The sequence below is a fragment of the Oreochromis aureus genome, linkage group 15 (assembly GCF_013358895.1).
Source record: "Oreochromis aureus strain Israel breed Guangdong linkage group 15, ZZ_aureus, whole genome shotgun sequence".
Classification (NCBI taxonomy): domain Eukaryota; kingdom Metazoa; phylum Chordata; class Actinopteri; order Cichliformes; family Cichlidae; genus Oreochromis; species Oreochromis aureus.
The window spans coordinates 186,731-258,819 of record NC_052956.1 but is presented as its reverse complement, the minus strand read 5'-3'; the positions used below and the strand labels follow the sequence as shown (position 1 = coordinate 258,819).

The window sequence follows — 72,089 nt, the reverse complement described above, 5'->3', positions numbered from 1 at the left end:
GCTCGCCATCTAGTGGTTGGAGTTGACGTCACGCCGCAATGCATTGTGGGAGCGCGGCGCCATCTTGGGCCACGAATCAAAACAAACACACTGTTGGAAGGACGGTTGCTAGAAACATGCTTAAAAGCAGTTTAAAAGAAAAAGGACGGTACAGAGACAGATTGCGTCTGGATGCAAAGAGACGGTACTTGCAGAAAATAGCGTGCATTGGAAATGTGGACCCGTATGAAATACGGCAGTGGAGTAGAAACCCTGAAGACCAACCGCTATTGACGTAGCCTGATATATTTTCGTACCTTGTCTGTGGAGTCAGCGCGTACAAGGTGAACCATTTTCGCAGTTATAAATCTCTGGAGGGACACATCCAATTCACCAAGGATGGGTACAAGATTTGTGATTACGTCGTCATTCAAACAAAGGTAAGTCAGCTTGAGTACTGCGAGTAAAGTGCGTTTGATTTTCCCCAGTAGTGCAAGGATAAATTCATTCATGAGGGGAAATTACAGTGAGAACATGTGGAGGCTGTTTGAGGGATAACATAGTGAGTTCAGTGCATTGATGTGACATTGTCCTGAAGGATTTAGTTATTCTTTATGTTTAAAGAAATTGCAATGATTTATTCATATTTGTTAGAAATAATTCTAATTATACATCTTGCTTCCATATTTGTATCCTGTGTCACTAAAAATATATTTTTATTTTAGTTTTATACATTGATTAATGACCTGCAGAATCTCCTTGTCATATTAGGTGTACATAATTGTCACGTAAAGTCGAACTTTATGCTTTCTCCATCTTGAAAGTGATGACATCCTTGCATTACATCCTTTAGGTTCATTTTCTGCAGGCAGGTTTCTGACAGAGAACAGGCAGATTTAGAATATAACATGCAGCGTTCTATAGATGGATGCATAAAAAAAATGAAAAATTACATGTATGTGCTAACTTTCTAAACACTTTGTTACATTTATGATAAAGTAGATAAAACACATTTGTGTCGGCCTTGGCTCATAGTTCTTGTCTTTAAATTAACTTTGTGTGTGTTTCAGGTGCTGCACTCTCAGAGACTGAATGAACCAGCATTGCAGCCATGGGTCACTGTGAGCATCACAGGGAAGGTTGAAGCCGCCCACTGCACCTGTATGGCCGGAGTCGCAGAGACCTGCACCCATGTCACTGCTCTTCTGTTTAATGTAGAAGCAACTATGCGGATCTGTGGCACAAGGACTGTTACAGATGAACCTGCATACTGGGTTTTGCCTGGTAATATGACCAAGATACAGCCAGAGGTTGGCCATAAGATAGACTTCTCCTCTTCAGCTGCCCCAAAAAAGGCTCTTGATCAAAACATAAACAGACCATCCGTATTGAAAGGTAAAAGGAGCTGTCCTCAAAAAAGAAAAATCCCACCTGCTACTGTGGAGGAGTTGTCACTGCTATTGGATACTTTGCTGGAACACAGTAAAGCTGTGGGTTGTGGGAATGACACATAATGTTTTATCTAGGGGTCTAGATTTATGCCTGAAGTGCACTGTCATGTAAATAATTTGCATTTACTGAATATGTACTGACTGAGTACCACTGTTCAAAAGTTGAATAAAGAAACAAACTAATTTTTGCCTTTTTAAAAAAAATTAAAACCACTTTATAGAACATCACATCAGTTACAATGTAGAATCCATGTCATTTATAGTTTACAAATGACAAAATTTTTACACAAAATCATGACAGTGTTTACATGATATCACCCACTACTAACACTACTTAATTTACTGTATCTTCTGAAAAATTACCCCTATTTAAACAGCACAAGACTTAAGAATATTTAACAGGAGCAAGTTTCATTTTTCCCTGGTTTTACTACCACACTGTTCACCAAACGCAGCAAACCTTCACCATCTTATCCTGAAGGGTCACATCTTCAGCCTCACATGGAAGAAGTAATCTGATTGGCATGGTGGTATGTTTGAAGGAGGTCCCTTGTGTAGCGCTGGAACCCAGTCACGATATGTTTCATCCATTTCATAGGCTGGTTTGCCTGCAATAATGCCAACTCTATAAATAGAAGGTAGTTCTGCAAAATCATCAATTAGGATGTTTGTTCTAATTTGCTATGACCTCAGAGTGCATTGAAAATAAAACTAATAGGCTATAAAGAGTGATATGAACAGATTTAGAACTTACCGGAATGAAAATGTGTGGAGCACCAACAGATATTTGGAGATGGAAGAGAGCTGGATATCAGCTCTTCTCACAGCGGCTATCCAGACTAGATGCCTTCTTTTGGTAAGGTCCGCTACATGAGCTGCCTCATGTTGCTTCCAGGTGGGGAAAGAATAAAAACATAAACTATTTTCAAGCTTATTCCCTTGCCGGTCGTGCGATCAAACATTACAGCCAACCACACAGCAAGTACGAACCATGGCTGATGTGTGTGCTTTCACTCCTCTTTTGCTTGAGCTTTGTTTGGCCCAGGAAGATGGCGCCTCAAACAAAAATCCTGGCCACACCCCCTCTCATGACATCACGCTCCAAAGCCCTATATTAGCCTATTATACATATAACTGTTAAGTGTGTTTACACACGCACACATACACACACACATCGTCCCCAGATCTGCCTCTGATTCATCTGCTCTTCGTTTACTGGCCAAATGTCAGAATGTGAACAGGTTTAAAGCAATGAAGACATCCTGCGCTGCAGTTGAATTTATTTTTTTATTTTTTTTTTTTTTTAATACCTGTCCCGTTTGGTTCTTTTGCCATCAGAATTATTGTCTAAAGGCGAAGAAAGATGCCCAACGGATTTACTTTAACCAAATTGACCATCCCAGCCTTGCCGAATGGTCCATTTGATTTCACGTTTATTGTTTATTTTATTTTCACTTGCTGAATACGGGACAGACTTAACTGGGGGAAAGAAAGGGAGAAAGAAAGAGGAAAGAAAAACAGCGGGGAAGAGGGACGGGAAAAAGGGCAAAAACCAAAACCAACAGAATAAGCAGACAAAAAAATACATATATCCATCATCTGGATCACCTGTTGAGAAAGAAAGAAAGAAAGCAAGAAGAAAAAAGAGGGTAATAAACAACATCACAATGATCTATGGAATATGACAGTAAATACTAAATGTTAGACATTATTGTGCAGCACGTAAGATCGACAGCGCACAGTGTGCTTTGAGGTAGGAGCCAAAAGGGTGTAGTTTGTGTGTGATCACCTGTGTGTACACCTGTGAGCATGGACGCTTGTTTTTTTTTTTTTTTTTTTTTTTTTTTTTTTAAAGGTTCCTTCATGTAATGATCTGCTAGAGGGTGTGGGGGCCACTGCCCGTCCTCCAGGGCATGACGCAGGTATGGAGGAGATCAAAACTCTAGACATCCAGAGGCCCCAGAACACAAGAGACCAAGGAAGACCAACAGAGGGGCAGCCAGCGTCACTATCCCAGAAAGAGCTGAGGAGAGTCCCAGATGAGGGGTCACTCAGCAGCCGCGGAGCAGAAGCCAGGGGGGCTGCAGTGGCGTGCCCGTGAGCTCCGCCCGGCAGCCAGCTGTGCCTGGTGACCGAGCCCCGGGCGAGAGGCCGAGGGCTCCCGCCTCCAGTGGCCCAAGCGAGCCCCAGGCTCCAGGCCCCGATAAGCAGCCGCCAAGGAGTGAGCCGGTGTGTACCTGGGCGCCCACCCCGGACACAGAGAACCACCAACGCACCGATGTCTGAGGCGTCCACCACCGGCAGGGGAAGTGGTGGGGGAGATAGGCCTCAAACCTTGGAGGGCCTGAGATGTCCCCAGAGAGGTGGCGTCTGATACCCAACCTGACATATAGACACAGACATACAGGCACACACAGATACAAACATCCATTCTCACCCTCATGCTCTCATAGGCAATTATTCCACACTCAACCAACGCGGAGACAGACATAAAGAGACGCTGTACACACAATCACTCTCCCCAAGCGTACTCTAAGAACCGGGTCTAGGTACCCTTGCCCTGGAGGGGGAAACTGCACCCAGACCCAGGTGGTGTTACCCTTTTCCCCTGCGGTGGGGAGAAGCAGACCGCCCGACTCCGCAGCAGCAGGGAGGCCCCACATTCCAGACCCCAGTCGGACGGCCAACTCCTCCTCCTAGCCCCCCGCTCCCAGCAGGCCGCAGAGAACGGGGGTGTGTGAAGACTCAAACCTCCCTCCACCCGCTCATATGTAGTGTTGATGCATGTGTGTTCTAAGGTGCATTTAAAACCCAGGAGGGCATGGAGCTACCTGCCAGAGCAGCAGGTAAGCGTATAGCCCCTCCTGCTAGCCCTCAATGTCTACGTGTATTTAAAATTGAGAGGTGGGCAACGGCGCCAGGGGTGAGGTGTACACCCTGATGGTAATTTGGATTCTGTGTGGCGTGCCCACCCCAAGATCCTATATGTATGTGTAATGAGAGTGTGAGTAATGTGAATGTCTAAGTTGTGGGATAAAATTGAGGCAGAGGCAGCCAGAAGGGGACAGAGGGGGGATGCCTCCCCTGCACCCTGGTGACACACCCCTACCCCAAGGCCCTGCATGTGTGGGTGACTGTGGTGGAGCGAGAAGAGAGGCAGGCAGCTGGAGATGGGGAGGGAAGGAAGGAGGGCAGTGACCCCTCCTGGGGCCAGCTCCCCGCTGACCCCAGTAGGTACCCCCATACTCTGCAACCCGCCAGGGAAAGGGGGGCCCAGGCCCATCCGGACCGGGGCCCAGTGCAGCAGCGCCGCCCGGCCCCACAGAGCCCGGGACAGTCCACCCGACCCCACCACAGAGAAAACTACACCCACCCCATCATCCACTCATCTTCCAGACTACACAAGACAATAGACGCCCAGGCTGAGAGCTTCCTCCACCTCTCCTATATCTCCCCCTCTTGCAGAGAGAGTTCCCGAAGAGAGGAAAGCTCCTGCAAGATGTGACAACCTCCCCCACCAGTTGAAGAGCCCCCCAGGTGGCTCGATACACCGGCGGCACCCTGCGCCAGGACCAGGCCCCCATACACCCACCCGCCCACAACCCCGGCAACACACCAACCAGGACCCAGGCCCCTGAGGCCCGGCCAGGGCCCCAGCCCAGAGAGGGAGTGCCCCCAGAACCTCACGCCTGTCCCGGACCCACCCAGGGGCAGCCAGGCTACCAGGTCAGTAACCCACGTCCGTCAGCACAGACCCTCCCCTAGCCCTGCTGCACGCAGCCACGAGGAAACCGTCACCCAAGAGCCAACAGAGCCCTTAATTGGCCATGACCGTTACCCCGGGTTGAGCCCCCCAAGGAAGATGCTCCTGGGGAACCCCCCGATGCCCTAAGCCTGTCCCTACCCCCACACCCATCACAACAGTGAAGGTGGGACCAAACTATGACCCCCCACCCCCACTAGGTGATGGAGCTGATCAAAGGAGCCCAGAGCAATTGATCTGATGTGGTGGCAGAGGCTGTATCAAGACTAATGTAATCTAATAGATAATTTCTATATTGGTTAGAATTAAGATTATTTTTATTTTTCCAGTTCATGAGGACTGTTTTCTTGGCTATGCATAGGGCAGTGAAAACCATATGGGCTATATTCTTTTCTGTAGTGACATTATCTAAGCTGCCCAACAAACACACTAAAGGCGAAGTTGGAATGTTACATTTCAGACACTTGGATAAGTCTTCACATATCTCACGCCAAAACTTCTGAACTGGTGGACAGAACCAAAGAGCGTGGATATAATTGTCCGGTGAGTTGGTTTGGCAGTGTGAGCAGTTGTTGGTAGATGTAAAGCCCATCTTGAACATCTGATGACCTGTATAGTGCACTCTGTGTAGTATTTTGTATTGAATTAATTGAAGACTGGGATTTCTAATTAGATGAAAGGTTTTTGAGCAAATCTGAGACCAGAAGTTTTGGTCTAAGTTAACTGATAAATCCGCTTCCCATTTTGCAATAGGAAGTGATATTGATTCATCTATTTTAGAAAGCATTCTGTATATTTTGGACAGTAATTTGGGGGTTTTAAGAGTAAGAAATTGAACCACACTTGGTGGTGTTTGTAGTTCAACTTGACCCGGTTTAAATCTCTTTTTATTATGGATTTAATTTGCTGATATTCTAAAAATCTTTTCTTGTTGATCCCATATTGTGTAACTAGTCTGTCAAATGAAATAAATTCTGTTCCTTCTAGTATATGTTCTAAATATTTGATTCCTTTACCACTCCAATCTGAAAAGTTTATCATATTATTGTTTTGTAATATGTCAGGGTTGTTCCAGATAGGTGTACGCGTTTGCATGGGATTAATGAAGACTCTGTCAACTTCAGAAACTCCCACCATGCTGTCAGAGAGGAGCTGATGTTGATGCTTTTGAAGCATTCATGTCGTTGGATGTTTGAACTGATAAATGGTAGATTTGAAATCTCTAGATTATTGCAAAGTGCTTGTTCTACATCTAGCCAAGGTTCATCTAAGAGGGTATGTTTTGCCATCCTGAGATAAACTGAAGCCTGTTGGCTAAGAAGTAGTGCTGAAAGTTAGGTAGTTCTAATCCTCCTTTATCCTTGGTCTTTTGTAGTGTTTTTAAGCTTATACGTGCGGGCTTATTTTTCCAAAGGAATTTGGACATATATGAATCTAGAGATCTGAACCAATCTTGCGGCGGTTTAGTTGGGATCATTGAGAATAAATAATTTATTTTTGGTAAGACCATCATTTTTATAGCGGCAACCCTTCCCATGAGTGATATGGGTAGACATTTCCACCTAGCCAGATCACCTTCTACTTTCTTTAAAAGTGGGATATGGTTTAATTTAGTTAGATCTGCAAGCTTGGGAGAAACATTAATACCTAAATATTTTATATTTCCCGATTGCAGTGGTGTAGAAGAGGAATTATGGAAGGAGCAATTAATCGGAAGGACTGTAGATTTTGACCAGTTAATTGAGTAATCTGATATTCTTGCAAAAGAGTTTATCAGTTCAATCACCCCAGAGATATTGGTTTGTGAATTTTGGAGATACAGTAACACATCATCCGCATAAAGGCTGATTTTATGTTCCACGTTCTTGCATTTTATGCCCTTAATTACTGAATTCTGTCTAATTGCTGCTGCTAGTGGTTCGATAAAAATTGCAAACAGTGAAGGGGAGAGTGGGCATCCCTGCCTGGTGCCCCTCAGGAGACAGAAGCTGGAGGATGTCTGGTCATTTGTTCTGACACAAGCTGTTGGGGAATTATATAATATTTTTAACCAGTTGATGAAAGAAGATCCAAAACCAAATTTATGTAAAGTTGTAAATAGAAATTTCCAGTTAACTCTGTCAAACGCTTTTTCTGCATCTAAAGATAATATTGTAGTTTCAAGGTTTTTACTGTATGAGTAGTCTATCAAATTAAGTAATCTACGTGTGTTAGTTGATGAGTGCCTACCTTTTATGAAACCAGTTTGGTCAGGATGAATTAAGAGGGGGGTTATTTTCTCTAGTCTCTTCGAGAGAGCTTTGCAGATTATTTTGAGGTCTACATTTATAAGGGATATTGGACGATAGCTTGAGGGATATACAGGGTCTTTGCCTGGTTTTAGCAGGAGATTAATGTTTGCAGAATTCATATTTGATGGAAGTCTGCCATTTTCTTTGATTTCCAACAACGTTCTGTAAAAAACTGGTGCTGGAATCGTCCAGAATTCTTTGTAGAATTCTGCAGGAAAGCCGTCTGGACCTGGAGCCTTATTATTGGGCACACTTATCAGGGCTTCCTGGAGTTCACCTGATGTCAGTGGCGAATCCAGTGCAATTGCTTGAGAGTCTGATAATTTTGGGAGAGTTATGTTGTCTAAAAACTGATCAATTTCCTTTTTAGATGGGTTTATTTGTGGTGAATACAACGATTTATAGAAATCCCTGAAAATGTTGTTTATTTGTTTTGGTTCATATATTGTGTTCCCAGATGAATCTTGAACAGCACATATAGTTATTTTTTCTTTCTTTATTTTTAGCTGGTTTGCTAGAAATTGACCGGATTTATTACTATGTTCATAATTTTGTAAGCGTAGTCTTTGTACTAAGAATTTGGTTTTTTTATCAATTATCTCATTTAATTCTAGTTTTGTTTTGCGTATTTTGTTCAGTGTTTCCTGATCTTGGTGGGACGCGTAGGCTTCTTCTAGGGATTTGATGGTTTTTTCTAATTCCTGAATATTTTTGTTTTCTTTTTTCTTTTTTATGTGATGAGAAAGAAATTATTTTACCTCTCATCACAGCTTTCCTGCTTCCCATAAAACAGAAGCTGATGTTCCGGGAGTGTCATTAAAGTCTAAATATGAAGTCCACTCTTTTTAAAATATTTAATAAAGTCTTCATCTTTAAGCAGTGATGTATTAAATCTCCAGTTTTTACTTAGTGTGGTATTATTCTTCTGCATTAGTGTTAAAGATACAGGAGCATGATCGCTGACAGCTATAGGGTGAATCTCAGTGTCTGAAATGTCACTCAGCAGTGAGCTGCTGACCAAAAAATAATCCAGGCGAGTAGGAGCGATGAACATGTGAGAAAAAAGTATATTCTTTACTGGTGGGGTGAAGGGAGCGCCATGCATCGCAAAGACCAAAGTCGCTCATATACTGTTTGATTATATTTGTGGACTGCCAGTTACGCTGAGTTCCTGCTGTATTGAGCCTATCCATTTCTTCATTTAGTCCAAGGTTGAGGTCGCCTCCAAGAACAAGTGTGCAATCTAGGTGTTCAGAGAGTGCACTGAAAAAACTGTGAAAGAATGAGGGATCATCAACATTTGGACCATATACACTTACAATACATAGCTTTTTATCAAGTATAGATAGTTTAATGATTAAGAATCTGCCTTCTGGATCTATAACTGTATCGAGTACTGTGAAATTAATTTTTTTATGGATTAAAATCGCTACTCCCCTTTGTCTAGAATTATAACAAGCTGAGAACACGTTAGGAAACTCAGGTGTTTTAAGTTCATTCGAACCTCTAAGAGGTCTGTGGGTCTCTTGTAAAAGGACAACATCTGCCTGTAGTTTTTTGAGTTGGTTAAATATTTTTAACCTCTTTTCTCTGGAGCCAGCTCCATTTACATTCCATGTAACGAATCTTAGTGCACCCATAGATGTCTGTGTATAACTAGGGGTGTATGCTGTGTGTGTTGCTTAGACAGGTGGAGAGAAAACATCACTTGTTCATAAATAAAGAGAGGGAGAGAGAAAAGGAATATGTGGCGAGATGCTCCCTGAGTCTGACTATGTGTTTGCATATTTACTAATATGAGTGCGCTTTGGCTTAAGTGTGTGTATCCTATACGACTGTGTGCGCTGTCTGACTGATGTAAATGTGCTGCCGCTATGCATGATGACTGTGCGTGATCGTGCTGTGCATGTGTCGAAATAAAGGATGTTGTTTGTGGATGAGTGTGGAAGCAGGTGATCAAGCAGTGAAATAAATAAATAAATAAAGAAACCAAGGACAAGGGTGAGCAGCATAAAAACAAGAGGGACAAAGAGAGAGGAAAAAGCGAGAGGGGAAAAAAAAAACAAAAACAGAAACATTCCAATTAAACCACTGACGGAGAGTGACGGTGTTAATTCTGCTATGATATCACACTTAAGATGCGATTTAATACTACTAAGTTAGACAGATGTTAATGCAAATTAGTGTGAGTGGATGGGGAAAGGGTGTAGCGGATTCTTATCTGGTGTGAAGTTAATACAGCCACGGAGTGGTGTCGGGTCATGGTGGAGCTGTCCGTCCACGTACAGCGATGACAGCGCTGGAGCCCTTCTGGATGAAGCCGCGTCGGATTGGGAAGAGGACCCTGCGTCGTTCCAGGATCTCTTTGGGGAACTGATCGTTCACGCTGAAGTCCGTTCCTTTTAATTCCCTGCCGCGACTTTTCACATGTTCCTTTTGTTTGAAGTGGCGGTTTGGCCACGATAGGACGTGGTCTCCGGCCGCAGCCCGAATAGGGCCGAGGCGATGCACCCTATCGAAGACGATGTTCTTCACCGTGTCCTCCGGCAGCTTCAGGTGGGTTTTGATAAAGCTTTTTACCGTGGTCTCCACGTCCTCTCCAGCGGCTTCTGGAATACCAGAAAATACCAGATTATCACGCATGCTACGGGCTTGTAGATCAATAACTGTTTCTTTTATTTTTTTATTTTCTCTATTTAGCTCAGTAACATTTTCTGTGAGACATTTCACCGACTCCCTTAGCGTGGCATTTTCAGCAGCGAGCGTTTCCACCTGCTGCTGGCTGAACTCCAGGGATTCTCGTAAGCATTTAAATTCCCGGTGAAGAAGCTCCACCAAGGACAGCCTTGCGTCGAAAGTGGACAATCGCTTGTCGATTGACTCCAGTATGTCGGCAATATCTTTGCCGGCTGGCGATGTTGTGCCGGGGGAATCTGCCCGGCGAAGTCTTTTCGACGACGGCGTCTCAGATTTAGCCGGGGAAGCTGCACACTGGGCCTTCTTCATCACTAGATCCTGAAAGCACTGATCAATATAATCTTGGAGAGCCTCTAAACTCTCCCGTTGTTCTCAGGGTGTTGGAGATTATTTAGACAAATAACGTTAGTTGTAAGACAATTGATAAATGTATTTGGTAAGATTGAAGCTTAAAGGAATTTGTTCAAATCTAAACTACCATTCGCTTTAATTTTCCGCCAAAATCTCCGGCGTCTGACGTCAGTTACAACATGAGTCCCTTACCTTGTCCGTCACTTCCGTCACTTACCTCTCCCAGCGGTCGACCTCTGGGAGATCTTTGGTCTATGTTGCGATCTGCCCATTCATCAACATTCATTTATGTTGAATTCATTCATTCAACATAAACTATTCTCAAGCTTATTCCCTTGCCGGTCGTGCGATCAAACATTACAGCCAACCACACAGCAAGTACGAACCATGGCTGATGTGTGTGCTTTCACTCCTCTTTTGCTTGAGCTTTGTTTGGCCCAGGAAGATGGCGCCTCAACCAAAAATCCTGGCCACACCCCCTCTCATGACATCACGCTCCAAAGCCCTATATTAGCCTATTATACATATAACTGTTAAGTGTGTTTACACACGCACACATACACACACATCGTCCCCAGATCTGCCTCTGATTCATCTGCTCTTCGTTTACTGGCCAAATGTCAGAATGTGAACAGGTTTAAAGCAATGAAGACATCCTGCGCTGCAGTTGAATTTAATCTCCAAAAGTTGAATCTGTTCATCTGGATGTAGCGTTTTGTGGGAGAAACGTTTCGCCACTCATCCAAGTGACTTCTTCAGTCTCAGCTGACTGCAGGTTTCCCCAAACCTTATAAACAGTACATTTGCATAATGACTGAAACCAGCCCACTGAAGGAACAATGGGCTGTGAGGTCAGTTCCTTCATCATAATTATGCAAATTCCCATGACCATTGATCAACAATCACTGACCAAAACTCACTGATCAAAGAACACTGATCAATGGCCATGAGTACCATTCACAGAGAGTTGGGGAATGGCTGCAATCACAGCATTGTAAGATGGTGACAGATGTACCCTTAGGCCCCCTCCTCAATTCAGAGATGGTCTTTCCCTTTTCACGTAAATGGCCTCCTTGACTCCGCGCTCAAACCAGCGTTCCTCCCTGTCCAGGATGTGTACATCCTCATCGTTGAAAGAGTGTCCACTGGCCTGTAGGTGTAAATAAACCGCAGAGTCCTGGCCTGATGAGGTCGCTCTTCTGTGTCTGTGAAGGTTCTCAGTCATCCAGGTCATCGTAGTCAAAGGAGTTTGCAAAGAAAAGCGTCTGGACTTCTTTGAGTTGCTTGAAGATGTTTCACCTCTCATCCGAGAAGCTTCTTCAGTTCTAAGGTCAAATGGCCGAGAGTCCCAGATTTAAACGACACCAACTGTCTGCCATCTATAATCCAGTTTTGAGATCCTTCCCAGACGCCTTAACGCCCACTCACATCCTGGGCCATCTGACCTCAGGAATTCACATGACAAGGTGGGGCCAGGTTTCACAATGAGCTCACCCGAAACCCTGGCTGATTAGGTCCCACACCCGCTTTCACACCTTGGCGCATGTGATTAGAGGATCACCAGGGGGTCCTTTGTCCCTCCTTGGGGGGATTCTCCCACTGGGTTTAAATCTGGGACTCTCGGCCATTTGACCTTAGAACTGAAGAAGCTTCTCGGATGAGAGGTGAAACGTCTTCAAGCAACTCAAAGAAGTCCAGACGCTTTTCTTTGCAAACTCCTTTGACGTCGCTCTTCTGTGTTTTGCCATCCGCTTCGCTAGAGGTTGTTTGGTTTCCCTGATGTATAAATCCTGGCAATCCTCCTGGCACTTAACAGCGTACACTATGTCACTCTGTTTGTGTCGGGGGACCCGATCCTTGGGGTGGACCAGTTTTTGGCGCAGCGTATTTTGGGGTTTAAAAGCCACAGAGACCCGGTGTTTAGAAAAAATGCGTCTCAACTGTTCCGATACTCCTGACACATATGGGATCACTACAGGTTTTCGCCTGGGCAGCGGTTGTCCTTCTCTCCTGGATCGGCTGGAGCTTTCTTTAGGCGCCTTCCCAGCTTTGACAAAAGTCCAGCTGGGATAACCACATTTACTCAGGGCCTTCTTGATGTGCTGTTCTTCTGCCTCCCCTGGCTGCTGTGTCAGTGGGGATGGTGTTCGCTCTGTGTTGTAGCGTCCTGATGACACCCAGTTTGTGCTCCAGTGGATGATGAGAGTCAAACCTTAGATACTGATCCGTATGTGTAGGTTTACAGTACACGTCAGCTTTTAGATGTCCCCTAGAGCTGGGCGATATAAGATTTTTTCATATCACGATATGCTTTTTTCATTTCAGGCGATAACGATATATATCACGATATAAGCCAAATAACTATATATGTAAGATTTAAATGTGATGTTGCTCACAAATAAAATGTGAAATAATCAGCAGCTTGTTTTGATTTAAATATTCATTTTCCATAATAAGTTCAACAGGGCAGATGTACTTAAAATGAGGCTTCAGTTTTATGGTAAAAATGGTAAATGGCCTGCATTTGTATAGCGCTTTACTCAGTCCCTAAGGACCCCAAAGCGCTTTACACTACATTCAGTCATTCACCCATTCACGCACACATTCACACACTGGCAATGGCAAGCTACGTTGTAGCCACAGCTGCCCTGGGCGCACTGACAGAGGCGAGGCTGCGGACACTGGCGCCACCGGGCCTCTGACCACCACCAGTTTTATGCAAAATAAAGGCAAATATTACAATCTACACAAAAGGCAGCCGCTAAAGCGTTTAAGTTTCAAAATAGAACAAACAAAACAGACCACTAAATTGTCAGTTCCACTTAGAAACAAAATATTAATTCTAAAAATAAACCTTAGTTTATTTTACAGAAAAAGAGACAAAATTGACCAACTTACATAATATTGCTTTGGAAGCGCTGTCTGAGAGAAATGTTTATGTCCAGGGAGTTGGTAACGAGGATCCATTACCTTAATTAGCTGCTTGAATCCTTCATTTTCGACCGTGTTTATTGGTAGCATGTCTTTAGCAAGACAGTAAGCTATGGCATTCGTTATGTTGCTATGGCTCTTACCTTTTTGTCATATGGTAAGACGCTGGCGAAAGCCGACTCAATTGACTGTTGCTGCTTCACAGGGATTCCCTGGTTGTTTTCGATGACGAATTAGCGCTTTCAGTCAGAGATTGAGCGTGCTCCAGTGGGTGGCACTGCTTCAGGTGATAAAAAGGTTTGTTGTATTTCCAGACTTTGTGGGAACATGCTTTCAGCACAATTTACAGTCTTGCGTTACGCTGTTTTTGTCAGACTTCAAATAGCGAAATACCTCCACACTACGGAACTTCTCTGGCCTTTCCTTTCGACAATCTCTCCGACATTGGAACCGTCATCTGTGTTCCTTCGGTATTCTGGTCACCAAAACCCGCACGGCGGCTGGCTGCTTCTCAAACAAATACACACGTGCGCCTTGGCACTTGAGCTGTACGTAACAAGTTACGTGACGTGACGCTGCGGCTGTGATTGGTTCGGCTCTGCGCTACTTAATTTTTATTGGCTATTGGTTTTTTTTATAAGACAGGAAGAGAGAGATGAGGTCTATCGCAATAGTTTCATTTTTCTATCGAGAAAAAGTTATTTCGCAATACATATCGTTATCGTTTTATCGCCCAGCTCTAATGTCCCCCATTACTGATGGAAATCTCACAGTCTAAGAAGGCTAACCTGCCACTTTTCATATCCTCCCTGGTGAATTTGATGTGTTGATCCACCGAGTTAATGTGATCCGTGAAATGTAGTACGTCCTGAGATTTGATTTTCACCCAGGTGTCATCCACATATCTGAACCAATGGCTTGGTGGTGTTCCAGGGTAGGATAGCAAAGCCCTCTTTTCCACTTCTTCCATGTACAAATTGGCCACGATGGGTGAAACTGGGGAGCCCATGGCACACCCATGTTTCTGCCTGTAGAACTGACCCTTGTATGTGAAGTAGGTGGAATGAAGACACAGTTCCAAAAGCAAACACACTGGGTCGATGCTGAGAGTGGTCCTGTTGCTGAGGTTGGTGTCATCCTGTAATCTCTCACGGACTACCTCCAACGCTTCTGTGACTGGGATGCAAGTGAAGAGCGATGTAACGTCGTACGAGACCATGGTTTCATCTGCCTCCATAATGACATCTCTCACCTTCTCAACAAAATCCAGGGTGTTCTGGATGTGGTGTTCAGAGCTGCCCACCAGCGGGTTGAGGATTGAAGCCAGAAACTTGGAGATGTTATAGGTGACCGAGTTGATCATGCAGACAATTGGTCTTAAAGGTGCACCCTGCTTATGTATTTTCGGTAAACCATACAGACTTGGTGTAGACTCCTTGGTGTAGTTGAATTTAATCTTTATTATTTTTACTGCTGTTTAAGCAACACTGATTTATATGCCACAAATCACCACAGTCAGGGTTATTAAAACTCTCAAATGTTCAGCAGGGCTGATTTACACCATTTCTATCTCAAGTACATCAGGGTTATTTATTTATTCCCCTCCCACATTTAACCCCTTAAAAACCAAAACAACAGTACAGCAGGGCGAACACTGGTACGGGCAGACTCATCGGGTTACTGTGGTCAAAGCAAACTGAAAGTCTTTATTTTTTCTTGTACATGTTTGGATTGTTGGTCCTGTTTGAAACCGTACTAAAACAAAAGCTTCTATAGCCACTTGCTGAATAACAATATTCGGCAGTAGAATAGTCGGTAGACTTTGTGGAACAGTTAAATTCACAATGATACTTATTTTCCGGTGTAAATAACTTCTTTGGGGCAGTTGGCGTGATTCCGTATCACGCTTTCTCCTACTGCAAGTTTTCATCAATCTTCCCTGTAAATCTCATTCAGCTCCAAAATGTTTGAGCCATTCTTTGCACGTTTGTTAAGAATTGTTATTCTGCTGAATCAGGTTGAACCAATGAGTTCTCGAAGCAACAAGGGAGACCAAACCAGGACATTTCCACCACCATGCTTCACACCTGGTAGGTTCTTCTTTAACTTGTGTTGTCCTTGGGTCATTTTTGTCCTCTACAGAAATCTTTTGCTATCAAAAATGTGTTTTTTTTATTCATCAAATGGTCTGAAAATAACAGAAGTTATTCATTACTATGCCATGCATGATTGGAATAAGTTTTAAGTAATTTGATTTATTTATGGGGTTTTTATTGGATTTTATAACACCTGTGGTCCTCGTGGACAAAAATGACCCCAAAGTACAAAGTGTTGCAAAAGGCCATATTTTCACACCATACTGCTTTCAAACATCTTTGATCTTGGATCACTGATGTGTGGGGTCAAGCACTGGTCATAACAACCACAACAACAACAACAGGCAGCACAATGAGGAGGCAGGTGCTCTATATTCAATGAAATTTTATTTATACAGCGCCAAATCACAACAACAGTCGCATCAGGGTGCTTCGTATTGTAAGGTAGACCCTACAATAATACATATACAGAAAGTATGCTCACAAGCCTCCATTGCACTAGAGATTTGCATACTTTGATGAGCATAATTTCTTTTACCATGTTGTGCAAAGCAATGACCAGTAGGACAAAGCACATATTGTCCTCTAGTATAATGAGGAGGGCGAATCAATGTTCAGGAAGATCCAGGGTTAGAAGATAAAGAAAATATTGTCAATATTTAGAGCACATGCTACCCTAGCTCTGAAAAAGCACATCACCCACCTGCAGAAGTGGAAGAAAGCTATGAAGTGAAGAAAAATGATGAAGAATCTGAACTATGTTCAAGTAGGTTCTCAAGCATCCAGGACATGGTAGTCTGAGGAGCTTGGAAAGAAAGTGACTGGGCTTCTTGAAGTTTCTTGAATTTTCAGAATGTGAAACTGAAATAGAAGATGTGTCAGAGGACTGCACATCTTCCATTTCAATTATGATGAAGACAAAGAATCAAGCAAAAAAGAGGAGTCAGCTGAGACAGAGGCATATTTGCAGTAATGTGAGGAAACATTGATCTGGTCTTCTATCTTTCCCAATGACAGACGATGCCTGACTCTCTCATGTGCCACAGAGAAAGATAATCTACCACGGTCCAAGCACATATGCCAGGTCCCATACTCCTTCAGTTGCTTTTCTACTCGAGTACTGAAAGCATTATACACAGTGTATTATGCTTGTATTACGCTTTTTAACGTTCACATGCCAATAGATGCATCAGAGACCAAGTTGGGGTTCAGTAACTTGCCCAAGGACACCTTGGTAAGAACTCCAGACTAGAGCACACAGAGATTGAGTTGGCTGTAGAGCAGGTCATCTACTAATTGGATGGTTGTTGGTTCAATGACAAAAAAGGAGGGACAACGAGAGAGGAAGAAAAATGGATTGAATGCAGCTGTAGGCATATGTGGGTATGTTGATTCTTACTGCCGTGCATCCAGTAGAGTCTCTACGGCCAGTTTATGACATCCTGAGTCTGGTAGAGAAGTTTTAAAGGTGACACAAGATTAATCATAGAAGCACAAAAAGGATATAATTTCTTGATAAAGACACAATAGATGATCATCGTTCATGACACAAACGTGCTCCCATTTGAGGTGTATGGAACAAGTGGGTGTTTCTCCTGCTGTTGATGTAAGATCCTGGTACTTATGTGACTGTATGAGCACCTAGTCCCCTTCAGAGGACTCTGTCCATTCCAACAGAACATCCCAAGTAAACTGGGGAACTATGAGATAAAAACATGGGCAGTATGTGATGCCAGGTCCAGCTGTACATGGAACATGCTAGTGTACGATGGCAAATCGTCTGGCCTGCAGTCAGGACACGCGAGTTGCCCCTAACATTGCAGGTTTCCAAAAGAAAACAATCACCTGTAACAACTTGTTTACTGTATATGACCCTTGGCCTGCAACTGCAGAAAAGAAAGCTGTTCATGATGGGACCAGTACAGAGGAATAAACCTGAGCTTTCTCCTGCACTTGTGTCAAATATGGACACGCCTTTGTCCTCATGAAAGTTTGCCTTCACTCAGACCCATGCCCTGGTGTCCTACCATGCCAAAATATAGAAAACTGTCAGGTAATGAGTTGGAATAAAGTTGAATAAAACCTTGAAACACAGAGATGGATGATATTTTATACTTATGGCTTTATAAACAGTCAAAGCAAAAGGGGTCATTTTTGAGCCCAGAGGACAACAGATGTGATTATTTGCTGCCAGTAAAAAACTTGAAGTAGTTTAAAAACAGCTTCCTAAATTAACTTTGACATAAACCCGTCTGTGATCATCTGTTAAAGCAACCGACTCTGGTTGTGAAACGATAATCACAATAACTGATGATTTGATTTATTTTTTACCCGAAAACAAAGAAAAAAGATCATTTTTATGAGGTTTTTATCAGACTTAAATTTGAAATGGAACAAAAAAAATTGTGTCAAAATGTTTGAATTAATTTTTAATTAAAAGTGGGGGAAAAATCCACTTCATATTAATTAAGTATCAATCAAACCAGATGGGGACATTTTTGACCCCTGAGGACCACAGATGTGATTATGTGCTGCCATTTAAAATTTATAAACGCTTCAAAAAAAACTTTCTCACTAAAGTTCAACATACAGCACTCTGTAGTTAGTCAGATAGTCAAAATAATCTGAACATTTAAATATTTTATTTTCTCATTTTGTTTTTGCTCAAAAACAAAGTATACTTTATGTAAACAAGGTCTGGTGGCCCTAAAATGTAAAATGTTGGGTAAATTTTGTGTTAATGTGTTGGTCTTAAGTAAAACTAAGATGTGTCGCTAGCGATCAACTAGCCCATCATTATATCCCAGCTAGTCCAACTTCAGTAACCCGACAAAAGTCACTGCTGTTTAGTTTTAGTTTTCTGTCTTCATTTATGTTGGAATGTAGGTGGAAACCAGCGAGCTAACTTCTAACTCAGCCACACTGATCATTTTATTAAAGATGAAAGAATTTAGACAGTTTGTAACTCTCAGTGATGCCACAGAGTTCCTTTGACTTTGGGATCTGCAGAGTTTGGACCTGGAAACGGCTAATGACATTAGACTTAAAAGCCGGATAGCATTTCTATTGCTTAATACATAATTGTGTTGTGAATATTCATCCTTAATCTGTAAAAAAGCATAAGGTTCAGAAAAATTATAGTAATTACAAAATGGTACATTTCAGGTTAGAACAGCAAAGGGGAACCTGTCAGTAGGGGAACGAAAGAGAAGGAACAGGGAGGATCAAAAAAGGAGAGAAAAATTAACAGCCAGCCTGAGTTGAAGAAAGAGTTTCTCATAAAGGAAAGGGAAATATGGAGAAATAGACTGAAAAAGAGAAAAATAAAGAACATCAGTGATCTGAAAGAAAGAGAAAAAAGGCAGAAGAGAAGGTTTTGGAAGAAAGCACAGAGAGACAAAAGGAGAGAAAGTACAGCAGGATCTAAACACACAACCACAGAGTACTTTAGGAATCAAGGAGGATTAGGCAGCTACTTGCTGGTGAACTATTAAGATGTAGAACTTGACATGTGCAAAAACAGAATTGTTATGAAGTGTCTTGTGATATTACAAAGGTTGTTAAGGTTTAATGGTCATTTTGAAAGAAATAATATCTTGTTTTCTATTAGAGTGTCACCACCGTTAGATTTGTGTCACCACCGTCAGCACCTTGTCAACTCTATAATATGGAGTTTTTGTTTATTTTTCTCTTTTGGAGAACCATATATTTTCTTCCCTCATGATCTTCCAATAAAAATACGTAATTTTCTCAATAAATGTGTAATTTGCATTTTGCTTAATATGATTGTTTCTTATAGAGATTAAATACAAGCTTCTGAAAATATGTATGACTGTAACTCTAATAATAAAAAGCCAAAACAATCTTACTTTTAAACGTGGTATAATTAGTTTGAAAACATATGTGCATAAACAGTAGAACAGATAAGCTGCTAATAGTCAAAATAGCTGAAACAACTTAATTTAAAATATATATTTTTGCATTTCTTTGTGTCTGACAGTGTTGACAAAAACCTTGCACTTCTCCAGCAAAAACATAAATTATTAAAAAATATGTTACATCTGGGAGATTGTACCAAAACATGGTGAGACAGCCAAAACTTTGTGTAACAATTATATGTAAATATGTTTTTGAAAAATCAAAAAATATATTTTAGAAAATTAAAACCTGTTTTGACCCTAATCTCAGGGATCACTGAAATACAAATTTATTTGTACAATCTGTAAAAGTTTTTCCATTACTTCAAGTCTTTTAGGCCTTTTATTAGCAGGAAAAGTTGTAAAACTTAGAGAAAAAGTTAAAGGTCTAAAGTCTATGCCTTCCTTAATATATTGCAAAGCAATCAAGTGGGTCAGCTTGGAGTCATTGCCGGGCTGATTCCAGCCCTGGCCTTTATGTTTGGTACAGATGCTCCTGCTCTAAACCCAAGAACTGTAGCATTGTTTAGGCATTCTTGGACTTCTCTTTGCATCACAGGGTCTGCTGAATCTGTTGCTGTGTTTTACGAAGCCACCAGTTTTCATTTTCACAGGACAGTAGGCTTCTTAAACAGCAGCAGAAACAAAGTTCACATGGAAGTCTCTTTTATGTTCTCGGCATTAATCCCGTCGTGGCTCTCCAGCTGAACTTCAGCACCCCCGGGCTCAGGCTTGTCCTCTTTGAGCTTTTTCACCTTGCTGTCTTTGAGTATATCTGAGATGAGCCGTTCATAAAACCACTCCATATCCTGAGGGTCCTCTGGCCAAGTGAGGTACTCTTTCCTCTGGACAAAAGCTCTGACTGCATTGCACTTCATCAGCTGGTAGTGAGCCACCTTTGGATGCAATGTAGGAGTTTTAAGTCAAAAACTGAAACATGTTTGGGGTGGCTGTAGCTCAGGTGGTAGAGCAGGTCTGCCACCAATCAGAAGGTCGGTGGTTCGATCCCAGGCTGCCTCCTGGCTGCATGCCAAATATCCTTGGGCAAGATACTAACCCCATGTTTGCCTACTGCTGGTGGTCAGAGGGCCCGGTGGCGCCAGTGTCCGGCAGCCTCGCCTCTGTCAGTGCGCCCCAGGGCAGCTGTGGCTACAATGTAGCTTGCCATCACCTGTGCGTGAATGGGTGAATGACTGAATGTAGTGTAAAGCGCTTTGGGGTCCTTAGACTGAGCAAAGCGCTATACAAATGCAGGCCATGTTTGGGATGAATTCAGTAAGAATCAACATCACCAGTTTTCTGCTTTGTGGAAAGCAAAAAAAAAAAAAAAAAAAAAAAAAAAGGTAAATGGCCTGTATTTGTATAGCGCTTTACTTGGTCCCTAAGGACCCCAAAGCGCTTTACACGTTCAGACATTCACACACTGGTGATGGCAAGCTACATTGTAGCCACGGGCGCACTGACAGAGGCGAGGTTAATTGAAATCTGCATGCAGTCCGACACCTACCAGGTTTGTACAGGACTTTTAGTTATCTGCTAACCTGTTGTCACACACAGTTCTCAGACCTAAAGCATGACTTTGGTTACCATTTAAATCTGCTGTAATTTATATTTTTACATTGAAAACTGGTCACATAACTTTTATATGTGAGAGTGGCAGCTCGCACTGATTTACTCATGCACTCAGTGATATCAATCATCATTTAGTTGCAAAAAATATATTGTATTTCACTCAGGAGTTGGAAATTAGAGCTACAGCTTAGTGAACACTGAATAGACTTTACAGGTGACCAAACTAACTCAGCTATTACAATAACGCTTTTTTACACGATAAAAACATACAAACACTTAGTGGATAATATATTATTGCTGCTGTTGTGTTAACAGCTCATACTCACCTTCCCTACCACCAACATAATTAAGACATTCGTCAGCTCCTCCAGCATCCGGCCTTGGGCTAAAGTAAACGCTTCCAAGCACCAGCCATCTGCAAAGAGAAACAACTGTGGTAATTTTGCTCATGTTTAAATGATCTAATGAACTTACCTTTTTTAAAAAATAAGGAAGTATTTAACCCACATGCAGTCATTTTACTGTAATGAAGAAAGTGAAAATAAAAGCCTTATTAGCTCTGGCACTACTTGGCATGCTAGCAGTTTAAATTAAGAAATGCAACATGTCTGTTGTTTTATATACAGGAAGAAGAGCCAGCAGTGCTCCTTCCATTTCTATTTGTTTACAACATGAGTTACAATGACTAGGTGGTTAGCTTGCCATCAGTACAACGTCAGCCATGTATACATTAATTCAATTCAATTCAATTCAATTTTATTTATATAGCGCCAAATCACAACAAAAGTTGCCTCAAGGCGCTTTATATTGCACAGTAGATAGCACAATAATAAATACAGAGAAAAACCCAACAATCATATGACCCCCTATGAGCAAGCACTTTGGCGACAGTGGGAAGGAAAAACTCCCTTTTAACAGGAAGAAACCTCCGGCAGAACCAGGCTCAGGGAGGGGCGGCCATCTGCTGCGACCGGTTGGGGTGAAAGAAGGAAAACAGGATGAAAGACATGCTGTGGAAGAGAGACAGAGATTAATAACAGATATGATTCAATGCAGAGAGGTCTATTAACACATAGTGAGAAAGTTGAAAAGGAAAAACTCAATGCATCATGTCTATTGCAGCATAACTAAGGGAGGATTCAGGGTCACCTGGTCCAGCCCTAACTATATGCTTTAGCAAAAAGGAAAGTTTTAAGCCTAATCTTGAAAGTAGAGATAGTGTCTGTCTCCCGAATCCAAACTGAAAACTGAAGGCTCTCCCTCCCATTCTACTTTTAAATACTCTAGGAACAGCAAGTAGGCCTGCAGAGCGAGAGCGAAGTGCTCTAATAGGGTGATATGGTACTACAAGGTCATTAAGATAAGATGGGGCCTGATTATTTAAGACCTTGTATGTGAGGAGCAGGATTTTGAATTCAATTCTGGATTTAACAGGAAGCCAATGAAGGGAAGCCAAAACAGGAGAAATCTGCTCTCTCTTTCTAGTCCCTGTCAGGACTCTTGCTGCAGCATTTTGGATTAGCTGAAGACTTTTCAGCGAGTTTTTAGGACATCCTGATAATAAAGAATTACAGTAGTCCAGCCTGGAAGTAATAAATGCATGAACTAGTTTTTCAGCATCACTCTGAGACAGGATATTTCTAATTTTAGAGATGTTGCACAAATGGAAGAAAGCAGTCTTACATATTTGTTTAATATGTGCATTGAAGGACATGTCCTGGTCAAAAATGACTCCAAGGTTCCTCACAGCATTACTGGAGGCCAAGGTAATGCCATCCAGAGTAAGAATCTGGTTAGATACCATATTTCTAAGATTTTCAGGGCCAAGTACAATAACCTCAGTTTGATCTGAATTAAGAAGCAGAAAGTTAGCGGCCATCCAGGTCTTTATATCTTTAAGACATTCCTGCAGTTTAACTAATTGGTGTGTGTTACCTGGCTTCATGGATAGATAGAGCTGCGTGTCATCTGCATAGTAGTGAAAATTTATGCTATGTCTTCTAATGATGCTGCCTAGGGGAAGCATGTATAATGTAAACAGAATTGGTCCTTGCACTGAACCCTGTGGAACTCCATAATTGACCTTAGTGTGTGAAGAGGACTCTCCATTTACTTGAACAAATTGGAGTCTATTAGATAGATATGATACAAACCACTGCAGCACAGTACCTGTAATACCTACAGCATGTTCTAATCGCTCTAATAGGATATTATGATCAACAGTATCAAACGCAGCACTATGGTCTAGCAGGACAAGAGCATTACAATAGATGGTTAGCTTAGCATTAATAATCATTCTTTCTGCTGCTCCTTTCAGGGCTCGCTGTAGCAGATTGCCTACCTCCATCTTTCCCGAGCATCCTTCATGTTAAACCAGTATGGCTGGGCATCGTCACTGATTTCTATAACTGATTCGATTCAATCCCAGATTCTGTTTCATTCATTATTTCACTCATTTTTTGACTCAGACAGTCAAAAATACTATAATTATGATCATTTATCAATACACTGGAAGAAAAACGCAAAATAAGAGGGACTTCATGACAATGTTCTTCAAACGTAGCGTAGTTTTGATCTTTTGCTGCTGGATCAGTGAATTTTGGACAGAGAGTGACGAAACCTGCAGCTTCAGAATCTGTGAGATGTGTCCACATATGGGTGGGTGGATGGCGGGTGAACGGGGGGGAATCTGCGCTTTGTGCTTTACACCTTTTCCCGTTTACCTGCTCTTTAATCATCTGCTGTTTTAACTGTTTGGCAGATGCTTAAATTGTTTTGAGAAGCTTTAACTTGAGATTCTGGCGTTTCTGGCAAAATGCATTTATATTTAAAAATTGATTCAGGATTTAATGAATCGATATCGCTTTAGTCAAACTAAATTTGATTTGAATTGGGAAGTCCATTTAATTATTACACTTATGTTTTAGGTGACACATATTTTTATATAAGAGAAAGGTTAACTGAGCAAATACAGAAATGCAGTTTTTAAATAATTTCATTTATTAAAGGTAAAATCTTTTAAAAACCTATCCAAACCTGCCTGGCTCTACGCAGAAAAAGTGTCTGCCCCTAAATCTAATAATTGGTTGTACCACCTTTGGCTGCAGTCAAGCATTTGTGATAATTAGCAATGAGACTTTTTTTTTTTTTTTTTTTTTTTTACGGCTGTGGAGGAATTTTTTTTATAGAACTGTTTTAATTCAGCTACATTGTTGGGGGGTAGGGGTAGAGAACTCCAGGCCTCGAGAGCCGGTCTCCTGCAGGTTTTAGATGTGTCCTTGATCCAACACAGCTGATTTAAATGTTAAACTACCTCCTCAACATGTCTTGAAGTTCTCCAGAGGCCTGGTAATGAACTAATCATTTGATTCAGGTGTGGAGACCCAGGGTGAGATCTAAATCCTGCAGGACACCGGCCCTTGAGGACCAACGTTCCCTACCCCGTTGCAGGGTTTTCCTGCTGTAACGGCCTATTTAAGGGCATAGCAAAGCATCTTAATCAGAGTCCAGTACCTTTAAGGAACTCCTTAGAGACAATGCACAAAGTCTTCCTGCTGCTCCAGATGGCATCTCTGATGTTTGAAAGGTGATCCTCACCTGGCAGGAAGTCTCGGGCCTCGAAACAACAGTGAAAAGGATTCTCTTCTGAAAACTGGTTATCCAGCTTCTTTAGTAAAGCAGCCTCCACCCACCGGTAGTCCCTGTTGCTAAAACAGATAAACGCATCATACCTCATCTCATCCACAAGAGGCATCAGTTTGGGGCCCTTGAGAACCCCGCTGATGATCTTTTTGTAGATGATGAATATTTGTCCTCGGAGACGAGCGTAAATGATTCCAGTAAGAAGGACAGTAATGATGAGTGAGGCAGAGAAAAGGAAGACAGCAAACTTTAGACCTCGGACTGCCTGTTCCGGATCCATCTCACATGGTTCGATGATTGTGGAGTAATTCAGCAGAGGAAGGCCCTGGAAAGCAGCTGGAAACTCGCATCTTAAGTCTTCAATTGGGCTCAAAAACGTGACATTAGTCGTGTTCAGCCACTCCAGGAAGTTCCCCAGATTGCAGTCACAGTGAAAGGGAGTTGCTGACAGACTGAGAATGCTGAGAGACTGAAATGTCATAGGGTCTGGGGAGGCTAGGAAGTTGTTTGAAATATGGAGCCATTTCAGGCTGATGGGAAAAACATCTGGCTGCAAAAAGGTCAAGGCATTGTACGAAAGGTCCATCTCTGTGATTGAGCTGAGACCCCTGAAAATCCCATTTGGGAGGGTCGTGAGTGAATTAAGGCTTATATTTAAACCGATCAGATTTTCAAGATGGTCAAACAAGTCGAGGCACTGCCCCTGTGTCCAAATTATCTGCAGGGAACTATCATGAAGATCTAGCACTTTCAAACCGTTATTAAGAGGTTCAAACACATAGTTTAGTTCGCACCACTTGATGATGTTGTCACCATAGAATAAAACCCGAAGTCTCGGGAAATAAGTTAAAATGAGATATACATCCTCCAGATTTGTTAATCTATTTTCTGAAATATCGACATGGGTACTGTTCATGGTCAAGTCATAAATTCCATTGAGAGATTTCAACTTATTATCTCTCAAAAACAGATATTCTAAATTTGGTAGTGATGTAGGAAAACCCAGTTCTCGCAGTGAGTTTGATGTCAGATCTAAATACTGTAAGTTAGGGAGACCGCTGAATGCTTTGTATCCCAAAACACCAATGTGGTTTTGGGACAAGTCCAATAGCTTAAGTTCTCTCAGATTGGTGAATGTGTGAGAATGTATCTCTCCTAAAAGGTTGGATGACAAGTTGAGTATTAGTAAATGATCCTGAAGACCATCAAAAGCATTTCTGTTAATCTGATTGATTCTGTTTAGGGAAATATCAATCATCTTTGCATCTCTTAGATGACTGAACACGGCACTCTGCAAAGCAAATATGCGGTTGTTAGAGACATCCAAAATTTCCACTGCACTGTTTTTCAGGCCTTCAAATGTGTTTCTATCTGGATCTGGGAGGTTCTCATGTGAAAACCCTTTGCCCAAGATTCCAGAGTATTTAAGATGAGAAATCGGAGTCCCTTCTATTGCTTTGAAAAACTGCCTTGTTTCGTGCACATGTAGTCCACTGGAGGTTAAATCGAGAACATCGAAGGCTAGCTCTTTGAAAGGGTTCCCGCAGTTTCCCCATTCATCATTGTGGTATAACTTGTTGGAGTCCAAGCTCAGGAGCTCAAACCTTTTACCCCTGAAACTTACAAGATCTTCTTCACATATGTTTTCGATCTTATTTAGTTTGAGTTTCAGCTGCGTGAACTTTCTGAATCTTGAAAAGAACAGACCTGGCCGCAGTCTCGTTATGTTGTTGAACGAGAGATCAAGGACTTCCAAGGACAAAAGTGGTTCCAGATAGCTTTCTGATAGTATGGAGTCCGTCAGACTACAATAATACAAAGACAGGTTTTGTAAATTGGACAGTCCTGCAAATGCCCTCGGCTGCAGTTTGAGGCCCAGATTAGAGCCGAGCATCAATTCTGTTAACTTTCTCTGCCCGAGGAAAGCGCTGTTCCATATGACGAGTGTTTGATCCTGACTTTCAAGATTTAATACTTGCAACTCCTTAAAGTCTCTGAGCGAGGTGCTGTTAATCTCAGTGATGTGGTTACTCTGCAGATAGAGGTGAGTGATGTTATGGGGCAGAGAAGGAACCCAGTAGTGGTTCTGAAAGCCACACCAGGCTCTTTGTCCCCTCAAACGGCATGTTTGGTAGGATACTGTTACCTGCAGATGGGAGGGTTACATAACAAAAATCAAGAGATGAAGTTAGCAAAATTACATGTGAAATTATTTAGTAAGAAAAAAAAAATATCAAAGTCAAAGCTTCATTTTCATGATTAGTAGCCCCCCCCCCCCACCCCGAATGTCTTTATGTTTAACTTCCATGTAGGGCTGCCACAAACGATTATTCTGATAGTCGACTAGTCACCGATTATTTTTGCGATTAGTCGACTAATCAGATCATGCATCCACTGGACGTAAAACGTACAGCTTATTGCACCAGCATGCATCTGCTCTTATATAACTATCATTAGCTTACAGCTTTAAGTGTTTAAGGTATGTGCTAACTAAAAATAAAGACAAGATGATAGTTTATTAAATTTTAATGAAATCTGCAGATTGTTTAGGTGAAGTTTAATAAACTCCTTGCTATCTAAAATATAACGGGACACCGGAGTATATTCTTGAGCATCACACACTTCTGATAATCAGTTGTCTGCTTGACGTTTATTCAGCTGTGTAAAAACTATAACTTTAATCTCAGCCAAACCGATTTACTCAGGAACAAATAAAATACTGAAAAAAGCCAAACAATAACATTTTAAGTTATCTAAGTGACTTATATATCATGTTTAACCTGAGTAGCGAAAGTCCGCGGTGATCTGAAAATGATGTGCCAGGAGTTGTGCCGTTCTCGGCGGCTTCAGTGACCCTCGAGCTCTCGGTTAGCTATCAAGCTGGTGGGTAACAGACGTCTCCGAAAACGTCGAAGCACTTTTGCAAATATGCAATACCTTGATAAACCGAGCAGATATTTGAAGTTTACACAGCTACATTCTCGCCTGAAAATATGTTAAAAGTTTATTTTGTGACCCAGACACATTAATAAGAGTAATTTTAAAACTTAGTAGCGGCCGCCATTGTTGGAAACTGGAGTTTGGCTGGGCCGCGCTATGAATTCTGGGATATGGTAGGCCACGAAGGACACACCCGACCCATCCTTCAAATTCGGGAAAAAGGAGGATGCATTTGTCGGCTGCATTCGGAGGAGTCTACGAATTTGGACAGCCTTCGGCGCGTCGCTGTGACGGAATCGGTCTACAAATGCGTCCTCAGGAGGATCCAGCCCATGAATTTGGACACGACCAATGGCTGTGTCCCAATTCAGCGTCTGCACGCTGAAGTGCGCCAAGACCACGCTGCATTACGCACGGTGCGCACTATAAGCACGAAGTGCGTGCGGAAGTGCGAGGCTTGTGAAATGGGACGGTCTAGCCTTCGTCGTGCTGCTCAGGTTGCCTAGCAACCATGATACTAACCGCGAGAAACGTTTCATACAGCATTGTGTGACATAAATGAAGGAGAAAAAAATGTTTTGTTGGTCATTCATTTTTGTCATGACATCACTTTGATTAGTTGAGTATCTGAGGCTGAGACCACAGGACTGTAAAACATGATAGTTGGGCTTCATTTCTGTACTGAACATTTCAAGATTAGTTAGTAAATAACAATTAGCTACTGTTGTTCATGAGACTAAAATCATCTCACTGTGGTAATGTAAATATAATATGGCCAATATTATAGTATTGTCAGATTATTATGATATATATATATATATATGTATACGTATACACACACACGTATATACACACATATATACACACATATATACACACACACACACACACACACACACACACACACACACACACACACACACATATATATATATATACATATATATATATATATATACATATATATATATATATATATATATATATATACACATATATATATATATATATATATATATATATATATATATATATATATATATATATATATATATATATATATATATATATATATATATATATATATATATATATATATATATATATATATATATATATATATATATATATATATATATATATATATATATATATATATATATATATACACACATATATATATATATATATATATACACATATATATATATATATATATATACACATATATATATATATATATATATATATATATATATATATATATATATATATATACACATATATATATATATATATATATATATACACATATATATATATATATATATATATACACATATATATATATATATATATATATATATATATATATATATATATATATATATATATATATATATATATGCCTAGAATTGTACAAGATCAACAGGACCCTAAGAGCCTTCATCAGGAACTCAATGGGGATGTGGCGCACAACACTAGAGGCCAACTCCAAGCCCATAGCACAAGTCACCATCAAGTGCGGGATCTACCAAGGAGATGCTCTGTCCCCACTGCTGTTCTGCATAGGCCTGAACCCCTCAGTGAGATCATTAAGAAGACTGGCTACGGATACCGACTACGAAACGGAGCGGTTGTCAGCCACCTCCTGTACATGGATGACATCAAGCTGTATGCCAAGAGTGAACGAGACATCGATTCACTGATCCACACTACCAGGCTATACAGCAATGACATCGGGATGTCATTCGGGCTGGAGAAGTGTAGTCGGATGGTAACAAAGAGAGGAAAGGTAGTCAGAACTGAGGGGATCGAACTACCAGAAGGCAACATTGCAGACATAGAGGACAGTTACAAGTACCTGGGGATCCCGCGGGCGAATGGGAACCATGAAGAGGCCGCTAGAAAAGCTGCAACCACCAAGTACCTGCAGAGGGTCAGGCAAGTCCTGAGGAGTCAGCTGAACGGTAAGAACAAGATCCGGGCCATCAACACCTCGCCCTGCCCGTGATCAGGTACCCTGCTGGGGTAATAGGCTGGCCAAAGGAGGAGATAGAAGCCACTGACATAAAGACAAGAAAGCTCCTTACCATGCATGGAGGGTTTCACCCCAAGTCCAGCACCCTGAGGCTGTACGCTAAGCGGAAGGAAGGGGGCCGAGGACTGGTGAGTGTCAGCACCACAGTCCAGGATGAGACAACGAACATCCAAGAATACATTGGGAAGATGGCCCCAACTGACCGAGTGCTCAGTGAATACCTCAGGCAGCAGAAACCCAAGAAAGAGGAGGGAGACGAGGAACCATCATGGAAGGACAGGCCCCTGCACGGTATGTACCACCGGCAGATAGGAGGTGGCTGATATCCAGAAATCCTACCAGTGGCTGGACAAAGCTGGACTGAAAGACAGCACAGAGGCACTAATCATGGCAGCACAAGAACAAGCTCTGAGTACAAGATCCATAGAGGCTGGGGTCTATCACACCAGGCAAGACCCCAGGTGCAGGCTGTGTAAAGATGCCCCTGAGACAATCCAGCACATAACAGCAGGGTGCAAGATGCTAGCAGGCAAGGCATACATGGAACGCCATAACCAAGTGGCCGGCATAGTGTACAGGAACATCTGTGCCGAGTATAACCTGGAAGTCCCGAGGTCAAAATGGGAGATGCCCCAAGGGTGATGGAGAATGACCGAGCTAAGATCCTGTGGGACTTCCAGATACAGACGGACAAAATGGTGGTGGCCAACCAACCGGACATAGTGGTGGTAGACAAACAGGAGAAGACGGCCGTAGTGATCGATGTAGCGGTTCCGAATGACAGCAATATCAGGAAGAAGGAACACGAGAAGCTGGAGAAATACCAAGGGCTCAGAGAAGAGCTCGAGAGGATGTGGAGGGTGAAGGTAACGGTGGTCCCGTGGTAATCGGAGCACTAGGTGCGGTGACTCCCAAGCTAGGCGAGTGGCTCCAGCAGATCCCGGGAACAACATCGGAGATCTCTGTCCAGAAGAGCGCAGTCCTGGGAACAGCTGAGATACTGCGCAGGGACCCTCAAGCTCCCAGGCCTCTGGTAGAGGACCCGAGCTTGAAGGATAAACCGCCCGTAGGGGCGTGCTGGGTGTTGTTTATATATATATGTATATGTATATATATATATATATATATATATATATATATATATATATATATATATAGAGAGAGAGAGAGAGAGAGAGAGAGAGAGAGAGAGAGAGAACAGCACCACCAAGGCTGGAGACGGAGCAATACTGGAAGAGCATATGGGAGGAGGACGCAGCCCATAACGGCAATGCTCAGTGGCTAGTGGATCTGAGGGCAGACCATAGCAACCTCCCTGAACAGGGTCCAGTAACCATCACAGTGGCAGATATCCAAGAAAGGGTCTCCAGTATGAAGAGTTGGACAGCACCAGGGCCCGACATGGTTCACCCCTACTGGCTGAAGAAGCTGACTGCACTCCACGAGCGTCTGGCAGCACAAATGAACCAGCTGCTAGTTAACGAGAGACACCCGGAATGGCTAACCGAAGGTCGGACGGTCCTGATCCCCAAGGACCCGAAGAAGGGACCGGTCCCATCCAACTACCGACCAATTACCTGACTCACTACTACATGGAAGCTCCTGTCAGGCATCATATCAGCTAAGATGAACAGGCACATGGGTCAATACATGAGCGGGGCATATGTAACGTCTTGCCGTGGGAGTTTTTATCTTTGTAAAATGTAAAACATAACGTGAATAATTTGTGCATGGTGTTTATATTGTGTGTATTTGTAATTGTAAATTTTGATATTTAAATAAAGTATTAAAAAAGAAAGAAAGAAAGGGATTGGCAAGAATACCAGAGGCGCAAAACACCAGCTACTGGTAGACAGAACAGTCAGCCGAGACTGCAAGACCAGACTGACCAACCTGTGCACTGCCTGGATTGATTACAAGAAGGCCTATGACTCAATGCCCCACAGCTGGATACTGGAATGCCTAGAATTGTACAAGATCAACAGGACCCTAAGAGCCTTCATCAGGAACTCAATGGGGATGTGGCGTACAACACTAGAGGCCAACTCCAAGCCCATAGCACAAGTCACCATCAAGTGCGGGATCTACCAAGGAGATGCTCTGTCCCCACTGCTGTTCTGCATAGGCCTGAACCCCCTCAGTGAGATCATTAAGAAGACTGGCTACGGATACCGACTACGAAACGGAGCGGTTGTCAGCCACCTCCTGTACATGGATGACATCAAGCTGTATGCCAAGAGTGAACGAGACATCGATTCACTGATCCACACTACCAGGCTATACAGCAATGACATCGGAATGTCGTTCGGACTGGAGAAGTGTAGTCGGATGGTAACAAAGAGAGGAAAGGTAGTCAGAACTGAGGGGATTGAACTACCAGAAGGCAACATTGCAGACATAGAGGACAGTTACAAGTACCTGGGGATCCCGCAGGCGAATGGGAACCATGAAGAGGCCGCTAGGAAGGCTGCAACCACCAAATACCTGCAGAGGGTCAGGCAAGTCCTGAGGAGTCAGCTGAATGGTAAGAACAAGATCCGGGCCATCAACACCTACGCCCTGCCCGTGATCAGGTACCCTGCTGGGGTAATAGGCTGGCCAAAGGAGGAGATAGAAGCCACTGACATAAAGACAAGAAAGCTCCTTACCATGCATGGAGGGTTTCACCCCAAGTCCAGCACCCTGAGGCTGTACGCTAAGCGGAAGGAAGGAGGCCGGGGACTGGTGAGTGTCAGCACCACAGTCCAGGATGAGACAACGAACATCCAAGAATACATTGGGATGATGGCCCCAACTGACCGAGTGCTCAGTGAATACCTCAGGCAGCAGAAACCCAAGAAAGAGGAGGAAGGCGAGGAACCATCATGGAAGGACAGGCCCCTGCACGGTATGTACCACCGGCAGATAGAGGAGGTGGCTGATATCCAGAAATCCTACCAGTGGCTGGACAAAGCTGGACTGAAAGACAGCACAGAGGCACTAATCATGGCAGCACAAGAACAAGCTCTGAGTACAAGATCCATAGAGGCTGGGGTCTATCACACCAGGCAAGACCCCAGGTGCAGGCTGTGTAAAGATGCCCCTGAGACAATCCAGCACATAACAGCAGGGTGCAAGATGCTAGCAGGCAAGGCATACATGGAACGCCATAACCAAGTGGCCGGCATAGTGTACAGGAACATCTGTGCCGAGTATAACCTGGAAGTCCTGAGGTCAAAATGGGAGATGCCCCCAAGGGTGGTGGAGAATGACCGAGCTAAGATCCTGTGGGACTTGTAGATGCAGACGGACAAAATGGTGGTGGCTAACCAACCGGACATAGTGGTGGTAGACAAACAGGAGAAGACGGCCGTAGTGATCGATGTAGCGGTTCCGAATGACAGCAATATCAGGAAGAAGGAACACGAGAAGCTGGAGAAATACCAAGGGCTCAGAGAAGAGCTCGAGAGGATGTGGAGGGTGAAGGTAACGGTGGTCCCAGTGGTAATCGGAGCACTAGGTGCGGTGACTCCCAAGCTAGGCGAGTGGCTCCAGCAGATCCCGGGAACAACATCGGAGATCTCTGTCCAGAAGAGCGCAGTCCTGGGAACAGCTAAGATACTGCGCAGGACCCTCAAGCTCCCAGGCCTCTGGTAGAGGACCCGAGCTTGAAGGATAAACCGCCCACAGGGGCGAGCTGGGTGTTTTTTTTTGTTTTTTTTTTGTATATTACAGCAGTGAGCTTGAACTCTGGGTCAAAGATTCAAGTTGCAGTTATTTATATTTCCTATCACCTTAAATCTTCACTCAAAGACAAGTATCTCTGACAGTGTATATACAGATGTATTATATATAAGAGACAAATATTGTTCGTTTAATATGTTGGCATTATTACATTTGGCCCAATGCTTACATATATGTGTAAAAAGCAAAACGTACGAGCTGTGATAACTGTTTCTGATAGAATGAAGATCAGACTGATATATTAAATATCCCTTTATTGGGTGAGAAAATCAGACCATGTCAAAACGGCTTTAAGTCATACAGAATAGATATCAGAGCCTTAAACAGGCTGACTTCTGCTAAATGGGTCAAACTGGGCAGAAAGTCTACAAACACATAACATCCTTATAGAATATGATGTAACACTAAAGATCAACTTAGCTCAGAATATATAAAGCATATAAACAATTACAGCAATATGATGCAACAAACACAGCAGTGCTACTAATCCAAAATACTCAAAGCTTCATAGAACTGAAACAAACACTTATTTTTAGCTCCATTCTGCTGCTGATACATACTTTAGGTTTCTGAATATTAAACTTTCTGCCTTTCATAGTGTGTAACTTGAAGGCCCTGAGTACTTTCTCCCACACTGAAAACATTGGGATGATAACATTATTTGAACATTACCTAATAAGACTGATTCAGGACAGACAATTAGTTATGTTAAACTTTCCTAGCAGTCCTTCACAAACAGGGAACAGTCTGTCTATTCTCTCCATCTGTCAGCTGCTGCTGGCTCTTCCTCACACACTGCTGAGTTTGTCCTGGTGGATCATCAGGGGTGCAAAGCCTCACAGATGATGTGCAGCAGTGGGTCCCTCAGTCTGTCCTCACTCTGGACACTTGCAGTCGTCACACATGGAAATCAAATGTGTGATAAGCTGCAGGATTCAAACACAAGTGTAACTTATAAATACATGTTCATACTTTTATTCCACAATCAGAGAGAAAGAAACAGAGAGAGAGTGCAGGACAGACAGACAGGTGACAGTCTCAGGTGTATACACTGCTACAAAACAGCACAAGAGAAGGAGGATTTAGTGTTTGTGTTATTACGAGTGCTAAACAAGAAGAGTTCCCAGATGGTGCAGTGGACACATGTGTGACTCCTGTGATTAAAGCATCTTTCTTTCAGCTTAACGAGTGAACCGTCAGCTCGTTCAAACACACGTTAAAGTCCGTTTGGCTCGACACCACCGAACAGAGGCAGCAATATAACATAGCTAACATTAACAGTGCAGTGAATCCTGCTTGTGCCGTCATATTCAGGACTGCAAACCGAGCAGCATCACTGACTTTCAGCTTGTTGTGTTTGTGGATATATGACTGACTTTAATTACGCATAAAATCATCACATTCTCTGTAAGATTAAGGTCGACTATATATATATTTAGAAGTAAAGGCTTTAAAACCAAGTAAACGCTGAAAGTACAAACATCACTAATGTCACACAACTTTGCCGACATGTGGCCAACAGTAATGTTTTAATGTTCTTAAACATTCGCACATAAATAAGTGACATAATATTCAGTACTTACTTTTGACAGTTCACTCTTCGGCCGCTCCCTTCTGCCATATTTTGCGGCAAAATTATCCACTCCCACCGCTATATGGATTGCGGGATATATGGGACCACGGCGTGCACCGGACCACGCTTGATATTTGGGGAAATCGATGGCGCATTTGGAGTATGCATTTGAAGTACACTTCGAATTGGGACAGCCGTCGTCGCGTGGCGGTGACGTAATCGCACTTAAAATGCGTACTTCAAGCGTGCAGACCCTAGCTGTGTCCCAAAACGTCGGCTGCATCCTTCGGAGGACCCGGCCTTCATGGTCTACGTGGGCCGGGTCCTTCGAAAACCGAGAAGGCCGGAAGTGCGAGGCTGTGAAATGGGACGGTCTAGCCTTCAGATTTGCGTCACCGCTGTGTCGGTGGAGTTCAATAAACTCTGCCGTCTGCTCCTTGCTATCTAAAATATAACAGGACACTGGCGTAAATTCTCGGCCGTCTCACACTTCTGTTTAATCAGTTTTCTGTTTAACGTTTATTCAACTGTGTGAAAATCCCAGAGGAACCCACCCGATGGATTAATAAAGTTTTATTTAATCTAATAATCTAATAACTTTGATCTCAGCCAACCCGATTTACTCATGAACAAATAAAACACAGAAAAAAGCCAAACAATTACATTTTTAAATTATCCAAGTGACTTATATCATGTTTAACCTGAGTAGCGAAAGAGCGGGGGTCTGAAAACGAAGCCAGGAGTCTGCTGCTGTCACCGGCTCGAGCGACCAATTGAACCCCCTGGCTTGCTATCGAGCTGGTGGGTAACAGACGTCTCCGAAAACGTCGAAGCACTTTTGCAAATATGCGATGTCTTGATAAACCAAGCAGATATTTGAAGTTTACACAGCTACATTCTCGCCTGAAAATATGTTAAAAGTTTATTTTGTGACCCAGAAAGATTAATAAGAGTAATTTTAAAACTTAGTAGCGGCCGCCATTGTTGGAAACTGAAATTGGCTGGGCCGCGCTATGAATTCTGGGATATTGTGGGCCACGAAGGACACACCCGACCCATCCTTCAAATTCGGGGAAATGAAGGACGCATTTGTCGGCCGCATTTGAAGGAGTCGACGATTTGGGACAGCCTTCGTCGCCTGGCTGTGACGTAATCGGCCTTCAAATGCGGCCTCAGGAGGATTCAATTCAATTCAATTCAATTTTATTTATATAGCGCCAAATCACAACAAAAGTCGCCTCAAGGCGCTTTATATTGTACAGTAGATAGCACAATAATAAATACAGAGAAAACCCAACAATCATATGACCCCTATGAGCAAGCACTTTGGCGACAGTGGGAAGGAAAAACTCCCTTTTAACAGGAAGAAACCTCCGGCAGAACCAGGCTCAGGGAGGGGCGGCCATCTGCTGCGACCGGTTGGGGTGAAAGAAGAAAAACAGGATAAAGACATGCTGTGGAAGAGAGACAGAGATTAATAACAGATATGATTCGATGCAGAGAGGTCTATTAGCACATAGTGAGTGAGAAAGGTGACTGGAAAGGAAAAACTCAATGCATCATGGGAATCCCCGGCAGCCTACGTCTATTGCAGCATAACTAAGGGAGGATTCAGGGTCACCTGGTCCAGCCCTAACTATATGCTTTAGCAAAAAGGAAAGTTTTAAGCCTAATCTTGAAAGTAGAGATAGTGTCTGTCTCCCGAATCCAAACTGGAAGCTGGTTCCACAGAAGAGGGCCTGAAAACTGAAGGCTCTGCCTCCCATTCTACTTTTAAATACTCTAGGAACAACAAGTAAGCCTGCAGAGCGCGAGCGAAGTGCTCTAATGGGGTGATATGGTACTACAAGGTCATTAAGATAAGATGGGGCCTGATTATTTAAGACCTTGTATGTGAGGAGCAGGATTTTGAATTCAATTCTGGATTTAACAGGAAGCCAATGAAGGGAAGCCAAAACAGGAGAAATATGCTCTCTCTTTCTAGTCCCTGTCAGGACTCTTGCTGCAGCATTTTGGATCAGCTGAAGGCTTTTCAGTGAGTTTTAGGACATCCTGATAATAAAGAATTACAGTAGTCCAGCCTGGAAGTAATAAATGCATGAACTAGTTTTTCAGCATCACTCTGAGACAGGATATTTCTAATTTTAGAGATGTTATGCAAATGGAAGAAAGCAGTCTTGCATATTTGTTTAATATGTGCATTGAAGGACATGTCCTGGTCAAAAATGACTCAAGGTTCCTCACAGCATTACTGGAGGCCAAGGTAATGCCATCCAGAGTAAGAATCTGCTTAGATACCATATTTCTAAGATTTTCAGGGCCGAGTACAATAACCTCAGTTTTATCTGAATTAAGAAGCAGAAAGTTAGCGGCCATCCAGGTCTTTATGTCTTTAAGACATTCCTGCAGTTTAACTAATTGGTGTGTGTTACCTGGCTTCATGGATAGATAGAGCTGCGTGTCATCTGCATAGCACTGAAAATTTATGCTATGTCTTCTAATGATGCTGCCTAAGGGAAGCATGTATAATGTAAATAGAATTGGTCCTAGCACTGAACCCTGTGGAACACCATAATTGACCTTAGTGTGTGAAGAGGACTCTCCATTTACTTGAACAAATTGGAGTCTATTAGATAGATATGATACAAACCACTGCAGCACAGTACCTGTAATACCTACAGCATGTTCTAATCGCTCTAATAGGATATTATGATCAACAGTATCGAACGCAGCACTGAGGTCTAGCAGGACAAGCACAGAGATGAGTCCACTGTCAGAGGCCATAAGAAGATCATTTGTAACCTTCACTAAAGCTGTTTCTGTGCTGTGATGAGCTCTGAAACCTGACTGAAACGCTTCAAATAAGCCATTCCTCTGCAGATGATCTGTTAGCTGTTTGACAACTACTCTTTCAAGGATTTTTGATATGAAAGGAAGGTTGGAGATTGGCCTATAATTAGCTAAGACAGCTGGGTCTAGAGATGGCTTTTTAAGTAAAGGTTTAACTACAGCCAGCTTGAAGGCCTGTGGTACATAGCCGATTATTAGAGATAGGTTGATGCAGCCGACGTTTTGAGACACAGCTCCTGAATTGGGACACAGCCAATGGCCTATGAATTCTGGGACACAGCTTCTTCTTCTTTGGGGTATAATGTAGGGCTACCACGATTAGTTGACTAGTCACGATTACGTCGACTATCAAAATCGTCGACGCCTAATTTAATAGTCGACGCCTAATTTAATAGTCGACGCGTCGTTTAAATGCCGTAAAATCCTGAAAGGTGCAGGAATAACAGTAGGATTTAAGAGTGTAATAACAGACTGAAACAGAAGATGGCGGCAGATGGCAATGCATCTACAAGGATACCGTTAAATGCCAAAGACGAAGAAGAAGCAGCAGTCTCCGTTATCATGGCTACTCGGCAACGGAACTCGAAATTCTGGGAGCATTTTGACAAAACAAAAGAAAGAGAGGTCCAATGCAAAATCTGCAAGTTCCATTTTGCAGATTTTGCATTGGTAATCGGATTGCCGCGTTAACGTCGTATTGACGAGATTAACGCTGAGAGCACTACTTATTATTGCTTATATTGATAGCTGTAAACGTTACATTACAGGACTGCTAAAAAAAAATACGTTCGTCTTCAATGGACGACTTTGTCACCAAGCCAACAACATGTACACCTCGGCAAGCAGATGTCCTGACTGAATCAATCTTGAACATGTTGGTGACGGACATGAGACCCCGTCTATGGTTGATGATCAAGGTTTCAAAGAGATGATCAAGCAGTTCAACCCAGATTACCATGATAACTACCTACCAGGCCGATCCCACTTCACCAAATTGATGGAAAAGAAATATGATGCTACCTTTGAGAAGGTTGGTTTCTCTTTCTCTCCACTCTCTCACACCACAAACACAAAATAGCAATTTGTATTAGAATTTAATACATTTCATGATGAAATAATATTAAGAGCTTGCTGACTGAGCAACCAATAAATTAATCTTGGTTAAAGCATGTAATGGAAAGTTGTTGTTTTTGTTTTTACTGATATGTTGAATGTTTATTGTTTAACATACGTAACTGTATTTGATGTAACTGAATTATTCAATTGGTAAATTTAAATCTTGATGCATAAACTGACAAGCATTATTAATAATGAAAAAATATATTGTAATATATTTCCTTAATGCTTACTATTGTTCCAAATCATCTCATATGGTAAATGGTCTGTATTTGTATAGCGCTTTTACTAGCCCTGCCTAAGGACCCCAAAGCGCTTTACATACCCAGTCATCCACCCATTCACACACTGGTGGAGGCAATCTACAGTTGTAGCCACACCTGCCCTGGGGCAGACTGACAAAAACGAGGCTGCCATATCACGCCATCGGCCCTTCTGGCCAACACCAGTAGGCGGTAGGTGAAGTGTCTTGCCCAAGGACACAACGACCGAGACTGTCCGAGCCGGGCTCGAACCGCAACCTTCCGATTACAAGGCGGACTCCAAACTCTTGAGCCACGATCGCCCACACACATATCTTTAGGTAAAGCAGACCCTTGGTGGTGTCAAAGGTTTCTTCACCCTGACTGCTGATGTCTGGACCAGTCGTGCAACAGAGGCCTACCTGGGTGTGTCTTGCCATTTCCTGAGTGAAGATTGGAAGATGAAGAGCTTCATCCTGATACCATGCCTCTTGAGGAGAGGCATACTGGTGCCAATATAGTGACGTGGATGGAAGAGGTGCTAACAAAGTTTGACATCTTGCCTGCCAAAATAAAAGCAGTAGTACATGACAGTGGTTCCAATATGGTGGCAGCAATGCGACTGCTTGAAGAAAAACATGGATGGGCCTCTATCTGCTGTGCTGGACACACACCCAGCTCATAGTCAATACTGCTCTCAAAGAAACCACCATCAGCAGAGCACTAGGTGCTGCTAGGCAGCTAGTGGAGCACTTTAAGAGAAGTGAGCTGGTTAGTACAAGACTAAAAATGAAACAGGAGCAAATGAATGTGAAGAAAAATACACTGATCCAAGATGTCGGTACAAGATGGAATAATACATTCCACATGATAGAGACTCCTCGAACAGCGCTGGCCTCTCACTGCCACTCTTTCAGATCCCGAGGTAACGCCAAGGGGAAACACTACCTCGACTTGAAGCCAGAGCAGTGGGTGCTGCTTGAAGAACTGAAGCAAGGTTTGGCACCTTTTGAGACTGCTACTGTTTACCTTAGTGGACAGCAGTACACAACTGTTTCAGGTCTTCCACAGGTGGTCAAAGGGCTGACACGGGCTGTACACCAAAGCCAACTGGAGACGAGCTCAGGAAAATCTTTCATTGCCAGTGCAGAAAAAGGCATAACACAGAAATGGGGAGTATATGCACTTTCTCAGCAGACAAAGAAAACCCTGTTATTCTCGCAGCTGCCTTGGACCCCAGATACAGAAAGTTGAAGTTTTTGGCTCCTGAAGATGTCATCAGAGTGCAGGGGACTGTTGAAGTGCTTGCTGTCAAAGAAGCAAATGCTGGGACACATGAACATGCAAAAGTGCAGACGGCCAATGGTTCAGGTAGAATTGAAAAGACTGCTCTGGACAACCTCCTTGAGTCTGACACAGACAGTCAGGGTGACAATGAGAAAGCAGCATCTAAGGAGGACCAAGATGTCCAAGTTGTGAGAAGTGAAGTTCAGCTGTACTTTAAAGAAGCCACAGTTTCTAAAAAGGATCATCCTCTTAAATGGTGGAGCGAAAATGAGGGACGTTTCCTACACTATCAAAGCTAGCTAAATCTTTTCTGTGCATTCCTGCAACCTCCACCCCATCGGAGTGGATCTTCTCCACAGCAGGGAATATCTGCTCTCAAAAGAGAGCAAGCCTTTCTGCAGAACATGTAGAAAAGCTAACTTTCCTGGCTATGAACAATAATGTCGTGTAGATTGCTATACTGACATAGTCCCAAAGTTCAATATAGTTGTGAGGACTGAGCACAAAATGCTATTTTGTTATATTTGTTTTCGTTTGTTCCTTCAAACTAGAAATTTCATTAGAAGTTTAATAAACTATCATCTTGTCTTTATTTTTAGTTCCACATACCTTAAACCAGGGGTCGGAAACCTGCAGCTCCGGAGCCGCATGCGGGTCTTTAGTCCTTTTAGTGCCGCTCCGCGTGGTTTGGGAAAATAAATTAGTTTTTTTAAGTAATTAGCTGAAGTGTATTTTATTTATGTTAGTTCTTTTTTTAACTTGTAGTTCTAAATTGGAAGATTATTGTGATATTGAAATATAAATATAAAATTATATTCTATTATTTTTTGATCGCTCAAAATAAGTGTCACACTTGTGGAAGCCGATATACCCGCTGAAACGCCGCGTGCATTTATCGAGACTTTCAACCCCAGGTAAGCCAATTATGGATCTTCGGATCCACATTATGTCAGCAGCTGTTCTCCACCATGAACTATGTTAAAACACACCGCTCACGCCTGACAGACGACAGCTTACAGTCCTGCGTGAAAGATGAAAGTGACTTCGACAGCCTCGATTTCCAGACGCTGTGCGCAGAGGTTCAGGAGCAGAAGTCCCATTGTAAACATACCACGGCAGACCCGACGATGTTTCCATGAACATGATTGCGGGTGCCGCTCAGGTGCGCCCGCCTCCCACACATTAACCAGGTAAAATACATATTTAAGAAGAATTTTGTAAATATCTATTTTTCATTTTTCAGCAGCATAGTGCTTTTTTCCAATTATTTTTTTTAAAAGTCAGGTCAAGGCTCCAAAAGCCCAAAGGCGATATAAGGGTGGCGGCTCATTTTAGTTCAGCTGGGTGTCTTTGCTTTTGTTATATTTCTTTAAGAGTTCAAAGTGTGTTAATTACGTAAATAAAATGTAATTTTCTCTATAGCACTTCATGGATTTCATAAGCAACACACCTTAGTTGTTCACACAAAGCATAATTAAAAAACAATATATACAGTGTTATCTTCATTTTAGATGTCAAAAAGTATTTATGGCTCCCAGTGTTTTCTTTTTATGCGTGAAATCGCGTCCAAGTGGCTCTTTTGGTGTTAAAGGTTGCAGACCCTGCCTTAAACACTTAAAGCTGTAAGCTAATGATAGTTATATAAGAGCAGATGCATGTTGGTGCAATAAGCTGTACGTTTTACATCCAATGGATGCATGATCTGATTAGTCGAGTAATCGCAAAAATAATCGGTGACTAGTCAACTATCAAAATAATCGTTTGTGGCAGCCCTAGTATAATGGCAGCTGGCATCCTTGTACATGCAGTGCTGCCATCTTCTGTTTTAGTCCGTTATTACACTCTTAAATCCTACTACTTATTCCTGCGTCGTTTGGGATCTTACAAAGCTTCAAACGACGCGTCGATTATTAAATTCATCGTCAACGATTTTGATAGTCGACGTAATCGTGACTAGTCGACTAATCGTGGCAGCCCTACTTCCATGGAAGCAGACTTACCTGGTCTTCAGCAACAGTTATCCAGGCCCTCTGAAAGTCTGATAGTGTGTTTCGCTGGCTACTGTTTCACTCATTTTCAGTATGGTACTTACACCTTTACATGTTTATTTTTGTCATTTGTAACGCCACTTAACACTGGCCTAAAGACAAAAAGGTGCCTAACCCAAGGGCTGAACATGTGTCGTCTCTATTTAGCAAAGAACCCATTTGAAATTGTATTTTAGGCACTTTTATACCAGCAACCTGTAGCAAACACATCATTTGTTCCAATTTCTGAAGTTAAATGCATCAAAAATGCCAAAGTAACAGGTTTGACTGGCAAAAAAATATTTTCCCATCATGGTTGACAGGGTGTCCTGCACAAACTTGAAAAATGAAGGGGAAAAGAAGAAATCCCACTTCAAAAATCCCACAATAACCTGACAGAACCTGAGACATGCATCTGAGCCTTCAGTTGATCCATCTACTGTTCACTGAAGCCTCATGAGAAATGGTCTCAGTGGAAAGGTCAGATTTTAGACCCACCATGAATTTGGACAGTGAACGGTGTCCGTTTTCTGCATGACAGTTATCCCAAACACACTGCTAGTGCCAATGCAGTAAAAACATACATGGATAGAAAAACACAGCAGGACACCATCAGTCATGGTTGACCTCCCCAGAGCTCAGATCTCAACATTGTTGAATCAATGTGGGATGATCTTGTCAGAGAAGAGAACAAAAGAAACATCCAAAGAAAAGTTTTGAATGTTGTTCAAGAAGCCTGGAGAACTGTTCCTGAAGACTGCTTAAAAAAATCCAAAACGACTCTAACTTAATAGATGAATGGATTTGAGATTAGTCATTATATTCTGTGGTCCTCTGTTATGTTTGAACCCAATCAGCTGAAGTCACTGATGAAGTATTATAAACATACCTTTAGGCACAAACCAGTGCACATCAACTGAAGGACCAGCATCCACATTCTGTCCTCAATCTAAACAGACACAAACAGCAAAGCTTTGATTAGGTAATTGTGTTTCATTGTTGTAGCTGAACAAATATGTGCAACATTCAATAAAGTGAGAACATAAACACGCAGGTTCATGGTTCACTTGCACAAGTGTTTAACACAGCAATTCATATCTGATATCAACTCGGACTACAAAGCTCCTTTGACTAGCTGGTGTGTTTGCCTTGAGCTAATATGGACCGGACAGCAGAATGTGTCATATTGCAGTGATTGATCCTGGTGCTACGCCTGCCACTCCTGATATAAGTTTATTATATTAATGTTTGTGCCTGTCAAATGTTTAAACCTTTAGTTTTACAAAAAGCGTCGGATTACATTTCTGTCTCAATTCAGTCCAAAAGTTGCCTTTATCTATATATGGGAGTAGATTTTTGTTCAAGTCAAGTACAACAGAGCCTGTGAAACCTGGCTGAAACATTTGAGCCCTAAACAAAAAATGGGCCTGGTAGTTTCTGTACAGCCATTCCTGTAACTCTGAAAGTTCCCAGAAGCAAAGCACACAAAATGTCCCAGTGCAGTGTCCCACCAGAAGAGGAACTGAAGAAGGAAGGAGGTGCCAAAAGGCAGAGACAGCACAAAAACTGCTGTGGATCCAGTTACTTAACTTAGTTGTGGTGAAACCCAGCTAACAGTTACTGCCTGCACCCAGTGCTAGTGCAGACTCAGCAACGTGTTTATTCCTATCTCCTCAGTCCTGCACTAGAATCTGCAAACCCTTCAGACACACAGGGGTTTACAACTTAACGAAAGCACAATAAATAATAAGAATCAACAATTCTTAATTTGTTCTGTCCATACGTTTGAAGTTCATTATACACTAAATAATTTCTGTACATGTAAGATAACCTTGCAGTTTGAACATCAGCGTAATCCTGTGCACAAATACCAAGTCTGGAAATATTTAACCACCTGGTGACGCCCCTGGGCTTAGCGAGGTGGCAAGCATGAACGAGATTTGACATTTTTTTTCTTGATAACAAAGCTGTAGTCTGTAGAATTTCAGTATCTTTATTTCAGCACAGCCTACTAGAGGTTTGAACCTTTTACGTTTCATTACTTGTTAGCCGTTTCCTGCCGTTTGCCTGCAGGCTTAGATCCGACCTGTCGGTTTGTTTTGTGTTTACAGTCAGAGCTCTCCTTTACACTGACGGGCTTATTGAACAGTACGACTATTTTTAACAACGCTGTCTGATTGATTCCGAGTCGGAAACGATAAACAACTTTCGGAAACACAAACACAATTTTTAACCTTTTCCTTAGACGGTCGGGGAGACAGGCGAGGCGGTACCGAGCTTTCTCCTCACAAATTAGCGCGATAATAAAGTGAAAATCGTACCTGTACCGGACGAAGCGACAAACCCGTTCACAGTGTTGGTGTCGGTAGGGTGGGCAGAGCCGGTGAAGCCTCCTGCAGACCTGCACCACCTCGCTCTGTCTGGACTGAGAGTTGCACTGATCTTCTCCAGTCTGACAAAACGACAATTTCTCAATTTCCCAAGTGAACAAATCTCTACTTCCTTTGTGAACTTTGCCTTCTTTTATCCAACACTGTTATGCTCTGTTCTGGTTATATTAGTATGTAAGATGTATTTAAATATAAAAGGCTACTGATCCGCACACTTACTGTGAAAAATCTCAGCCACTTTATGTTAAAATTTATGTCATTTTGAATGCAGAAAAGTACTACTAGAGTACCACCCCGAGCCCCATCAAAGGACCTGCTACCAAGCAGGCTAGTGTCTGCCATACTGTAATATTGGCTTTCCTTCTCCTCCTTGTCTGCCCACTCATGATACAGCATGTATGATGTATATGTAGTCAGTTATGGCCACAAACTCGCCTTTGATTACCAAATTGCATTTACTACATCAGTAACACTGTAGGGTCTTTACCTTACAGTATAAAGTGATGTGAGACAGGATTTCCTGACTGTAAAGCGGTGCTGTATGAATAAAACTACACAGATCCAGAGACTGTGTTCCTGAAATCTGGGTTTATTAGAACAAAACAGATGGATGACCAGAGCCCTCTCAGCACAAGGCTGACACGACTTTCCTCATATAAGAAATAAAACAAAATAAAAACAGATTAAGACAGGTTACTATACCAAACAGATAAAAGTGCATTTACTGAATTTGTTTTTTCTGCTCTTGTTTTTCAAAGACAATGAGGAGCAAAGTACAGCCTGTCCACACTTGTCCTTGCGTTCATTTTCTATATACTGTTAATCCTCAGAACGTTGTTAGTCTGACAACACTCAAAATCATCCTCAGTGCACACCTTTTTCTCCTCTGTGCTCAAGGTGCTCTCAGTTGTTTAACTTTAAGTAGAGGAGAAAAGTTGGACATATTTCACAACCATTAAATGTTCGAGAAGCCTCTGAAAATGAGGTCACAGTTACATCCCGAGCAAAAACTTCTGCTTTTGCTCACAGACCCTAAATTTCAACAAATAACATAATATGACATTTTAAAAGGTCAGGGGTTTGTGTTCCTCTTGTTGACTTTTAAGCTAAAAAAAAAAAAAAATCAAATGAATAATATTAAAAAAAAAAAAAAAAAAAAAAATGCATGTAACAGCCCTACACACCAGCACTGTGCTTATATTATATGTTAATCATAATATATTTATAATGGAATAACATGAGCTCAACAGTGTCAGAAAAGTACAGACATTTGGTACTTAAGTAGAAGTACAAATACTACTGTTAAAAGTTGAGGTACTGATTCAAATTCTTTACTCGGGTAAAAGTAAAAAAGTACAAGCTCTGAAATGTACTCAAGAAAGTATAAAGTAGCTCTTTGGAGAACATGTCTATTTTTCTGCAAAGCTAACTGAACCTTGTGCTATATTAACATGATGATAAAATAATATCAGTAGATGGGAATACAAACTTTAGTCTAACTTTTTATTCTAATTATGCGCAGCTTGAATCAGAAGAAAAAGGAAAAATAAAACTATAGCCCACATGGTAGAGAGTGACTTTATCTTAAACAGGAAAATGTGTACAGTCAGAGATTAAAGTGGATTCAGCAGGTGTGGGAACATTAAAATTGGCTGTAATGTCTCATTGTGGGGAAAAGACTCATAACTCAGAATAATTTCTATTGCTTATCGTTTATTGTGTACAGGCTGTGATCAGCTGACCTGCTGCTCTTGTGGATGTACACAACTTCAACCAGATGTCCCACGAGTTGTCCAGCCGCTACACTGATACTACACTGTTTATGCTGTCTTTTTCCTAGATGGTATAAAGTTGGAATTTAGTCAGATGATCTCAGTATCATCACTGTGACAAAGTGGGTGAGAACAACATTTGTCCATATTCTTAGTTAACATTCTTGCTTTGATTTAGCCGTATTTAGTCTGCAATAGGCAAACATGTACTATCCCAGGTTTGTTTATGTTTTGCACTTTTACAGATTATATAACATAACATCTTGGTTTAAATCATATTCTGACAAGTTTAAGTTAACATGTTATTTATTTCAACTGTTAATTGGTTTAGTTTGAACTCACCTTACCTGTCTTCCAGGAACAAAAGTAGGAAATATAGGCTGTATCCCAATTCAGGGTCTGCAGCCTTAAAGGCCGCATTTTAAGGCCGATTACGTCACAGCGAAGCAACAAAGGCTGTCCAAAACCCAGAATTCATAGCGCGGCCCAGCCAATTTCAGTTTCCAACAATGGCGGCCGCTACTAAGTTTTAAAATTAGTCTTATTAATCTTTCTGGGTCACAAAATAAACTTAACATATTTTCAGGTGAGAAAGTAACTGTGTAAATTTCAAATATCTGCTTGGTTTATCAAGACATCGCATATTTGCAACAGAAACAACCTGCTGCTTAACACTGAGAAGACCAAGGAGCTCATCGTGGACTACAGGAGGAATGCTGACGCACATCCACCCATCCACATTAAGGGGACGGCTGTGGAGCGTGTGAGCAGCTTCAAGTTCCTGGGAGTCCACATCTCCGAGGATCTCATCTGGACGACCAACTGCTCCAAGCTGGTCAAGAAGGCTCACCAGCGCCTCTCCTTCTTGAGGACTCTGAGGAAGAACCACCTGTCCTCAGACATCCTGGTGAACTTCTATCGCTGCACCATCGACAGCATCCTGACCAACTGTATAACAGTCTGGCACGGGAGCTGCTCTGCCTCGGACCGGAAAGCGTTGCAGAGGGTCGTGAAAACTGCCCAGCGCATTGCCGGAGCACCACTTCCTGCCATAAAGGACATCTACAGGAAGCGGTGTCTGAAAAGGGCTGGGAAAATCATCAAAGACCCCAGTCACCCATCACATGGACTCTTCACCCTCCTGCCCTCTGGGAGGCGCTACAGGAGCCTCCGGACTAAGACCACCAGGTACCGGAACAGCTTCTTCCCCACAGCTGTCAGACTCCTGAACTCTGCCTCCTGACATCTGACCCATGTTAAACTCATGGACTGAACATACACACACCCACAACCACCTACACACACACACACACACACACACACACACACACACAGGACAACTGTACCCTCAAACACACAATAATAACATGGACTGAACCACCACTCACAACCACTAGCACTTTAGCCTCTGTAGAAATTATCCACATATCTCACTTATCTTAACTGCACTACTGTATAGTTCTGTGTAAATAATCATTCTGTACATACGATAATTTTTAATCCTACAACTGTTTATAACTTGCATAGTTCCCATTTCTGTATAGCTGTATATCTCATATTTCTGTAGTTTTTATTTCATATTTATAGCCTGTACATAGCTTGTACTCACTACAGCCTGTACATACTTATAGAATATTCATAACATACTTCATACCGTGTACATTATAACATACCGTAATAGACCCATTTCTGTAATATACTTAAGTATCTGAGGTCACAGGAAGAGACCAGGTGAAGAAGGGGGAGAATCTTTGTAATTTAATAAAGTTGATTTTAGAGTGTTTATAGAGAAATGGATTTGTTGTAAAATGTATTGATTATACCTTAGAATTTTATTGCTAGGAAAGAATAGCAGTACAGGTTTGAGTATAGAAGTGTTTGCCTTACGTACTTAATGGAGTAGTCCAGGGGTGAATGGACTATTTAAGCAGATGAACACAGGTGTTCAAAGAGCAAGGACCAGGTCAGTGTAGCTGAGTGCATTTTGACCTTAATTTCTGTTGATTTAAGTTCAGTTATGTTTATTTGTACTGAGTTAACTATGGAGTTGAGTTTCTTATTTTTGTAAATATTGTTTGGTCACAAAATGGGGAATAAATCACTCGGTACACTGAACAGCATCTGTCTCCTGCCATTCTTTAGCTGCTTAGGTCAAGTTCTACCACGATCAGCTAAAGCCATATGAATCTCTGCTACATTTGATGTAAGCCAACTGCGAGCATGAAACCACGGCCACTGTGCACCACTCACACACTGTTCTTTACTTTAGATCCATCACAGCACATTAATCCAACCCGTTTATCCTGCACTAACCTGCAGAGGATTTTCTTGCAATTTTAAATGCCTCAGTTTGATTTGCAGCAGGTTTCACAATATGAAAAACATAATGTCACATATACAGACCCAATATCTGATTTAAAAACATGAGGACATGCAAACTTTAAATTTCCAGTTTATTAAATCCATTGAGCAGTCCTTACATTTAAATCTAACCTCTTCCTCCTCTCCCGTCCTCTTGCTTACATCTTTCTTCATCTCTGATTGAAGTTAACTCTTTTCTCTCGCTGGGAAAAACAGCAGCTGGAACTTTAGCTAGCAACACACTGACAAAAACAAACAAAAACAAACAAACCAAACAAACAAAACCAAACTGTCCAACCTTTAACCACTGACTTTGGCATCGGTTTTCATGTGACATTAAGCAATGAGCCTGTTTTGAAATGCAAGTACAGATATTAGTTTAAAAACGTGGTGGCGGGAAGGAATATAACCAGTAAAGGTGACTAAAGGACGTTGACAACGCCACCTGGGGAGAGAGTTACACCCCAGGAGAGATTTCTATAGCCAGTGGAAATGTTGTACTAGTTACGAAAGCAAGCAGAGGTGAGGAGGATCAACTTTACAAATCAAAATTTATTAGGAAAAAAAACAAAACAAAACAAAAAAAACCCACACACACTACTAAAAACAGAGCTGTAGAACCAGAGAACTTAGGTAGCAGGGCTGACAATGCAAGACCGTTAAAACACTATTAACAAACAATGGTTAAAAAGACAAGGCTCCCTGCCCCGATGCTACCCTAATAAAACAGCAGCTTGATAAAATAAGTAAACAAAATGGTGGAGACTGGCCACTTGAGGAGGCAACCTACAGGGAGGAGTGCCCAAGGGTTCCACCAATTACTCACCCATGCAGTTTCACTGCAAACCTCAATGCAATCTGAGTGGTGCAATCTACCCATTTCGCAGTGTGTACTTTCTCATGCATCAGGGAGGATTCCACCTCACGTGCCTAGCCCCACAACAAGCGGCCGTAGCTCCATTAAAGCAAAATGCAACAAAACATAAAATGTCAAACAACTTAGTAAAAGGTCTTGATGCATTCTCAATCATCCAGGAAAGTAAATCTCCAAAAGTTGATTCTGTTCATCTGGACGTAGCGTTTTGTGGGAGAAACGTTTCGTCACTCATCCAAGTGACTTCTTCAGTCTCAGCTGACTCCAATCTTATAAACAGTACATTTGCATAATGACTGAAACCAGCCCACTGAAGGAACAATGGGCTGTGAGGTCAGTTCCTTAATCATAATTATGCAAATTCTCATGACCATACAGGCTGGGATCTTTGCCACCTTGAACAGGAATGAGTACAAGTTGCCAGAGATACAGAGTAGACCCCAGCTGTTCCTTATAACAACCTCTGATTAACAGCTAAGGGAGGGGTGAATGTTCATGATGCATTCACAGACAATGTATGGGCCAACCTCCACCAAATATTACCCCTCTACAGACACGGGGGGGTGTCTGTAGAGGGGTAATATGGGGGGGGGGGCATTCAAGTAAAGTACAGATACCTGAAAATTGTACTTAAGTACAGTAATGAAGTATTCGTACTTCATTACCCCCAACTCTAAAAGCAACATGCTCAGCATGTCCCTGTCAGTCAGTCCTTAGAATCGTCATCTCTCCATCCTCCTATGCAGCCTCACTGTGTGTGAGTCATTACGGGAAACACTATGCTGGGTCCTTCCTGAGGCTGTAAGTCACCATTTTCTCCACATGATGGCACAGTCAAGCTGTGCGTGAAAACAAGGAAAGCCATTGCCCTTCTTTTCACCACTGCCAAGACAAAAGTCTTAAATCAACCAATCAATAAGGTATTCCGGTAATTTTTGTCCTTTCATTTTTGTATTTTTGGTAAAACCCAACAGTAAATGTTTATGTATTATATCATTTACTTATAAGGTGGCGAGTTTCAAACTTTTCTCCCTCCACATCATGTAGATGTTGTTCATATAAATAATCACACTTCTCTGTATGATTAAAAGACCGTGTCAATCATTCATTCTCTAAGAAATAAGCGCACAGACACCACACATCAGCACTGAGTTTATTACATTATGAAGAACTGCTTTGGGAGATTTCGCTAAATAAAATATTCACCGCTTGCTTTTCATCATGGTGGCATAATTACAAATGTGATATACTGCTTATTCAGTTATTTATCTGACGTTAAACTCTTAATGTAGTCTCTCAAAACACTAAGCTTGATTTCACAAGTTAGTCCTTCAGATGTTATAATACTGATACTGGAAACATGAATATGTTGAGTGGTTGCTAGATCTAGAGTTCTTGTTGTGAAACTAACTGATTAATGCTTTGGTAAAGTTAATTGGGAAAATATGACAATGAGTGCTTTCATCAGTGAGTTCATTTAAATAAGCCAAACACGTATTTCAGGAAAGAATGGTGAAATTCTTTTCATTTGTACACTTCCTTAAAAAATTTAATGTGGGGTTGCATTCAATTGCAGCAAAAAATTTTCTGGCACAACTTCACTTGCTTGCAAGGTGCATAGAGAGGATGAAAGAATTCACAAAGCAGGAACTCCAGCGACACTTGAGGGAAGATGAACAACTTTAATAATTGACCAACGCCTTTCGGCTTGTGGCCTTCATCAGGGTCATGATCAGGGTATGACCCTGATGAAGGCCACAAAAAATGCAAACTATGTCCAACAAGGCAAAAAGTGTTTAAGGTTTTGCCAACAGAGTGAGCGATTTAGTGGTGGGTTTAGGGTGCTGTGCATTCGGTTCAAAGGATGTCATGCTGTTTTCTATCGATTCAGGAAAAAAAAAAAAGTGGAAAGGGAAAAAGCAGCCCCAGACATTTGCATTTTCAAAAATATTTATTAACATCTTATAATTTGAAGTCCTTTGTCATCACATGGCATCTGTCGCTGAATGGTAAATAAAACGGAGGGCACGCCCTTCCTCAGAGAAAACTTTGTAACATGTAATATTTCTGCAGTGCTGTGGACACTTTCCCTTTTCCTTCTACCGTTAGTGCAAGCTGTAAAGTTCCGGTAAAACTCTCACTGTACATTCACGTGTCATGCTTAAACCGTCTCTGCTTGGCTCAGCTTTCACCTTTCACTTGATGGAAGCCGTGATCCTCACTCTCCTCAGCTTTGAGGGCAATGCTGTTCGTCGTCTCTGCCCTGCGTCTGATGGCGCGATCCGCCAGAAAGACCACGAGAACGATAAAAACCGCAGTGAAAATTATTATTCCCACCAGACCCCCCGGTGGCACCCCCGAGGGCTGCCTGGTTGGATCTGGGTATGGTACCGATACGGTAGTGGGAGTGTCTGGTGCTGATGTCCCTTCAGAGCTGTCGTCATCGCTTTCTACGCACTTGTATCCGTCGACTAGCACATATCCCAAAGAGCAGAAGCACGCGTAGCTCCCGAACGTGTTCTTACATCTCTGCTCGCAGTAACCGTCACTGCACTCGTCCATGTCTATGCACACCATACTGCCCCCTCTCTCCTCGGCTACGTAGCCGTCGGGACAGTAACACTGGAACTTATTGTTCGGGTCACACTCTGCGGGGCATTCCTCCTTCCCGCAGAACAGTTTGCACTTATTCGCTGACTTCGGGTCCACTCGGTATCCATCATAACACGAGCATTTGTAGCTACCGTGGGTGTTGTGACACTCATGCTCACACGGACCAGACGTGCACTCGTTCACGTCGACGCACTGGCCATTGCGCGTAGAGTATCCCGCCTTGCAGACGCATTCGAACCCGCCGGGTTTGTTGACGCACACGGAGTTCTCCCCGGGACACTGCCGCGGGTCGTTGCAGTCATTGAAGTCCACGCACGACCTGCCGTCTTCCGCCAGCTGAAAGCCGCGATCACACGTGCACGAGTAGGAGTCTCCTTTCATGTAGCAGATCTGCTCGCAGCTCAGCGCCAGGCACGGGTCTTCCACGAGCTGCTGCTCGCAGGTCACTTTATTCGCAGGATTAAGGGTTTTTCCCGGTGGGCAGTAGCACGAAGGCGTCTTGTTAGGACTCTCCGTGCATTTATACTCACACCCGCCTTCCTCTATCTCGCAGTTCCAGGGCGCCGGCTGCCACATCTCTGCGTAGCACAGATATTTGGTCTCAGATGGCATCCGGAGAGCGGTGCTTCCAGGAGGCGCAGACAGCAAGTCTCTGACCACGAACCCATACGGAGTGGTGTACATGACAGTCTCTCCCGGTGACTCTTCTTGACTTTGGCACATGCCAACGCTGGTGTACTCACAGAGAAACCCGGCGGCCTGATCTTGGCACGGTTTCTGGCTCCATCTGAAGTCCAATTCTGGGGAAACTGAGACGCAGCGCAGAGAAGAGCAGTTCATGTTAAAGTCTGGCAGCCAGTTGGAGAAGTCACTCTCGTCGTCTTTAGTCACCCATTCGTAGCCCCTCAGCCTGGCAGCGGAGTCTGGGCAGCGGAGTGGTCGATGTAAACCGATCCAGAAGCTCCCCTTAAAATTCCCCAGCAGAACAGAAAGAACATCGTGTGCTACAGATGAGCGCACTGTCATTAGGTGCCCCTCTTGATCTCTACATTCATTTCGCGCTCTGCTGAAATCGCTCGGGTCTCTGAACACAGCGAAACACTGGTTATTGATGCAGTACCCCCCACTCGGGTCTATACCGCCGACTCTGTTCACCAGCGAGAGCAGCAGCAGGACCGCCAACTGCAGGACAGGATTCATGTTTGACCCTCGGCTGTCTTCCTTTATGTTTATGTGCGTCCCGGCAGTTTATGGGCCTGTTTGTGTGAAGAACCGTTTAGCTGGCATTTATAGCCCATCAATTCCATGTCAGTGTCCCGACAGAGGAAGGAAGTCGCTCTTAATCAGCCGGCTGCTCCTCACTTTGTCCCTCAGCTCTCTGTGCGGGGTAGACCACATCCCCACAATTACGCACGGCTTTTACGCACGTACGCAGCGAAGCCGAGTGCACGTAAGGGGGGCGGAGGTCATCAAACGGACCCCTCCCCTCTGTTTGCAATAAGCCCCTCCCATCCCTCTCTGTGTAGCATGTCTGTTATGGAGCAGCAGTTCTGGGGTCAGATGTTGTAACCACGCTTCCCTCAGATTTTTACAGTTTTTACTTGTTTTTTGGGCATTAAAGTATTAATATCTCACAACAAGGTAGAATAAGAACGAAATTAACTGCTGTAAACTGTTAACTTTCATGTAAGACAAGAGATAAAGCTTTTAAAAGCAGAATTCCATACATTTTTGCTTGCCTCTGTTGTTGTGTGCTCTATGATGCCCTCAGAGCAGGCCCAAGGTTTTATGGGGCCCTGTGCATAGTTTGATTTGAAGCTTTTCTGTCAGCTTGACCAAAGAGGATACTTCAAATGCAATTTAACATAAGCCTAAAAATCTTTTTTTTTTTTAATAAAAAGGATAGAAAAGACAAACTGAAAGACAAACCGTTTGTAGGGAAAGGAGCTCTTCACTTTTCAGAGATGGAATAAAAACAACAAATAGGTCATATTAAAAGCAAATGCATTTGTTAGTGATAAAAATATCTCACAGGCTAGTCCATATTAATCTGTAGGAAACACTCACCTGTTGTTCTGTCATCATGGAGAAGCATCACGGGCTGCTTTGTTGTTGTTTGCTGCTTCCAAATATTCTGGCAGTGCTCCTGGGGACACGTGATGGAATGAGCTGAGTTTATTTTAATAACTTACAGCAAACTGTAACTTTTGCAAGGGAACAAGACCCAAAGCAGGTCTTACTAAATGAAACGGCTAACTGAAGTGTAATAATTTTGGCCTATAACTGCAAAGACGTCAGAAGTTCTGTTTCATAAAGACACGATGCAGATCACATAGCACATCAGTGGGATATGCTGAAGATCAGAGGACATCCCTTTGAGTATGTGACTAGCACAGTCCCTCGGGTCAGGAGTCCATGGTTACGTTTCATTCCAGAAAAAGCAGCCAAATCAGTAACAACTTATCCTTACAGTGTAACTTTAGCTAATACAGCATTTTACATTACAGTATGAAAGCATCAGGGCTATGTAGGAACATGATTCAAACACGAACATCACATATGTTCTCTGGTCTGCTTGTTTGAGTCTTCTGTTTAATGATGTCATAAAATAATAATTGCTGATGGAAACATACCTTTATCTCCCTGCATTTGTTCCCTTTGTGTTATCTTTTGCTTTTCACACCCAGAGGCGTACATCTTTTTTTTCTCTTTGACTTTTGTTTCACTGCTAACACTGACAACGTGTTTGAACGTGACCCCAGCTCTGACACAGACAGCAGAAATGGTAAAACCAGAGAAATGATAACACATTTATCAAAATACTTCACTTTGGTTAGCATGATCACTGCTGATTTATCACATGCAAAACAAGTACACATTTATCAGCCTCTCTTGTGTGACTTTAAAGGACTCTTGAGTTCCCTAAACAGCTGTTTAGTCTCCTCATGCCTGTCACTACGAAGGACATATGAGAATGAATATTGCTTTGCCACTTTGCAATTTCTGTTCTAGATCTCACATCCCAAAGTGGAATCACTGGAGCAGAGTTAGCTGAATGCCTTAATACAAAGAATCATGTAAATACTGTTGAAATAACCAAAGTTAACAATTTAATAGCAATTTAAACAGTGTTACACCAGGTTTTTCTAAAAAAATAAAATATAAGGAAAGAAAAAAGGGTAATATTGACTCCAACAATAGCAAAGACAGCAACAAGTGAAAGCTAACAGTTCCACAGAGTGGTACTTTTACATACAAAACCATAGCAGCACAGATTTACATTCATGATCAGTCCAGATCGCTCTGTTACACAGCAAAGACCGTATGATGCAAGCGTTAGGAGTACACAGACATGACAAAATGTTTGCTCTGATATACAGAGTCTCCATTAGGATGCTATTTCTTCCCTCTTTTATTCAAGGGAATAATTTCTTTTTGCCACCCATCATGTTTGCTGATCTCAGTCCACAAGTCCAGAATCATCAGATAAAGACATTCAGCTGATAGTTTGATGCACCCTTAACATTCCTCATGTCCATAAAAAAATAAACATAAAAATCAAAGTTTTACATCCAGTGAAATCATACATAAAGAGAATTTGGCGATTCACTCCAAAATGTCCACCCAGAGAAATCAGTATCTACAGCATTAAACCACGAGCTGTCAGTCGGTTATTATGGATACACATTGTTTAAATAAGTTTTAAGAAAATGCCGTTGGTAAGTTCTGCCGTGACTTCTTTTTTTTTTGGAGCCAGAGTACAGATGTTGCTGGGGGTTAAAGGTTGTCCACTTCAAAGCGTCATGACTCATATGTTTGGGGCTGATTTTGTGAGCAACGTCAGTCACAGTAAGTTGTTAACAGAATATAAAGAGCAATTGTAGCTCCTTCAAAACTGGAGAGTGACCGCAAGGTTTAACTTCACAAATACAAAAGCATTTTCTTGAGGACCAATAAGATGGATTGCCTTGTAACAGCATGCCTGTTATGAGCTTGTTTGGAATGGGACACTAGCTATAGATAAACTTTTCAGTACCATTACTGTTAGATTTCTTCCATCGTAGTATCATTTATACATTACTGCAAACTGTCGGTAATTTATGGAGTTCCACCTGTGCCAAAATGATATCTTAATGCATGCAATGAAGCATTTTTTCTGCTTTTCAATTTTGAATCGAATCCCGAATGAATCTGTGGCCAAACTATTTTAACAAACAGACTGTGCATGATGATTTTTCACATGACATCTTCTGCCATTTTTTGCAGTTCCATCTGTCTGGCTGTGCTGCACTAACCATCACTTGAATATTTAATTAAAAACATTTTTTTTGTATATTTTTCTGGATTATGTTTGAGCAGTTTTTGAAAAATTAATTCTTATTCTGGATATTATTACATACAATTCAAAAATATGTTTTCTTTACAAATAACTAGAAGAAAGACAACGCTCAAGCAGCACATCGGGCCCACATGCTGGACAATGCAGGAGAGCAGAAGTAAAGGTGCTGTGAGGGTTAACACAAACAGCCTGCATGTGAAAACAATGTTGCTCAAAGTAGACAAGAAATAAATGACTCCATGCGCTGGTCAGCACAATTTGGCACAAATGACACCCCACAAACTGAGCAGAACGTGTTCTAGTGGAATACAAACCATAGGCCAGTAACTGTGCTCCCATGTAGAAAACATTTAGATGAATATCTTAATGTACAGCGTCTATACTCTAAATTTACAGTGTGCCATTTATTGCAGTGCTGGGCTATGAAGGCTCTCCGAGGAGAAACCAGTGCGTTTGACTTGAAATGAAGGTTCAGCTGTGCGACTTCACAGGTTCAGTTCAAGTTTCTGGGTGTCATTTTTAAACTGCTTGTCGAAGGACAGCCTCTTGTAGGTCTCAGTGGTCACCTGCTGCAGGTAGAAGATATCTATATCTGGTCGTTTGAGGGGTGGGAGTTCAAGACTGCCGCAACGTTTAAAGATGTTCCGGAGCAGGAAAACCAGCAGCCCGCCAACCAGCACGATGAACACGGCGATGCCCAGGACGCTGCCGGTTTTGATGTAGGGGGGCAGTGAAGCCGGGTGAGCGCTGGTCGGCTCGCCCGTTGATGTGACGCTCGGAGAGCGAGAGCCGGAGCCATCATCTTTTTCCTCCTGCTCCTCGGACAAGCTCACGCACTTACCATTGTCCTGCAGGTGGAAGCCTTCGCGGCAGCGACACCTGTAGCCACCGAAGAAGTTTTCACACACGTGGTCACACATACGCTGAGCTTCGCATTCGTCTATGTCTGTGCAAAAGTCTGTGCCGTTCACGTTGTCTTTAACGTAGCCATCGAGGCATTCGCAGCTGCCTCCGCCCGATGAGGTGCATCTGCAGTCCCTCTCTGTGCAGTTGAGCTTACACTTGGTGGGGTCTGACGGTGACACCATGAAGTCGCGCCGGCACACACACCTGTACTCCCCGTTGACTTTCGCGCAGTCGTGCTCGCAGGATTTACAGATCGTTAGATTTAGGCACACTCCCGCGTCCAAAACGAAGCCTTGAAATCTGCATCTGCACTCATGGCCCTCGCGCGTGCTCACACACACCTGATCAGCTGTGCATACCTTACATTCATCCGCCTCCAAGGAGCTCTTCCCCCCCTTGCCCAGGTCGTGGCCTTTGTTGCACTTGCACTGGAAGCTGTCACCCTCCCGCTGGGATCCTTGTGCGCACTCTGTACACGGGCCCGTGGAGCAGGAGACGTTATTGCGATGGAGGACAAGCCCGGTGGGGCAGACGCAGCCGGCTACTAAAGAATCGACGCATTCGTGCTCACAGCCTCCACGCATCACCTCACATGTCCACGGAGCTTTCAGCCACTTGGAGAAGCACAAGTGCTTCGAGTCTGGATATTTACCACCGACCTTTCGTTCTTCAGCCGTGGTTCCCGGTGGAAAAACCTCCGAATCGCCGAACTTAAAGGTCTCTAACGTGTAGGTCACAGCTGTGCCTGGCGACGCATTCAAGGGACTGCAATACTCGGTCACCTGGCAGAAAAATCCGTCCAGTTTTTGGTCTTGACACGGAACCCTCACCACTGTGGCGCCCTGTCCCTCCATCATGGAGACCACGGGGCAGTTCGGACCCGTCTCGTCGCTGCTCTGGAGCCAGTATTTACCGCTGAGTCTGGTTAGACTCGTTAAATTACTAAGTTCGTCCTTGGAGTTAAAGTGATATAACCTTCCAGAATATTTCTCACAGGTTTCTTTGGCGCCTCGAAGATCCACGGGAACTTCGAAAATACAAAATGCATTCTTGAAACAACGTACGAGCGGAGAGGGGAGAGCTTCCTGCAGCCCGCAGAGGAGAAGCAGAGAGAAAAAAAGCATTCTTGGAATCATGGTGCCGAGCTTAAAAAGGCCTCCGATTGTGACCCCGGTGGCGTGAACGTCTGTGTTTGACGATCTGAAGCTGATACAGCGACTGAAAGCTGAGCATAGTCCCCATTTATAAAAGCGTCGACCTTTTTTTTTCTCTTCTCCTTCTTTTTTTCCCCTCTCAGGTCCAGGCGAGGAAGGAAGTTCAGTTGAGTCCGTCTGATTGCTCAGCCCCCTCGCTCTCCAAAAAGCTTATCTTAAAAAAACCCCAAAAAACCCAAACCCAAACAAAACAAAAAAACACGCGCTCACGAACTTTGAATAAGATGAATTAAACCCCGCACTCCTCCCTCACCGGTGACTCTTCTCTCTCTCGATTTGTAATAAAGTAGTTTAAATCTCTGAGACGACTCGAAAATCTGCCCCTCAAAAACGGACATCACGTGTTGTATTTGCGATTACGCGCTGTTGGATCAGCATGTTGAATTTAACGTAAAATGTTTGTATTTTAAATGATTGTGTGATATTTAAATAAGAATTCTTTAGGTGGAGGCATTTAAAGTAAGTACCAAGGCAAAACAAGAGAAAAGCTCGAAATAGAGAGGTCCTGGGCTCAGTACCAGCCTTTACAAATCAATAAAATAAAATAAAATAATAAAATCAAATAAGATAAAATAAATAAGCGTCTTGGAAAAGCTGATTGCAAATTGTTCTTTAATATTTTAACACGATATATTTGAAGAACTCTAAACGAACCGATGGAATTAAGGCTTATAATCAACATGAGTCATTCAAACGCTATTTACTCAGGATAAATAGAGATTTATTTACTTTACTTTTCTGCTTCTGCGTCATCGCAGACCCCATCAGCAGCTGTCCTTCCAACACAGAAGGATCATACAGTGTGGCACAGAAAAAACAGTGACTGGCTGGTTGTACATGTAGCTGTTAAAGAAGCGGATATTTCCTACAGGAACAGGGCCAGAGCTAAAGGTGGCCGTGACCACCTCAGACTGAAACGTAGCCACCCCCACATTATCTGATTTTTTTCAGTCACAGACGTTCAGCTGTTAGAATTTGGTTGGTTTGAGAAAAAGATCGATCAATCAATCAAATCTGTATTTCCAACATATAAGTAACAAGTTTTAATACACATAAAAAACAAATGAATATGAATTCAAAGAAGGCCATCACATTCACATGAAAAAAATGTTGACAGTTGACAGTTTCCCAATGAAAAAGCAGTAGCCTTATCTACCTCCATCTGCTTTGAGTATACTGTCGATTTAATACATATTTATAAATATGTAAAAAAAAAAGCCCACATACACATAATTAATATTTCTTTATAAACTGATCTTTAATTATTTAATGGTAAATATCCAAACTTACAGCTTTTTATAAGATGTTATTATATACAATAACCCAATAACCCAATTTAATGTACAGCAAGACCCTACCTCATACACCCTTTATACACCCTTTCGCTAACACTAACTGCATCAGTGTGCCTTTTAAACTGGTTCTGGGCTCTGAAAGCTCCTTTCCACTGTTCCCTTATTTGCAGGCGGTTGCCACAGCAGATGTACCCACATGCTGGCGCAGATTTTTAAACCGGATGGCCTTCCTGACACAACTCTTCCAGGGATTTGTGTCTCATGCAATATTCGAACCAGGGATCTTTTGTGTGATAGGCACATGTTTTAACCACTGCATTAAAAAACAGTCTTTTTCTAGCCTGATTCTGGGAAGTCTCTGTTTTGGAAAGGGGAAGGACTTTAAAAAAATACTTGACAGGTGATTGGATGGATGAAAAAAGTGGTTATCATCATCTACCACAGGCTAACCAGTCAGATCAATGACCCATGAGGAGAGAAGAAGAAAAAACAGTTAAGATGTGAGGAGCTTTAAAGGGCGAGGTGTCAGTGTAGCTGGCTGTGCAGTCAAACATATCATTACAAAGTTCTTGCTCCCTGTAAGGAAAGAGTGCACACAAGTAAGATACTGATTGGTCCAAACCCGATGTCCCAGGCTGAAGTTTGGAGAAATCGATTCTCTCATAACTGAGATCTCAGGAAGCTTGTGATAAGCTCCTCCAGTAAATTGTCTCATAGTGGAATTTGCAAAGTACCTTAGAAATGTTAGATACTCTTAAAAAAGAAAACCTTCCAGGAGAGACACTGACTCATGCACCTTGAAGCCAGGAGAACACCCTTAGGTTCAAGAATAGCCACACAGGCTGAGACGCAATTGTCTTATTTATGGTCCGAATAAATCAGTCATCAGTCGTAAGCTGGTATTCCCTCAGATCAACAGGCTTTTCCTTAGAGTGGATGGTGCCTGCAGAGGAAATAGGAACAAGAGGGTTGAATACAATACAATACAATACAATACAATACAGTTTTATTTATATAGCACATTTAAAACCCGAAGGCACACCAAAGTGCTTCACAGTAATATGGAGAGTCAACATAAGTCAATAACAGGGTACAAATTGGGCACTAGCACAGACAGGATAGAGGCACTAACAGACCAGGAGAGTTAGATAAATACAAAATCCGCTAAGAAGACAAAAACAGCAGTAAAATTAATAATAAGATAATAGATTTAATAAAATTTAATAAAAGATTTAAAAGTTTAAAATTTAAAAAGTTTAAAAGGGTATTAACTGGTCAGGAAAGCCAAGTCAAATAGATATGCTTTCAATCTTGATTTAAAGGATTGGATAGAGTCCGAGGCTCGAATAGAAGCAGGGAGGCTTTTCCAAAGGTTGGGTGCAGTTGAAGCAAAGGCACGATCGCCTCTGGTCTTCAGTCTAAACTTAGGTTGGGCCAGAAGTAATTGACCTGATGATCTTAATGCACGACAAGGAGTGTACAGATTGAGGAGGTCAGTGAGGTAGCTGGGCGCAATGTTACTCAGGATTTTAAAAGTGAGTAGCAAGATTTTAAACTCAATGCGATATTTGATTGGTAACCAGTGTAGATCAACAAGAGCCGGAGTAAATTGGTCAAATGGGTCAAATTTTCTAGCTCCAGTAAGAAGGCGAGCCGCAGCATTCTGAACGAGTTGCAGCCTTCGAAGAGAGAAGGCTCGGAGACCACAGTAGAGAGAATTACAATAATCTAACCTGGAGGTCACAAAAGCGTGGATAAGTTTTTCCAGGTCCCTGTGTGGTATACAATGCTTAGCTTTAGAAATCAGGCGCAGTTGAAAAAAAACAGATTTAACTACAGATGATACTTGCTTATTGAGCTTAAAGGAGCTGTCCAAATAGACACCCAGGTTATGTATAGAATCAGAGAGAGAGTTAGCTAGGGGCCCCAGCAGGGCAACAAGCTGGTCTCGAGGAATATGGCTGTCAAACACCATAACTTCAGTTTTTTTCTCATTTAAAATGAGAGAATTATCTGACAGCCAATCTTTAACCTCTCTCAGGCAATCGTACAGGGAGTTCAATGATGCTGACAAATCATCAGTCAGTTGACAATAGATTTGAATGAATAAACTTCCCATGCTGCGACAGGATGCAGAAACAAAACGTGACTGCATTACATAAACGCGCTATGTTGTTGGTTGAGCTGCTTGGTTTCTAGGTGGAGTATCAGTCACAGGGATTAGAAGCACATCTGAATGATGCCTCCACTGAAGCGATGCAGAGTGATTCAGCTGATGCAAATATGGATGATATATATATTTCAGTGCAGGACAGTTTAGAATTATGAGGAAATTGATGTGGAAACATGAGATCTGACTTATTGTTCTGACAGCAGGAGTATATGACACATTATGAAACTACGTGCAATCCACAGAGGTTGCAAGCATAATTTCAGCGGCTCCTTATTTCCCCCTGTGAAAGGGGTGTGGTGGGATGGGTGGAGGGGATGTGACCAAACCTTTGTTCACATCACAGAAAAAAAAAAAACAGTGGAGTATTTTCATTGAAGTTCCAGACATTTAATTCACAGATACTGACCTTTGCCAGCAGTGGGCAGCAGGCATTTAGTCCAACAAGAGGTAGGCACTCTGTCAGCTTGGAAAAACCAGGGAACTCGGCCCTGTTGATAGCTGATATGGCCCGAAACCTGTTTTGTTTCGTCTCAATCAAAGGCAGCTCTTGGCTTTGATTCTGTTTTCTTAGTCTGACCATCTCAGTTTGTTGACCAATGTCCTGCTCACAGGTCGGTGTTTTCCATATTCTATGTAATTCCCATATAATTACAATCATGATACAGCTCCATCTCGATATGTCTTCCATAATAACGATGTTATCAGGATGATCCTGTGATGCACTGGAAGAAAATCATTGACAGATCACGATAACCAAGTGAAAAAACCCCCCAAAACCCCCAATGTATTCACCGTGTTTTGGTGTCAGCGTGTGTGTCTGCGCGTGTGTGTGTCCATCAGAGTGATCCTATTAAAATTTGAGGTCATTTCTGATCAGCGTTCAGCTGCTGTTCACCATTTGCTCACTTTTAGAATAGAATAGAATAGAATTCAACTTTATTGTCATTGCACATGTCACAGGTACAGGGCAACAAAATGCAGTTTGCATCCATCCAGAAGTGCTTTAGCTGTGATATAGATATATTACAATATATATTAGCAACAATATAGATATGCAAGTATATTACAGAAATGGGTCTATTATGGTATGTTATAATGTACAAGTATGAAGGTATGTTATGAATATGCTATAACTATAAGTATGTACAGGCTGTAGTGAGTACAAGCTATGTACAGGCTATGAACAGGATATAAATATGAAAAATATACAGAATATGAAATAAAAAAACTATACAGAAATATGGAATATACAGCTATACAGAAATGGGAACTATGCAAGTTATAAACAGTTGTATAATTATAAATTATCGTATTGTACAGAATGATTATTTACACAGAACTATACAGTAGTGCAGTTAAGATAAGTGAGATATGTGGATAATTTCTACAGAGGCTATATAAAGTGCTAGTGGTTGTGAGTGGTGGTTCAGTCCATGTTATTATTGTGTGTTTGAGGGTACAGTTGTCCATTGTGTGTGTGTGTGTAGGTGGTTGTGGGTGTGTGTATGTTCAGTCCATGAGTTTAACGTGGGTCAGATGTCAGGAGGCAGAGTTCAGGAGTCTGACAGCTGTGGGGAAGAAGCTGTTCCGGTACCTGGTGGTCTTAGTCCGGAGGCTCCTGTAGCGCCTCCCAGAGGGCAGGAGGGTGAAGAGTCCATGTGATGGGTGACTGGGGTCTCTGATGATTTTCCCAGCCCTTTTCAGACACCGCTTCCTGTAGATGTCCTTTATGGCAGGAAGTGGTGCTCCGGCGATGCGCTGGGCAGTTTTCACGACCCTCTGCAACGCCTTCCGGTCCGAGGCAGAGCAGTTCCCGTACCAGACTGTTATACAGTTGGTCAGGATGCTGTCGATGGTGCAGCGATAGAAGTTCACCAGGATGTCTGAGGACAGGTGGTTCTTCCTCAGAGTCCTCAAGAAGGAGAGGCGCTGGTAAGCCTTCTTGACCAGTTTTTAGGACTTCCTGATAATAATGAATTACAATAGTCCAGTAATAAATACATGAAATAAAACTTGTGATTCTCTCATTGCTAAAGTTCAAGACATTTATGAATAAATAAATGCATGAACTAGCTTTTCAGCGTCACTCTGAGACAGGATATTTCTAATTTTAGAGATGTTGCGCAAATGGAAGAAAGCAGTCTTACATATTTGTTTAATATGTGCGTTGAAGGACATGTCCTGGTCAAAAATGACTCCAAAGTTCCTCACAGCATTACTGGAGGCCAAGGTAATGCCATCCAGAGTAAGAATCTGCTTAGATACCATATTTCTAAGATTTTCAGGGCCGAGTACAATAACCTCAGTTTTATCTGAATTAAGAAGCAGAAAGTTAGCGGCCATCCAGGTCTTTATGTCTTTAAGACATTCCTGCAGTTTAACTAATTGGTGTGTGTTACCTGGCTTCATGGACAGATAGAGCTGGGTGTCATCTGTATAGCACTGAAAATGTATGATATGTCTTCTAATGATACTGCCTAAGGGAAGCATGTACAATGTAAACAGAATTGGTCCTTGCACTGAACCCTGTGGAACACCATAAATAACCTCAGTGTGTGAGGAAGACTCTCCATTTATATGCACACATTGGAGTCTATTAGATAGATATGATACAAACCACTGCAGTGCAGTACCTGTAATACCTACAGCATGTTCTAATCGCTCTAATAGGATATTATGGTCAACAGTATCGAACGCTGCACTGAGGTCTAGCAGGACAAGGACAGAGATGAGTCCACTGTCAGAGGCCATAAGAAGATCATTTGTAACCTTCACTAAAGCTGTTTCTGTGCTGTGATGGGCTCTGAAACCTGACTGAAACTCTTCAAATAAGCCATTCCTCTGCAGATGATCTTTCAAGGATGTTTGATATGAAAGGAAGGTTGGAGATTGGCCTATAATTAGCTAAGACTGCTGGGTCTAGAGATGCTTTTTAAGTAAAGGTTTAACTACAGCCAGCTTGAAGGCCTGTGGTACATAGCCGATTATTAGAGATAGGTTGATCATATTTAAGATTGAAGCATTAATTAATGGCAGGACTTCCTTGAGCAGTTTTGTAGGAATGGGGTCTAAAAGACACGTTGATGGTTTGGAGGAAGTAATTATTGAAGTTAACTCAGAAAGATCAATTGGAGAAAAAGAGTCTAAATGAATATCAATGGTACTAAAGGTAGCTGTAGATAATATTACATCTGTGAGATTGTTATGGGTATTTTTTTCTCTAATGATTAAAATTTTATTTGTGAAGAAGTTCAAGAATTCATTACTATCACCGGCCCATTGCTACCATCATAAAACCTACTTTTTCTCTCTGACTTTGGATCAGAGTACACACTAAAAGCAGCTTTAATAAAGTTTTTCGTCCTGCACTTTTATCACACCTGAGTGGTGGTGGATGTAAACTCTTCTTAACATCAACACACTGCTTCCCTGACTTTCAGCCCCAAGTCAGTAGATATGAGCGGGCAGTGCGTGGCTGATCGCTCATATTGCAGAGGAAAAGGAAACTGTTTCCATATCCTGGATGAAGATGAAAGGAAGGAGTGCTGAGGTTAGTTCACCCACACCTACATGCATGTAATCTTATCTAAACATAAGGACATAGTCACTTACTCTGTGTGTGTGTGAGACAGTGAATGTGTATATTTGTGTACACACACATGCCACTTTCATTTATCTGTCGTCCTGTTCCAACCACACCCAGAGCTTAGTCAGTACCCTGAGGAACTGACTAAGCTCTGCTATGTGATGGTCTGCCCCACGGAGCACACATGCAGATATGGTGCCCATGACCACCCAGAGGACTTTTCCTGTTCTCCAGGGAGTGGCTAGACTTTCTGTAAACACCACACACTGAGAGGTCAAACTGATCGTTTATAATTAAAAACTGAAATATTTTAGTGTACATCTGATGTTTAAGTAGAAGTAAAGTCTGTCTGTCAGGAACTGGGTGGAGAGGCGGACAGAAGAAGTCATTCAGTGTTAGCAGAGCCTCGATCAAAGCAGTGCTGTTACACTGTAAAAAAAAAAAATCCTATAAAAACAGTAATATTCTGGCAGCTGGGGCGCCAAAGTAATACCATAAAATAACAGAAAATAACTTTCTCATAAAAATACGGTTATTTTCAGTAATGACAATACAGTTTGTTGCCCTAATTTTACATGGGATTTTGCCTTTTTCAAGTGCTTTTAAACATTAAATTAGGAACATGTTAATGTGATTAAACAATGAAATTACCTATAAACAAGGTCAATGAATATGACAATATGAATAATAATACTTAAATGTACAGAAATATACAGTTAACAGTTGGTTTAAATAATAATGGATTGCATGCCCTGGGACAGACTGACAGAGGCGAGGCTGCCATATCACACCATCGGCCCCTCTGGCCATCACCAGTAGGCGGTAGGTGAAGTGTCTTGACCAAGGACACAACGACGGAGAGTGTCCGAGCCGGGGCTCGAACCGGCAACTTCCTGATTACAAGGTGAACTGCCAACTCTTGAGCCACGATCGCCCTAAATAGCAATAATAATTATTATTATTTGATGTAAAAAAAGTTTATGAGAATCATTTTATATATTTTTCCATAGCATTACATTTGAATTTAACAGTTCAATCTTTCAAATAACGGACACATATTTGTGATACATTTGTGAATGTATTTTAACAATCTAAATATGCATATGTACAGACATTTAAAAAACAAGAAAATAAAAGTATTTAAAAAACATTTAAAAAACGAGAAAATTATGTTTTATTACAAAATTATGTTTTATTACATTTGAAATGTGAAATCACAGACTATTTATGTAAATTTAATGATATTCTAGAAGAACAGAACAAAACTGTAAAATACACAGTAAAATACTTTTATATTACAGTGTAGGCTGATGTTCACCTACTTGCATTTTTCTTGGCTACACCAGAGTAGTTCACATTTATTTCTCTCTTTTATTTCTTATTGGACAGTTTGTCCTGTGTGAAAAAAGCTTTTGGGTTTACCCTATATTTATACATCTCAGCCTGATCGTTTTTGCTCCCAAGCCTCAAAAGTAAAAACAGTTTTTTCATGAATATTTTGCTATAATAATTTAGGAGCAGTGACTGCATTTTAAAAATGCTCTTTAAGTAGGTAAAGCTGAATTATGTAGCTCTTTTCACAGACACAAAGTCAGTAAAGTAAAAACCAATAATTACAATAAGATATAAAACAAAAATTAAACCACAATTGTTGCAATACAAAACCTCTTTAAAACAGAATAAAGAGTAGATAACATAAAAATACATAAATAAAGAAGGTCAACAGAAGACCTGGTTGAGCACAAACGTTTTGAACTGCTTTTTGAAGAAGTCGACTGAAAGGAAAACAGACTGAAAGGCTTCAATCTTGTCCAAAGGACATCATGAGCCTGTGAAGGAAGACTGCAGGTAGGAGTGTATTAAACAAGAAGTTGAGATGTATGTTCTGGATCTTGAAAATCTAGTGCACTAGTTGAGTGGTTTGTCAGGGAGTCAGCAGGTTAGCCAGATTACTGGTTGTAAAGATTTTGTTTAGAGAAAATGAATGCAGGCTTTAAAGCACTTTGAGTGCTCAGGTATAAAAGCACTATACACAAAGCAGCCAGCTTACCATTTACTCAGAGCATCAGTAAAGCTCTGTGACAAACTAAGGCCAGTTGTGGACATCTGGCTCCACAGGAAAGACAACAGGCTTTTCATTTGTTTTCTCCTGAACTAAAGCAACCTTTGGACCTCTGCAGGGGTGTATTTTTAAGTGTGCAACTGTTTGTTTACCATATGCATGTAAATAATGAGCCCCAGGTATGCTTGTGCACAATATGGCACACATTCCTGCCAATAGTTTTATAGTTCTTGAGATATTCAGCAACAGATAAACAGGCACAGAACTCTATAGAAGCACATGTTCAAAACATTAGCAAATGTTTTTTCTTTTTCATTTTTAATATAAAAAAAATCAATAAGTAAATCAGGCCCCATCTTATCTTAATGACCTTGTAGTACCATATCACCCTATTAGAGCACTTCACTCTCACACTGCAGGCCTACTTGTTGTCCCTAGAGTATTTAAAAGTAGAATGGGAGGCAGAGCCTTCAGTTTTCAGGCCCCTCTTCTGTGGAACCAGCTTCCAGTTTGGATTCAGGAGACAGACACTATCTCTACTTTCAAGATTAGGCTTCAAACTTTCCTTTTTGCTAAAGCATATAGTTAGGGCTGGACCAGGTGACCCTGAATCCTCCCTTAGTTATGCTGCAATAGGTGTAGGCTGCTGGGGGACTCCCATGATACATTGGGTGTTTCTCCTTCAGTCACTATGTGTTAATAGACCTCTCTGCACTGAATCATACCTGTTATTACTCTCTGTCTCTCTTCCACAGCATGTCTTTATCCTGTCTTCCTTCTCTCACCCCAACCAATCACAGCAGATGGCCCCGCCCCTCCCTGAGCCTGGTTCTGCCGGAGGTTTCTTCCTGTTAAAAGGGAGTTTTTCCTTCTCACTGTCACCAAATGGCTTGCTCATAGGGGGTCATATGATTGTTGGGTTTTTCTCTGTATGTATTATTTTAGGGTCTACCTTACAATATAAAGCGCCTTGAGGCGACTGTTGTTGTGATTTGGTGCTGCATAAATAAAACTGAATTGAATTGAATATACTGATATGCATAATGTATTTTGCTGGGTAACAGTAACCACAAACAAAAACTGTGTTAGGTCAAAAGCTGGACTTTGACATTTTGGTTAAAGTCAGTTGTTGTGTTTCAAAAACTGGAAATCTCCTTGAACATCACTGTTGCCCTCACAGGAAATGACTTCATTAAAAAAGAGGAAAACACATTTCCACTGCTGTCACAGTCTGAGGTATATTGTTGGCATTATTGTGACATAATATGACAAATAATGAGGCTTTTGTCACCGCTTGTACGCTGCTGTGACAACAAATACAAACAAATTTTTTTTAAATAAGATGGAACAGACCAGAAAACCACAAAGTGGGAAACAGCCCACTTAAAAATATTGGGAAAAAAATGATTTAACATCCCCAGCGGTAGACTACATCATGAAAATGTTCACATAAAGCAGTAGAACACGATGATCCTGTCCTGATCTTCAAGCATTTGGACCAAATTTCAAACCAGCCAGTCTCAGCTGGTAAGGATGCATCCTGCTTTGCTTCTCGCGCCCTCGCTGACCTGTGAGGAACTTGCAGAGAGGATATTGTGTTTCACCATCTGAGTTACACAGATAAATATGCACAGCGTAAATCATGTCCTGTGCTGTGGTGCAAGGAGGGGAAAGGTAGATTCACTGCCTCAATGGTAGGAAATGCCGGCCCAGCACTCTTGGATGATCTCACATGCTTTTAGGTTAAACAAGCAAAAAATATTTCAGCAGCATCATCATGGACATCATCTTTGTTTTAATTCCAGATTGGCTTTCCCCCCCCACTTTGTTGGAGAAAGTATTACAAGAACCAGAGACTGACTCTACCAAAAGTTAGGCAAGACAGTTACATATTGTATCTAGCTTGAGAGTTTCTGAATTAATCACGCTGGAGATTTTTGTGATGAGCTTTAGAGAAAACGAAAATGATCGTCGCTATAAAGCATCTTCCAGTGTAGCTCAGATCAGCTTTACTACCTCACACAAGTCTCATATGGTTTTACACCATAGACTAACTATAACTAGACTATAACAGTAATTCCCAGAACCTTGTATACACACATGCTGCCTAACGAATCAATTAAAATCAAACATTTTACATTTATTTAACGGTCTTTAATTTCTTGATTTGGTCCTTTGCTCATACCGCCACTGCTGATTTAGCTTGTTAGCTTCTTTAAAAAGTCTCTGATTAGGTTTGTTGTTGCAGTCACTTTCCTGATGGTCCCCCTGCAGTTTGCTATGGCAGCAAACTCACACACTATCAAATAGTTGTGCCTCAGAGTGTGCATACAACTATTTGCCTGTGAAGCTGTGCACACGTTGTTCATGAAGGAAACAGACTGGCTCGCGAGCAGTCATGCTGTAGGCTGACTGACTGCTGACCAGTTCAAACCAAGAGCTGGGAAAGTCAGCTGATTCAGTGCATCTCTAGTTCAAATTAATTTCCAGTAATAATATCAAATAATGACTTGAGAACGTGGACAGAGATACACTTTTACTTAATTTTGCACTCTTTTTTAAAGATGAATTGCAAAATGAGGTGCAAAATTCTCACAACAGGTAATTAGGTGCAAACCACAAGACCAGAAATAAAAATAAGTTTTTTAATACAGGCTATAAACTGTATATAAGGGCTGGAAGTAGCCACTATGACCCACTGGTTAGGAAAATGCTGTCTTTGAGCCTCCAGCTGAGAGAGCTGAACAAGGGTACGTACTCAGTAGACCTACATGGGGTGTGTAGGTCTGCTACCTTGTTTCATCGTGCCTTTTGACTCTAATAGGAACCACATGTTATGAAGAGAACATCGTGTTATATTCAATAAGACCAGAGCCACAGATTGAAATAATAAACTCATCAGGAACTTCATTAGTCAGCTCATAGATCGGGGGGCTGAGGAGCCATTTTTCCAGAGATTTCTATACGATCTGACATTTTTTTCAACTAAAGGAGTCACCCTGCTGTTGTACATTACAGATTTAAGGCACTTCAGCACTGGGCCCACTTTTCAAACCTGGAAGCTACATCCATGTGTTACATCTATAAAAAAAAACTTTCACATGCTGGAGGGTCGACAGCGAGTTCTCTGTGTTTTTATCCCTGGTAACACTGGTTATATAACACACAGACCTTTGGCCCATTGTCAACACAAGAATAATGAAGAACCCTCAATATCCACCCCCCCTTTCTTTTTCCAAACTAAAAAAAGATTAAAAAAATGGAGTGTGCTCGGTTTTCTGTAATGTTTACTGGACAGTGAAACTGTGCAGCACCGTGTTTCTACAACAGCTGACAGAAAATATATGAAAGCAGCTTTTAGAAGGAAACTCGCCAATGATGCTGTTGTTGCTACTTTACTGTTATCTCAAAACAGTTCAAATTGCTGGAATCCTGCAACTTTCTGCTTTCAAAAAATGAAAGATGATTTGTTTATGGTTAAAATATAATGAAGAATAGATCTAGATGCCTATAACAAACTAAACTAAAAGCATAGTCTCTCTTTTGTGGAAACCAGCAACTGCTCTCTATTTTCCTCAATTGGTGGAATTGATTGGCTTAAAAAGGGCTCTCGCTTGTATGAAGCCTGGTTATTTTGTCTTTTTTGAGGAAAGCAGGGGAAGCGTTAAATACAGCAACGTGTTCTCGCAGAGACACCAAAGCTGCCGTCCAGGTCCCATCATCGCCTCCTTCCAGCAGGAAATCAAGCGAGGCATTACATTTTATGATCGGTTTTCATTTATGGGTTGGGAAACAGTGGAGCGGTGTGTTCAGACACAATGCTGATTTATTTGCACACATGACTTGTCACTATTTCCTGCTATTGTGTTTTGTGTCAGAAAGAAGCAAAGTAAAAACGTGATTAAACACATGCTCTGTCCAAGATAAAGAAACATGCACTGTAAATTCTTCCTCTTCTCATACGATGACAGAAACATATCACCATTCAAAATAAAGAGTTGTCAAGCATGCATTG

The 72,089-nt window shown here is 42.0% G+C and overlaps 2 protein-coding genes across 2 annotated transcripts; both read right to left on the bottom strand.

The window, feature by feature from the left end:
• Positions 1-19,102: 19,102 nt before the first annotated feature.
• LOC116328233 (toll-like receptor 5) lies at positions 19,103-44,941 on the bottom strand. Its single transcript, XM_039599380.1, has 5 exons — positions 44,811-44,941; positions 43,379-43,438; positions 24,562-26,836; positions 21,375-21,463; positions 19,103-20,372 (listed from the first exon to the last, which is right to left on the bottom strand). The coding sequence occupies exons 2-5, from the start codon at positions 43,424-43,426 to the stop codon at positions 20,127-20,129; spliced, it is 2,658 nt and encodes an 885-aa protein (XP_039455314.1). The 5' UTR covers positions 43,427-43,438; positions 44,811-44,941; the 3' UTR covers positions 19,103-20,126.
• A 6,877-nt stretch (positions 44,942-51,818) lies between these two features.
• Positions 51,819-53,906, bottom strand: thbd (thrombomodulin). The gene has a single exon (XM_031746970.2). The coding sequence runs from the start codon at positions 53,697-53,699 to the stop codon at positions 52,068-52,070; it is 1,632 nt and encodes a 543-aa protein (XP_031602830.1). The 5' UTR covers positions 53,700-53,906; the 3' UTR covers positions 51,819-52,067.
• Positions 53,907-72,089: the final 18,183 nt, after the last annotated feature.

Excerpts from the sequence above, each read along its gene's own strand:
- LOC116328233 (XM_039599380.1), bottom strand. The coding sequence starts at position 43,426 with ATGTGGATGCTGGTCCTTCAGTTGATGTGCACTGGTTTGTGCCTAAAG. Across the intron at positions 26,837-43,378 it reads GCACTGGTTTGTGCCTAAAG|GTAACAGTATCCTACCAAAC; the intron begins GTATGTTTATAA and ends TCCCATCTGCAG. Across the intron at positions 21,464-24,561 it reads CTCTAAGGAGTTCCTTAAAG|ATGGCTGGTGCTTGGAAGCG; the intron begins GTACTGGACTCT and ends TTCTCTTTGCAG.
- thbd (XM_031746970.2), bottom strand. The coding sequence starts at position 53,699 with ATGAATCCTGTCCTGCAGTTGGCGGTCCTGCTGCTGCTCTCGCTGGTG.